Below are 72089 nucleotides of genomic sequence, written 5' to 3'. Positions count from 1 at the left end.
GTCATTAATGTCATTAATACACAGAATGAAAGAAAAAGAAATTTAGCAAACTATGAATACAGTCACCATGTTTATAAGAAGCCAAAATCTAGATGTTTTTACTGCGGAAAAACAGGTCATTACCAAAATCAATGTTGGCATAGGTTGGCAAATCAGAGAAGAAACAATTATGTACACAGAAAGTCATATGAGAAATACAGTAATTTAAGAAATAATGTATCAAGTTCAAATCAGAATAACAAAAGTGTGAATAGGTATACTAATGGAAGTTACCGACGCAACACATATTATGAGAGGCCAAAGCAATGCCATAATATTTATATTAAGTTGATTGATGAACCAAACGAACGTTTACAAAGCAAGATAACTACTGATGTTGTTCAGAAACCAGAGGAGAATATTAAAACAAATGAAGTAACACAAGTTACACGAAATCTAGGAAATAATTATGGTAACAAAGCTAAAAGATACACATACAATTTGAGGGAGAGATGGCATACAGGTCATCGTCAACTGCACGAGAACGATTACTCATGCTATAGAGGATGCTAAGATAAATTATCAATTGACAGTTTATTAATATTATACAGTCTGTAACTGTAATATATAAATATCAAATAATGTGTTTGAGTAAACATAAATTGTGTACTATATCTAAAGAATGTAAACTGTATTATGTTAAACCTATTCTATACTATTAATTAACAGTGAATAAAGTAAATAAATAAAAGTTAGAGACTATTTATTCCGCATAACAATAAGACGGAAGTCTCAATGATGTATTGTGTATTAGTCAATACCTGTGTAAGGCAAGAATGTGATTGTGTTGTGACCTAGATTTGTCTGAAATGGGTCAACTAGGGGAGACAACAAAGTATATTAATCATGCGTCGTAATAACATGCCTTGATGATAAGGAAGTTTTTTTTTACTAAATAGGATATAATTATTTAATTCATGAGTTGAATTAAGTCTTTGATAATTTCAACTATGTATTATAGTTTGGTAATTTACTAAACTCATTGATCTTGTTTATACTACAATTACTGGGTAATTGAAATGTTTTTCTTTCTCATATTTGAATATATTACACATAATGCTTGTGCATTAGTCTACAAAGAATGTATTTTCCATGTTTTTTGAGATGTATATAAAAAATTTTGTTGTCTGGCACATGGTCCTGCCCTACCAATATTGTATTTATAAATTTTGTTACACAAAATTTTATTTGAAGGGGGGACGTGTCACAGACTGTATAATTATGTATGTTTATATTATATTGTGTTTTACATGAAGTTGCATGAATGAAGAGTACCTGGCTAGCGGAAGGACTGTCTGAGCGATCCTCATGTGTTTATCCATGTTTTTGGGTGAGATCGCTCATTGACGTAAGGGGAGAGAAAGTGGTGAAAAAGAGAGAGCGAAAGGTGAACGGGTGTTGTGTGCTAGGACTTGGGACTGGAACGAGGGCAGTGAATGTAAGATGTCTCCATGACTTGGAGTCGTGATTATTTTTGTACCTATATCAGTTGATCTTCAAATATGGATGTACCACGGATTTATCTGTACATAGTGTAAATAAAGTTGTCATTTCAAGTTGCCACTGTTGCTCGTGTTCCTGTATGAAACCCACAACAACAAAGAATACATGTTGTTACAAACATCAATCTCTAATCAATCTTTAACGGCAATCTCTGATCAATCTTTAACAGCAATCTCTGATCAATCTTTAACAGCAATCTCTGATCAATCTTTAACAGCAATCTCTGATCAATCTTTAACATCAATCTCTAATCAATCTTTAACGACAATCTCTGATCAATCTTTAACATCAATCTCTAATCAATCTTTAACGGCAATCTCTGATCAATCTTTAACAGCAATCTCTAATCAATCTTTAACATCAATCTCTGATCAATCTTTAACAGCAATCTCTGATCAATCTTAGACAGCAATCTCTGATCAATCTTTAACAGCAATCTATGATCAATCTTTAACAGCAATCTCTGATCAATCTTTAAAAGCAATCTCTGATCAATCTTTAACAGCAATCTCTGATCAATCTTTAACAGCAATCTCTGATCAATCTTTAACAGCAATCTCTGATCAATCTTTAACGGCAATCTCTGATCAATCTTTAACATCAATCTCTAATCAATCTTTAACGGCAATCTCTGATCAATCTTTAACATCAATCTCTAATCAATCTTTAACGGCAATCTCTGATCAATCTTTAACAGCAATCTCTAATCAATCTTTAACATCAATCTCTGATCAATCTTTAACAGCAATCTCTGATCAATCTTAGACAGCAATCTCTGATCAATCTTTAACAGCAATCTATGATCAATCTTTAACAGCAATCTCTGATCAATCTTTAAAAGCAATCTCTGATCAATCTTTAACAGCAATCTCTGATCAATCTTTAACAGCAATCTCTGATCAATCTTTAACAGCAATCTCTGATCAATCTTTAACGGCAATCTCTGATCAATCTTTAACATCAATCTCTAATCAATCTTTAACGGCAATCTCTGATCAATCTTTAACAGCAATCTCTGATCAATCTTTAACAGCAATCTCTGATCAATCTTTAACAGCAATCTCTGATCAATCTTTAACGGCAATCTCTGATCAATCTTTAACATCAATCTCTAATCAATCTTTAACGGCAATCTCTGATCAATCTTTAACATCAATCTCTAATCAATCTTTAACGGCAATCTCTGATCAATCTTTAACAGCAATCTCTAATCAATCTTTAACATCAATCTCTGATCAATCTTTAACAGCAATCTCTGATCAATCTTAGACAGCAATCTCTGATCAATCTTTAACAGCAATCTATGATCAATCTTTAACAGCAATCTCTGATCAATCTTTAAAAGCAATCTCTGATCAATCTTTAACAGCAATCTCTGATCAATCTTTAACAGCAATCTCTGATCAATCTTTAACAGCAATCTCTGATCAATCTTTAACGGCAATCTCTGATCAATCTTTAACATCAATCTCTAATCAATCTTTAACGGCAATCTCTGATCAATCTTTAACATCAATCTCTAATCAATCTTTAACGGCAATCTCTGATCAATCTTTAACAGCAATCTCTAATCAATCTTTAACATCAATCTCTGATCAATCTTAGACAGCAATCTCTGATCAATCTTTAACAGCAATCTATGATCAATCTTTAACAGCAATCTCTTATCAATCTTTAAAAGCAATCTCTGATCAATCTTTAGCATCAATCTCTGATCAATCTTTAAATGTCAACAAACGAGCAGATGCTGTAGTGTAAACAATTCGCGATGCATGTAGTGCTTGCTAATATTACACGGGTAGCTCAATATGCTAAAGCTTTTACAAGCGGGTCATAGTTTTTTTATTAGGGTCCTGGGTAAAAGTTTTCTGGGATTCATGATTTTTCAGGGGTCGGATATTTTTTTCTGTGTTGTTTGTTTGTTTCTTTTGGTATAAATTTCAAGGTACGGAGTGGGGTTTTAGGGGTTTGGGTATGTTTTTTTCATGGTGTGATGTTTTTCTTTGGGGTCCATTTTTTTTAGAGGCCGTTGTATTGCAGGGGTCGGTTAGGGGGCGTGTGATATTTCAGGGGTTCGGTCAGGGGGCGTGAGATATTTCAGCCGTCCAGAGTTTTCTAAGGGATTTTTGTATGCAATTTCAGACATCCGGAGTATATTTGTTATCGGGTCGTTCAGTGTAAATTCATGGGTCCTTTAGTTTGGATTTTTCAAGGATCTTATTATTATGATATTTTATGGGTCTGAGTACGTGATTCCACTGCAAATGTCGACATGATCCCCCAGCTAATATATCCTGTACCTCTCCCAGTGTCCCCTTCTCCGTACTCTCCCCATCTCTCTGTTTCTGTCTCCATCTCCGCAATACTCCCTCCCCCCTCCCCAGTGATAATGTATATATTCTTTATCTACACTCATCCATCTCAAGAAAGAAAAAAGCGAACGTCCCATTCCCCACTGCATATAAAGCTCTAGATAAAAGGTTACATTATAAGCGTACAGTCTCCTTTTGTTGGCTCCTATAGTTAAGAATTGCTGCATGTGTTTACCTCTAGACGTTTTAGTCACGTGATTTGATTAAAAATAAAGTAGTTTTTTTTTTTTGTTGTTTATTAATTTGCGTTCCTGCTTATGAAAACAAGTGTTTTATTTTTTTAGGTAATTTAAAAGGATTGACCTTTATTTCTCTTGAAATGTACAGTACGTTTTCTCGTTTGCTTGATGTGAAGATTATATAGAACAAAATCCACTACATTTCTTCAGTGGGACGGAGGCTTGGGTTGATAAGGGACGTGTTTAACCCAGGGAAGAAAGCCAGTGTAAGCCTAGTTGGTCGATGATCGGTGGTCATCACATCCGGGTTTCTGAAGGTTAGACCTTGCGGAATGGTGGTCAGAGTCTGGAAGATAAACGGTTTCTGTCACTGACCGTTGCGATATTGGTATCTCCTGGAACGTGCAGGGGTCACGACCCCTTGACCAGTCTGCCACTAGCACCGGTTGAACCATGTTTAATTGTTTAGTTCCACAATTTCAAGCTCTGATCCTGGTTAGCAGGAACCCACACTTATCCGGTCAGCAACACCCACACTCTCTTACAACCACCCCACACTCACCATCCAAACTAACCACCCCACACTTACCACCCCACACTTACCACCAACCCACACTTACCAACCCACACTCTCACAACCACCCCACACTCACCACCCAATAATCACCACCCCACACTCTCACAACCACCCAAACTTACCACCCCACACTCTCACAACCACCCAAACTTACCACCCCACACTTACCACCAACCCACACTTACCAACCCACACTCTCACAGCGACCCCACACTTATCACCCCCAAACTTACCACCCCACACTTACCACCAACCCACACTTACCAACCCACACTCTCACAGCGACCCCACCCTTATCACCCCACACTTACCATCCCATTCTCAGCACCCCACTCCCTCACAACCACTATCACATCCACCCACACACTTACTCTCACAGAAACCACCCCACACTCCACCATGCAGCCTCCCCATGCCCCCACAGTCACCCGGACAGCTACTCCACACTCACTCTCACATCCTCCCCACACTTACAGCCTCCCCATGCCCCCACACAGCCAACCCACAGTCACCCGGACAGCTACTCCACACTCACTCTCACATCCTCCCCACACTTACAGCCTCCCCATGCCCCCACACAGCCAACCCACAGTCACCCGGACAGCTACTCCACACTCACTCTCACAGCGACCCGCACACCCCATACATCCACCTCACGTCCCCCATACATCCACCTCACGTCCCCCACACAGCCAACCCACACTCACTCTCACAGCGACCCGCACACCCCATACATCCACCTCACGTCCCCCACACAGCCAACCCACACTCACTTGGACAGCTGCTCACACTGTCACATCCACCCCCACACACACTATCACAGCCACCTCATGCACTCTAACCAAGGATATAACCCCCCCCCCACCCATCTCTTATTGTAGATTATTTATTTATTTATCAACCAAGGTCTGCCTCTCTTCACACTTCCGGTTTCGTATTCAACGGCGGAAACAGATTGGAACAAACCGCTAGACATTTTACAGAACACGTGACACGCGCACCAGAAGTAAACAGGAAGTTGAGGAGAGGAAGATGGCCGCCTCCACCGGAAGTGGGTTTAGAATAAGAATAATGTAGTGACAGCTCTCCAGACGATATTGATTAATGTGGGCGTCGTCTGGGGGTTTTAATGGCTGATACGCGTCGTTCCTACCCTCGACGAGTTCTGTTTTAGAATTGGTTGTCGTGAATGTTTTATAACCGGAAAACTTGTAAGAAAATATGGTTTTGGTTCATCTCGTGCCGAGGTGGAATTATGGGAAATTATTATCGGCCGAGGGTAAAAATATTGCCTGATGGAACCCTCGAATCTGCATATTTTCCATTATTTTGTCATCTCCTGATGGATTTTGGGAAGCTATGCGTGCATGGGAAGATAGATCAACCCTGCCTTATGTATCTTTGATCTATGCCGGAGGATAATTCAATATGCGTTTAGCGCGAGGCGTATCTTAAAGATGGGGGGAAGTCGATAAACAGGAGGGGCGTGTTTCAAGGCTAACGGTTTATTAATTCTTGGAGGCGGATCAAGTTATTTTTAGAACAAGGGGGGGGGGCGTCTGATACAGTTTTTGGATGAAGGTTCTGATACACATGACGAAATGTGTTGTTGATTATTGAGGTACTTTGGGTATTCGTTTGATGGAAATAGAAGTGATCTCCTACTTTTAACCACATTTTGTCTTTGATGTACTTTTTTTTTGTCCTGGCCTGTCTAATGTACCTTAAATGATTTTCAGTCCATGATTCTTTGGTGTCTAAAAGTGTATAAAGTTTCTTTTTTCGAACCTAAAGGTCCATGGGGCAAGGGAAATAGAGTTATCTTGCTTCTCTGACCTCAGCATATGAAGGGATAGTGTGGTTAGCACTATGCGCAGCCGCCTTTACTTTCTCTAACGTAGGTTAGGTACCCATCAGAGTTAGGTGGATTCACTGACGTTCTACTGACACGAACCCGGATTCGAACTCTAACGCTCTGCCGGGACGGCATGAAAAATGTATATACAATGGGGTGGAAATTTCGTGTAACAGACCATGCTGTATATTATATTATATGTAAATTGTAGCTTAAATATGATTTGAACTTAAATCATCTCTTCCATGCTCAGTCTTGATCAGTTGTATGGGGGTTTGTTTCAATGTTTTCCGAAAAGTGTGAAGAATCTCTCATATTGTTTAAATAATGAAACTTTTTTTTTACACGATACGTGATCGATGTAGGTAAGACACCTGCTCTGTTGATCTGTCCTTTATTTCTTGTAACAGCTGTTGTGTTTTATTGATTTACTTCGTCATAGTTTCATTATTGCAACTTTAAAGTTAAAATAAAAGTCTGGAGCTTATTACATTTTTTTTGTCAATAAAATAGAATCGAATCACTCAATAGTTGTCGGAATTATGTTTGTTCAATTGTTGTGTTGTTTAATTTCAAGTATCTAAACTGAAAGGCATTTATAGAAATGTTGTATTTAGAACACGATTATACGTGAAAAAATATATACATTTATAGTTACAGGCGAAGCTATTTTATTGAGTAAATAAGAGCTTTATTTTTAAAAATGACTTGTAAGAACTTGTCTTACTTAGATAAACATAAAGCTGTTGAACGCTAATTCATCCGTCCCATGGACCACCACATTCAAAAGGGTTAATATTTGGGTTTAAAATACATAAATGCACCCTCAAGTTATCGCGAAAAACATGGTGGATCCCGGTTAATAACCCCATGAACATAACCCCCCCCCCCCCCCCCCCGATATATACGAGATATGACGCCCCCTCGTCGTCTAACTTAAACCGTTATCCTTTTTCCGCTCTTCGTTTTGTAACCCAGTATCTGTCCTTGTTTCATGCTAATCTTTTAGACAATTTGACAGAGGGCATTACACATGTAAGCTTGGTGTAGCGGTCTGTGTAATATACGATGTAAGCTTGTGTGTAACGGGTGGGTGGGTTAGGGTATCGGACTGAGCCTTGTTTGACCCAGGTCACGCCAGGGCCGTGTCACAGATTATGGTGCACAATTTGTCAAACTGCATTTTGTTTTTTTTATTGTGCTCGGTATATCAGACACAATGGCTTTTGTAGAATTAAGATATCAAGTGGCTTGGCATAGCTTAATGTACGCATCAGACATAAAAACTTCAGGCATAGAAATTCTCTTGTTTATTTAAGTGCAAATTCGGATATGAAATGCCTTGGATATATTCAAGTATACTTCCAGACATAAAAATTATTTAATATATTCAAGTATAATTTCAGGCCTTTAAAAGTTTATTTCAAGTACAATTTCAGACCTGAAATCCATAGTGTAACCGAAATAGAGTTATTTGGTTACTTTGATAGTGGCGGATCAGACGATTGTATTGTCTGGACTAGTTCACCTTCTCCTACTACCAGGGGCGTAGCGAGGGGGGGGGGGGGCGGGGGATGAGGACCGCACCGGGTGACACCATTTAGGGGGGTGACACCAAGGCAAAAAATAGCAAAATATATAGAGAAAAACTTGAGGGGGGGTGCAAATCGAAAGTTTGGGGGAGGGGGGGTGCAAATCGAAAGTTTGGGGGGGGGGGGTGCAAATCGAAAACTTGAGGGGGGTGCAAATCGAAAGTTTGAGGGGGGGGGGGGAGGGTCGCTACGCCTCTAGGGGGGTGACACCATTAAGTGCCGCACCGGGTGACACCCGACCTCGCTACTCCACTGCCTACTACAATAATAATGAGAGATGGGCTAGACTCAGTGACATACCTGTATCTTAAGCTTGGTTTTGAACTTGAGACGTGGGTTGGTATTTACATGCACTACCACGCGACCACAGTAAAACCATAGGCTTTCTTCTGTACTGTTACCGGACGGATGATGTGTTAGTTTTTTTTTTTTATTTCGGGGGAGGGGGAAGGGGGTCAGCTAAAAAGAGCTAAGAGTCTGTTATTGATTCTATTCAACATGACATTCCTCTATCTTTTTCTATAAATTAAATCTACTACAAAAGGTAGTTTGGAAAATCATGATCTAATTGAAATGGAATAATTTTGTTGATGATAAAATATATAAACTCCAGCAATACTTGGAATGTTGTTTAGCGTAAGGGACGCAATTCACAAAGACTGTTTCATCCCCATTTCAATTATTCTCAGTTGTATCCCTTGGATTTCACTCCATCGCTATCGTACGTGGTTGTGATCAGAATTTTATAATGGAGTTATCAGCCCCTGCGACCCATTGCTATGAAATTAACATTCATTAGATGAAAATTAAAAAGACCTTACGAAGAGTTAGAATCGGAGAGCCTCGCAATGATTAAAATAAATTAATCAGAAGTCAAGATGAACTTTTAAAAATGCCAACGTTTGAAGTGTTCCCTCGAAATGTAAACATTTCTTTTGTTCATCTTTTTATCGTGTAATTCGTACGGTTGCTACCTATGACGTAATTAAGTTCACCTAATATACCAACTTTTACTCTAGTTAAGAGACTGCATTCTAAATTCGAACAGTATTTGTTTTAACGCTGGGTTATAGGTCCTCTTTTTATTTCCGGTCTCATAATCTACTCTATGTTAGAAAAATTTCAGGAAGTAACTTGTACCCCCCCCCCATTCATTCCTTTCTCCTGCACCCTCTCGTACGCTGTACTGACCACTCTCTAAATCCGAACTGACCTTATCCACCGCGTTTTTATTTTTATTTATTTTTTTCAAATCTGAACAAAATTTTCTGGAATCCCCCAAAACCCGATCTCGGTTCATTTGAGTGCGCATGATCTGGAATTCCATCCCGAAATTTGTTTTTATTTAAGAAGTTGATGAGGGGGGGAGTGTATCCTTCTCAACATGCCCTTGTCTGTGAGCTAGACGGAGGCTAGTGTTTGACAGATCATGCTTTGAGGGAAGATTGGATGCTGGGATATGTAAGGCTTCTCTAAGTGTCGTGGTGTTTGTGAAAGAATTATTTCCTTCGATATATCGTGACACAGCGTGGTCGAGTTGTAGAGCGCGTGACTGCTAACCACAGAGTCATAAGTTCGGTTCTTGTAGCCATTACTGTGTATTCGATGAATGTAACGTTGCCTGGTAGGTGTCTTATTGTACCAGATCTTCACAGAGACTGAGGTATTCCATTTTGTTTGCTTTTATGACCCGCTAAGCTTAAAACCGTAATTCGAATATTTTTATCAAAAATGTGGTTTGATATAATAACCTTATTTAAATTAAAGTTTTAAAAATTCACCGTAGCAGCTGGGAATATTAAAATTTCAGATGATGTTCAATTTTGATGTGGGTTTAGTCAAAAGTTTCGCACTAGTTAGGATTGTTAGTGTTAAAAGAACCCGGGGCAGATGAGGCTTATTGGCTGGGGAAAAATTCCACATTGAAACAACTTGCAGATTGTCTTTGGGTGCACAAAGGCTATGGAAGAAAATCCAAAAACGTAAAGCAGGCTGAAAATGGAGTTAGCGGTGCAAATGGCGTGTAACACGTTGCCCCCAATACATTATTGTGTTTGCGGATATTCCTTTCAATACTACAATTAAGAACGAAGAAGAAGAAGAACGTATCATTAGCTTCGGCTGCAACTGTATGAGGCGTACGTACATTTGCTGGATGTTCGAAGATGTAGGTTGTTGTCTGTAGATGGATGTTTTATGATGTTTTATGTTTTATGATGTTTTGTGATGTTCGTTGAGCCACGACTTATAAGACAAGGTGAACGATAACTCTTAAGAAAGATTGTGTATTCTTTTTAATGCATTGGAGCCTGGCAGAGTTTCTTTCAGGCATGTCTTCGGGAGCGAAGCATTTCTACCCCCACCCCCGATAGAAATAGAATTTATATAAAACAGAATAGTTCAGTGTGAGCCCCCCCCCCCCCCCCCCTCGAGAAAAATGGGTGAAAAACACTGGAGCCTTAGGCTGTCATGCGTCACTCAGCTTTACCATCTGTAAATGTTACTTCATCTTTCCTGCTTTCGCCTTTTACCCACGAAACATGCATTGACAAACTACGCTCACAGTCACACACACAACTGCGATAATTTGAAATGGGTGTGTCGAACATGGTTTAATCGGTTCCAGCAGTTAATCTGTACCACCTCGTGACCTACTGACACATATCCTGCGGCGAGGCGTGGCGTCATTACGTCACCGGATCCGTCTCGTCTGATCCGATCATCTTCAGGGGATTTAACTCTGGTGCTCGATTACGCAACAGAGAACGCCATTTACAGCTAGGCGGTGCCCTGTGTTTAGGATATTAACGCTGGTTTTTTAGCGCTTAAACTGGCGAATTTTTTTTTCCATGGGATTGTAACAGCCTGTGAAATGTCAATAGTTCTGTCCAAAAATATCTTAGTCTACCATAAATGAGTTTCTGTTTTTATGTACTAAAGCTTGTCAGTTCGGCTTATAGGATTGTACAAGAGAAAAGCTGCTGAATGATTGGACATAGAGGCTATTCCAAGGTGAAGCTACAGCATGCTTAGACAGTCTTTGGGCTATTTGTTTTATGGGCGTATAAATATAAATACATTAATATGACTCAATTTTTATCTCAGGAGATAATTGAAGTATCCAGAGAATAGGATTCCTTGGGTTTGTGTACCAGGGTATTATGTAAAAAGATCATAGGCTAACCCTGTGTGTTTAAACTCAATGCAGCTCACTAATAATCTGAAATGTAATCAAACGGGCACTTTCATATTTGACCAGGGTCGACCTGACCTATGAGAAACCGACCAAGGAGGTCGGCGAGATCGGATCGGTTAAGCTCATGGTTGCTCAACCGAACGGTCTCGAGTTCGAATCCCCCGGGCAGATGAGGCTTGATAGCTAGGAAAGCCAACTCTAAAAATCAAAACAACGGCTGCCCTGCAGTTTGTTCTTTCATTAATAAATAAAGGCTATGGAAGCAAATCCAAAAAGAAAAGAAAGCTGAAATCTGAGTCAATGACTTATATGGCGCATAACAAGTTGACACGTAATATTTTATTTTTTCCAACACTAGAATTAAGAACGAAGAAGAAGAAGAATCAGCATCGCCAAAAACTAGAGACGTAACCCAAACGTGTTTCTAGTCATGACACCTGCCTTTTCCTTGGCAAAGTCGTATAGTGTCAGAACAGAAAATCGAAAATAGTCGAACTTCTTTGATTCACCTCACTGACAAATGAAGCCCAAACAGCTCTAATTATGAATATGAGTTATAATACGACCTTAGTTACATTGTAGTTACATTTCTATCATAACATTTATTAAATGTAATATTTATTTCCTGCTTTACGCTAAATTTTCTTAAAGTATAAATTAATGTTGATATTGCAGATAAAAATCTTATAGTCTCGAAATAACCAAAGAATATTCCATTAACATTTTTATGAGTTAGCTAGCACTTTAAACAACAAATTAACATAAAGTTCCCTTTTCGTTACTGATGGTCCTCTGGGCAAGTGAAGTAGAGTTCACCTGTTTCTGTGACCTCGGCATTTAAGTTTACTTTAACCCGGATCCGAACTCGAGACTCTCGGGTTAGCAGTCTAGCGCTTTAAAGGTGCATAATAAAATTTTTGGGAATATAGCAGTCCTGTTATAAAATATATGATAAGACTTGTCAGAAGTAGAAAAACATTTTATGTTTCCATCGAATATGCCGTTGGTGTCATTTAAGAAATATCTGTACATATTGTCTCCCTTTAAAACGATTTACCATTTATCTCCCTTGGGTTTAGGTACAAATTTAAAAACACATGGATGCTGGACAATACCCAAGAAAAAGAGTAATAAAAAGTTCACGATCAAGGGGAGAAAATTGGACTAAAGGGAGAGTAACCAGTTCTGGAGGTGATGGAAATAAGCTCTACCAATTCTGGTTTTTCCCCCTGAGAGTTATAGCCCTTTGGTGTGAGAACAGGGCATGAAATGACAGGGGTCTGCCATTATTTTTGGTGAGATTTCCGTGGTGTTCCAATAACTCGTGAGATATTGTTTCCTAGCCTGCCTAATTATAAGTCTGGTCCGTCGGTTATGTCCGACTCGGTGGGCAATTTTCTTCGGTCAATGTAAAACACGTCTGAATATAGAATTTTTTTTTTTTTACATCGGCTGTATCTACCTGTGGACGCTACTTCTGTAATGTGGTTTATAATAAAAATTTAAGATCTTGTTCAACTATTCATAGCTACATGATCTTCTATCTACAAAAAAAAATATTCCATTTTAAAATGGAATCGCTTATAGGATATAAAAATGGAATCGATTTCAGGAGTTTAGAGAGGAATCGGTTAGAGGATGATACGTATGTTTATTGTCTGTTGCACTGTTAAATCGTGGAGCTAACCCCCCTCCCATCTCCCCTTTCACTCACAGCCCACCCATCTCATTCCGTCTAGTTTACAAACTCCATTTTTTATTGAGTGATTTGTGTCTCTTTCCCTCTCTTTCGTTCTCTCTCTTCTTTTTTTTTTTCACTCACCGGATAAACATGAACTCAAGCACATGAGGTTAAATAAATCTGCATGGGCAGGAAACCATAGAGTTTAAACACTGTAAACGTTTTCCATCAGCTTATTCCAGCCTTATTCCTCGACTGTTATTTTTTGTAACGTTGACATTATTTTTAAGTTATTTATTTTTAAAATCTTTCTCTGTATCTTCTCTCTCTTTCTCTCCCCTCCCCACTCTCTTTTTCTCTGTCTACCTAGGTCTCAAGTTAAGAGTGACAGCATCAATAATGTTTTTTTTCTTCTTTTTTCACGTTGAAGTCAGTATTAAATAACGTTTATCGTTAATATGAAATTAGCTTCTTTTAAATATCGCTGATGTTGCTAGGTTACAAGATACTCCGACATTACCACCCCCCTCCCACCCCAACATCACCAGACGCAACCATTCACCATCCGCCCAACCTCCTGTGTTTATCTAGCGCTTTGACTTCTATCCCAGTTGAAGGCATCTCATATTGAGAGAATACAGTCACATTACACATGCAAGTACCAGCAGTCTAACACTTCACTAAGTTATTTAAAGCGCAAACTCGTCTGAACCTAAACCCTTATCTAAATTCTAGCGAAATACTTAAATACCAAATCCCAAATTTGATAGCTGCTGTATCAGTTGGAAAATTTGAACAAAGCCATAATGTTTTATATTGCTGGTCTAGCCGCTAACCCTAATCATTATGACCAGTATATCTCAGCTCTCCTCCCACACCTTCTCCCCATCCCCCCACCCACCCCATCCCCGTCTCACCCCTCACCCTCCTTCAGATCCATCATAATCTAATATAAAATGGGGCTATATTTAGCCATCTAAAGGTCACTCAGTACAGTGTGGTGACGGTGAAAATCCATTTCCGATGGTATGACAACCAAATTTACCCCCCCCCCACCCCCCTCCATTTCCCCTCAATCCTGGTATAAAAAGTCTTAGACAGAAGTATTTCTGGCTTTAAAGAACTAAGGACTATAGGGCGTCTTTGATTAGCCCAGTCGACAGTGTATCAGTTTGGTTGTTCGTACGTAGGTCTGTGGCTGTCAGTTTTGTTTAACATCCGGGGTATCTTGTCTGGCGACATCAGGGCTAGAATAAAGCGAGCTTCACATTCAGAACGTACTTTTTAAGATAGTTTCACATTCAGAACTTACTCCTTAAGATAGTTTCACATTCAGAGCTTACTCCTAGTTTCACATTTCAGAGCTTACTTTTAAAGATAGTTTCATATTCAGAACTTACTCAGAAAGATACTTTCACATTCAGAACTTACTCCTTAAGATAGTTTCACATTCAGAACTTACTCCATCAGATAGTTTCACATTCAGAGCTTACTTTAAAAGATAGTTTTACATTTAGAACTTACTCCTAAAGAAAGATTATCATTTAGAGCTTACTCCTAAAGATGGTTTCACATTTAGAGCTTACTCCTAAATATAATTTCATATTCAGAACTTACTCCTAAAGATATTTTCACATTTAGAGCTTATTCCTATAGTTTCACATTTAGAGCTTACTCCTGAAGATAGTTTCTCATTTAGAGCTTACCCCTAAAGATAGTTTCTCATTTAGAGCTTACTCTTAAAGATAGTTTCACATTCAGAGCTTACTCCAAAAGATGTTTTACATTCGGAGCTACTTTAAAAGATAGTTTTACATTTAGAACTTACTCCTAAAGATAGTTTCACATTCAGAGCTAATGCCACAGAAGCTTGTCTTACAAGGAAACATTGCCATAACTGTAACCACGTATGAATGAAATATTCGACCTGACAAGATAATTGCCCATAACAAAAATAAAACAAACAAAAATTAAAATATAAATTGATTTTGTCATACCCGGCAGTACGTTTTGATGCTATTATTTTTACCAACATCCCCCGCGTATCACAAACTGGCACTAACCCTAATCGTAACCCTAAAACCTAAGTTTGTTAGTTGTAGTACTGTAAGCCGAGTGTTACACTGACTGTAGCTCCTTCGTACTGATGAAACCTCTCTATCAACTAACCAACCGCACCCATTTCAGAATACAAATATGAAATAACAGCAAGCGCAAAACCACAGGAAACAGAAAATTAACCCGGGTCTAAACTACATCACTGCGTGATGTGTTGCAAAATGCCAAATTTGGTCGGAATATTAGGGGGTAAAAACTATAACAAACTGATAGGATTTGTTATATTTGTTTCGAGGCTTTTTATTCAAAACCTTTTGCAACAAGTTTAAACAAGGACTGTTTTTAAATTTAAAATTAAGATAAAAAAAAAAAACGACAACAAATTTATACAAGTAAGAAATATTTGCCATGAAGTAAATAGCGCAATCCTTGATTAGCTTTAATGGAAAGAATTTTCTGTCGTCTGGCCGATGTAATGGTTCAGTAATGGCCGCTCCATCGACGGTGATAACATGTAATGGTTTGTGTAATAGTCCGAATAATTATGTTGAATTATCCTTCCCTGTCTATTAGGTTTGGGAATTTCGAAATATTGTAACATCGTTTTACATTCTTACGTCTAGTCCTTAATTAATGTCCTTTCAGTGAGGTATTTATTTTTTATTAATTTTATGTTTATGGACAATCTTAATATGTCATATGTGATTTAATATTCCATAAACAGCATTTCTCGTGCACTAGTTGTCCTTATCTATTTATCTTTCATCCTAATTTTTCTTTAAACTGTTTGCTAAGCGTAAAATTAACCGGAATCCATTGAAAGAATGGGACGGCGTGATCGAATCGTTGAGCGATCGACTGCTATTCCGAAAGATTCGAGTTTGGGTCCGTAACTACTAGAGTAGTAGCACTTCTAAATTAAAGAAAGTAAAGAGGGCTGGACATAGTACTTTTTTTTTACTATGAAGGAGACACTAACAATTACTAATACACGGAGTTCGTTTTCTAAAGTTTCCATGTTTTCCCATAAGTTTCCATGTTTTCCCATAAGTTCCCATGTTTTCCCATAAGTTCCCATGTTTTCTCATGTTATCCCATGTTTTCTCATGTTTTAATCTCAATTTATTTTTCTCCCATCACAGGTCGTTGACCCGGTGATGTCATGACTCCTGGGTTTTTGTTCTAACGCTGACGTCGTGTGCCAGAGTTACTCAACGCACGTGCACCCATGGGCACATCACCTGTCGACTAGAACCAGACTATTCAGGGTTTCAGTGAAACCAGCTTTAGGTTAACGAACACCTTCATTGGGTTAGTACACCACCAGACACGGATGAGGAAACACCATCTTTGGATTATTTAATCAACGAACAACGAAACTTGTACATCGTTCAAGTTCTAAAGCCGGGTTTACTTAAATAATTTTATCCGGCTAATGATACATCAGACATGTTCACTGGGTGCTGAATTGGTGTACATATTCAGTCATTTAACGTCAACGAAATCTGTTCGTATCGCCTTGTGAGGTATACAGAAACAGCAAGAAATATCGTATCGGAAGCGACGGACATTGTGGAGTAATCTCGACTAAAGGGAAGTAACCAATTATTCCATCTCTCACGTTGGAGTACAGAAAACATGGATGAGAAGAAAAGACGGCTCGTTGTTCGAGACAACTCGTACGGTGAGTTTGTTTTCTTGTTACAGTGTGGGGATGTGGGGTTTTCTGGTTACAGTGTGGGGATGTGGGGGTTTTCTTGTTAAAATTGGGGATGTGGGGTAGACGTCAAAATAACATAGGAATTGTAATTCATACTTTTCACACTAAAGGAGGTGCATTAACCATTATGATAAAATAGATAGATCCAACACAAGATGCCTATGACACAGAACAATATACCCACTGTGTATAGCACACGCAAAGATCGGTAACTATGACTCCAGTAACTATGACTCGTATGCCAAGAAACCCAGTACCCACAAACTATGACACGAGCGTCCCTAAAAGTCCAACGTCACATGATACCAGACTAAATGAAAGGTCATGTCTAACGCTCACTGTATTCTTAATTAGAGGTCAAAGCCATCGTTGACCTTTGCTGGATTAATTAATGGATATTTATTTTTCACAAAAACAAAAATATGGGAGAGAAAAAAACACCCTGCCGTCGACGGAAAGCTAACAAATGTCATTCCAAGTTTGTTTTCGTGGATCGAATTTCCTCAGCAAAAAAAAAAAAAAGGTTCTAATTTTAAAGTAACCTTCGCAGTTACTTGGCTGTTTTAAATGGCATGTGTGAAGTATATTATACAATGTATTCGTTATCGTTTGCTTATTTTTATTTACATATTTTTGTTCAACAATAGTTGTTTCTTTTCATTCATAAAAACTCAGTAAATAATTTAAAAAAAACCAAGGTAACATTTTCAAATCTGAATGACAATATGGCAGATGAAGTAGAGTTAACCTGTTCAGGTAACGTGGTCGTATTATGGGATTGTCAACACTACAATCATGATTGTTACCCATCTGATTGGTTTGACTCTGGGACTCCGGAAATCTAACTCCAGACATCCGGATTAATTAAAACACACTCATCTGCTCGGCGTGGTCGAACTGTAGAGCTTACGATTGCTACCCTGAAAGTCTCGAGTTCTGATCCCGGTCTTGAGTCTGTGGGACATACGATAGTCTAAAAGTTTCTTGACTCACTTTAAGGAAACAAAAAAAAAGATATGGCGGGTGGGCATAATGCTGATCACATTATTTCCATGTATATCGAGGTCATAGAAACAAGTGAACTCTACTTCATCTGCCCCATGTGTTATGGGCACAAAAGGGAAAAGATGTTGGTAAACATACACTCTGCAAGTTGAACACATCTGTCGCTGAGGGTCGCGCCGACCAATACGTTTCGTCACAATTTTTCTAGAAACGTTTTTGTTTTTAAAATATCGTATGTTTTGACGAGTCAATTACTTCTTTTCTGCTAATTAAAATGTAGAGTCCTACAAAAAAGTGACATTACGCATGTTTCAAGAATACAAAAACAAAAAGCATAACGAAAGTATATCTGGCTCAAAGCCATTTTCTTTCTTCGTATAGGTGTCTTGTCTTGTACGCTAATTGTTTTGCTTTTTGTTTTCTTTATTTTTTTTTCTCTTCCCTACTTAAATTTATTTTTTGTTTGACCATCTTCAACTTGCTCTAACTACGCCAGTGATTACACTTGAAAAATTTCTAAAGACAGATAGTTTTGTAAGACGCGCCTGCATTTCTTTTTGTTTTCGGCTTTCCCCGCTACTAAACAACGCCTGCACGTTATCGCACCGAGGTGCGACCACGATGTGCAATCAGTGAAGGAAAGTTGGGGACAAATTAAAAGGGCAGGCAGGCAGACAAGTATACACCGCGGGGGACGTCTGCCTGAGGTGAATTGTTTTTTGAGGCTTTGCTTGATCTGAATTTAAGCCGCAGGGGGAAAAAAGTTGACCAGCCCAGCGTAACATCACGTTCTGCGTGACGTGGCTAATCCGAAACGGGAGTTTCCGATTTTTTGGGTGGAGAGTCAACATCTCGTATAATTCTTCTGTTCAGGGAGTCGGGATATTGTCATGGCATTTGTGACATTGTCATGACAGTTGTGACATTATGTAATGGCAATTGTGACATTGTCGTGTCAGTTGTGTAATTTTCATGACAGTTGTATCATTGTCATGGCAGTTTTGACATTGTCTTGACATGTGTGACATTGTCATGACAGTTGTGACATTGCCATTAGTTGTGACATTGCCATTAGTTATGACAATGTCATGACAGTTTGTGTCACAACTTGATACCTCTGGCAATTGATTGTTAGATGACTAGACTTGTAGCCATTGATATTCAAATATCAAAGTTCTATGAAGAAAGGTATTTATGAGTTGCTTTGGGGGGGGGGGGTTAGAAAAAATAATATTCGAATATATTGTGTGCACTATATCATTACTCTCGTTAGCCATCTGGATATTATTTGAATATATTTATACTCGTGGTTTCACCCATACTTATTGTCTCTTCTGCTCAGAGGCGTAGCGAACCTTCCCGGCGCCCCGGGACAAACTTTACGATTTGCATTTCCCCCCCCCCCCTCAAGATTTCGACTTGCACCCCCCCCCCCCCCTCAAACTTTCAATTTGCACCCCCCCCCCTCAACCTTTCAATTTGTTTTTCCAACCCATTTTGGCGCCCCCTAAGGTCGGCGCCCGGGGACATATGTCCGTCTCCCCCCCCCCCTCGCTACGCTACTGCTTCTGCTATTGTTTAATTAAATTTCACGTAATTCCAAAACGACATTTATAAATTTTTTTCCGAACAATTTTTCTTATTTTTTATATCATAATATCAGTATTAAGAGTTCCTAGTTATGGCATTTGTTTTCTTAAGGTTAACTTTCCATTTTTTTAATCGAATACACATCCCTGTTCCCTTTACTATAACACTCCGAGAACCCCTGACTACCAAACATCCGTGGCAATGTTTCCTCACGGATAGTTCCTAAGGACACGCCCCCACCCCCAGTACACAAAAGGTCCCCTCTGCTGGACTTGTTTGACCCCCATATCAAGTTTGCCCGGGCCAATATTGGGATCTCTTCCCTCGGAGTACACCTCCCATCTGAGCTTAGGCTGAGGGCTTCTGTTCCTTGGCCAGTATGTTCCTTGCCAGATTTTTTTTTTACCACCTCCTGGCCAGATAGTTTGTTGACCGTTGTGTTTACACGTCCGTTGTAGCGGATGATGGGTTCTTTTCTGTGGTCATCGGGCTCTGACCATCTGTAGTTTCATACACATACAAACACCGACACACACACACACACACACACATATATATATATATATATATATATATATATATATATATATATATATATATATATATATATATATAGGTTGCAGTTAATATTTAATGTCTTTACATGGGTTCAGCCCAGCTCTATAGTCACACTTTGTTACCCAATGCCGACATTCAATTTTTCCAACCGTATTGTAGACACTGTTAAAGTTTGTGAGTGTATGTCGCCGGCCATTTGTGTTGGAGATGAGTACAATCTTCTATTACTGCCGCTCTCAGAGACCCATCAGATACGATGGTGATGTATGACTGGTATAACTCTCTTTACAATGCGATGCACAAAGTAGTGATAAGTGGACTTGGTTTGTTTTAACCGTGTTTTATTCATGGGTTCAGATTTCTTATATTTTCCTTGTGAACACTTTTTTTTTACTTGCCAATTTTCTCATTGTTGTTTGCTTTGTTCGTGTGGTTATGTTTTCCGTGTGGTTAATTTTCTTCTTCTGACTTAATGGCTAGTTTTCTTGGTGCTGTTAGCTCTCGTCGTGTGGTAAATGTTTACCTTGTGGTCAGTTTTCCTCGTATAGTTAGTTCTTTTTTAGTGGCCTGTTATCTCACTGTGACCAATATTCTCACTCTGGTCAGTTTTCCTCGTGTGGTCAGTTTTCCCCGTGTGGTCAGTTTTCTCAATGTGGCCAATATTCTCACTGTGGTCGGTTTTCATAGTGTGGTCAGTTTTCATCGTGTGGTCAGTTTTCTCACTGTGGTCAGTTTTCCTCGTGCGGTCAGTTTTTTCCACTGTGGTCAGTTTTTCCTCGTGTGGTCAGTTTTCCCATACGATGTCAATTATCCGAGTGTTTTGTATTCCTAATGGTCATGTTTAGGTTTAACGTTGTGTTTACCAAGTATTACCCGTGTACACATAGACGGCCTGGAACTGCATCGTCTCAATGTGTACATCCCTGGCCTGTACTAGCATTTCATCTGTACACAGTGCTGGATCGTGTACTATGATATAAATATCATTCATGAGCTCTGACAATCTAGAGTACTAAACATGGATGCGTTATAAAATGTAAAAAAACTTGGATGTGATGAAATTAGCGTCACTAACTAGCTGGGCAGCCAATTTGGCACGATGTTATTGTTAAGTCGTTGTATCGCGGTTAAATTTTGACGCATGAAAATTGGTGAATTCCGACTATTAAGGAAATCGGTCACTTCAAATTTTTCAAAAAATGTGGTGTGATTATTGTAGGAAAACATCGCACTTAACGACAAAATGTTTAGAAACGGTAATGTTTGCTAGAGTTTTTCATAAAAAAGACAATTTAAAAAGTTTTAATTAGTGATAATTTACCGCATCGTGACAAGCATTCTTTTTATATTCACTCTTACGTAACTTGGAGTAATTACTGTAAAATACCTACTAAAATACACGCTTTTAGTTTTGTTAGTTTTCAATGTCAAGATGCACAAAGCTAACATTTTTATGTATCATCCCCAAACTACTTCCCTCTATATAATGAAAGGCCTGCGTTGAAATGTCCCCTTTACACACGAAACCTCTCCTTTAATCATGAGAAATCCCCTCTAAACATAAAACGTCATCCCCGGCCATGAAACCACGAGCGATGTAAAATCCGCAATCACGAACTACCGGTGCCATTAAATTTTCTACACCCATAAAATATCCCTGTCTAATCAAAACTTCGCCGGGTGATATAAAAAAAATATCACCGATTCTAAAATGTCAATAATCGGGTAATGTCATTAGTTATGTCACAAGGCATGTCATCAGCCGTGACATGCCACCGTAATGAGGTGTCATTTCACCAACTAAATTCAGGTTACACAATGTATGGTCCATATTCCTGAATAACTTGTTGGTTTTTTTTTTTTTTTTTTTTATATAGGCGTCTGTTGAAAGTTTTACAGTAAACTCGAGAGATAGAAAGAAAGAGAAAAAAAAACGAGTTCACTAAGATGTGAGGGTTTGTTGACAGTCCGCTGTGAGTTTATTTTCACATTGTTTACCAAGGGACAAAACTAGGGCGGAACGCGAGTTACTATCCCTGGTCATTTTAAGAAGAAGGTCGAATTTCGGCGTGGCTTGCCATTACGTTGTGGTTCGTTTTAGTTGCTCAAATGGACACCTTGGTTTTGTTGTTGTTGTTGTCTTTTCGACTGGATATTTCGTGTGCACTTTTTAAAATTATATTCCGCTGATTTCGGATTTTTACAACTATCGTGACATTTGTGAATGCTTTTTTTTTTGTATGTTTCCGTTTAAACTATTTATTCTCATAGCATTACTGGTAGCGTTCGTGATGTAACTGTCATAATAAATAAATGTCGTACGTTTCTTCGGTTAATCAAAAAAAAAGAAAATAGAAATTAAGTTGTGTGATATATACTGATATAATTACAGCTAAGGTTAATTTAAAAACGATATGATCTTATTTAGGAGAGAAGAAAAAGTTTCTATTTCTAGAAAAAATTGCAGTATTACTGCTGTCAGTAGTGCAAATTTTATAAAGAACTGGGTATATACTTTTTATATACATACATTATACCTTAACATATACATACGCATAAATACATACATGTACGTAAGATGTATGTGTAAACACCTATCAACATGCGATTGTTTACTTTAAAAAGCGTCATCCTTTCCAATAACAAAACAAAAAATCCGACATTGACCCGACCGTATTAAACGAACTAACAGTGTCAATGAACTGCATTGGGCAGTGGTTCTTAGCCTCGTTCTATTGTCCCCCATTCTCTATTCAGTTGTAGGCCAAAAACCGCTACACATATAAAAAAATGTCCGAAATTTTAAATGTGGTTACAATTAGTATTATAGCTCTATTCTCACACCGTCTGCCTATTTAAAATATTGACCCCCATTTGACCGAGAAAAAATAAACAGTTAAGAACCCCTGACTGACAGGATTAGAACCACTGTGACACCGCGCCGTTCTACCGTACGGTACCGTACTGAAGATACGAAGCCTACATAACGGTGTCAGGTTCAGCACTGACCTCGCTGACCTACCCAGTGCCAGAGTAGGCCGACTTGTGGACTTTACCATTCCCTGTAGGCACTCCCTCTACTGATAGCATTCCCCATTCTCTGTAGGCACTCCCTCTACTGATAGCATTCCCCATTCCCTGTAGGCACTCCCTCTACTGATAGCATTCCCCATTCTCTGTAGGCACTCCCTCTACTGATAGCATTCCCCATTCTCTGTAGGCACTCCCTCTACTGATAGCATTCCCCATTCCCTGTAGGCACTCCCTCTACTGATAGCATTCCCCATTCTCTGTGGGCACTCCCTCTACTGATAGCATTCCCCATTCCCTGTAGGCACTCCCTCTACTGATAGCATTCCCCATTCTCTGTGGGCACTCCCTCTACTGATAGCATTCCCCACAGCGGTTCTCAGTTTATACTCCCAACAATTCTTAGTCTTTACTCCCAACAGTTCTCAGACTTTACAAATTTGAATGACACCACTCAACAGTTCTCAAACTTTATAAATTTGAATGACACCACACTACAGTTCTCAGTCTTTAAAAATTTGATTCATTCAATGGCACTTGTATTCATTTCTTGTACTAATGACACTCCACAACTTAGTTCTTATCTTTATAAATTCGAGTGACATAACATAATCACAGTCCCCTTCATTGCGTCGGAAGAATATAGTTTACTACTGCTGAATATATCAAACATCTTTTGATACTAACCTCCCACCATGCCTTGGTAGAGAAGTTTATTGGTTTTAGCTGACACTGGCAAAATTACTTCAATCACACATCCTGGTTTCTACCAAATTTACAAAAATAGGAATTTTTTTCAAATTTAAAATCAAAGGATTCTTAAATTGAAGGCGCTTTTAGTAATCTAGACGTGATTAAAAGGAAATTCTTTAATTGATATTCACTAAAACATAATTTTTAAATAACGATACATCATTTTTTTAAAATAATGAAACTTCTGATCTCGATGAAGGTATAGCTAGTCGGACACCAACACATTTTATCTCAGAACACTCGTGATTGCCTTCAGCTCCCCACAGCTTCAAATGTTTTTGTAAATCACCCTTTGTATGTGGGGGGGGGGGGGGGGGGGGGGGGGCAAACGGTCCATCTGTAATATATTCTTTCGATGGCTGGGTATATTATCTGAACCATTTACAGAACTTTCAAACTGTTAAGGACCGTGTTTTATATAAAACAAGTGGTCACACTTCAGGTGCATTTAAAAATATTTGCATTTTTAGCGCAATTTCCATTCTGGAGAATTGCGTTTATTAACTCGTCATTTCTGGGAATGGATGGATGGATGGATGAATGAATGTATGGATGAATGTGTGTCCGGGCTTTAAGTCGTATCTCCTCCTCAACGAAGCAATATCGATGACTAGTTCCAAAAGCAATTATGTTAAGCAAGTAACGAGAATGAGCATAGGCCATAAAAATTGCGGGTTTCTTTCATGTATTTCCCGGAAAAGCCAAAAAACCTCGAAAAAATGCAGTTTTTGGCCCATATCTCGGCAACCAGACCACTTAGCGACTTGAAACATGTACCAATCGATTCCTGCCATAATTTAGAACAATATTGCCGAAGAAAGTTTTCAAAAATATCCTTTCGTTCGGTCACAAACATTTTTTTTTAATTAATTAAAATTTGGACCGAATTAGTAGGCATTTTTTCCAACCACACCACACGCGTCATCACGTTCAATAGCTGCTCCATCACGTTCACTGGCTGCGTCATCACGTTCAGTAGCTAGGCGCGCAATGGTTTTTAGTCATGTAACTCTATTGTAAATAAAACATGTAAAATACTGAAAAAAAATTTAATAAAAAACGTTTTAATAACTAACCAATGGTTTTACTAACCCTGGCCTGCTCTTGATTTACGCTACGACAGAGCTATTTTTAGATAACATAAGGAAATTGCGCTTAAATTGTCACAAGACTTTTTAATTACCTTGTTTTTCCAGCATTTTTATCGAAACGTTTTAGGTGTTTGTTGTTTAGAAAAATATGATTTTTTTAAGTAACATAACAAACTTAACAATTTTCTAACGTCAACAAAAAGAGTATATAGTAATTTTGTTTTCACATGTATAGCATGTTGATTTATTGTTTTTATTTTGCTGTTTTTTTTTAACTTCATGGAGTTCTTAAAATGTGATATAGTTTATGAAGTTTTAAACTTCGCGTTTTACATATTCGTATTCGCAAATCAAAATTTAATCTCTTGTAATGACATCGACAATCTCCGACATTAAAATTTATTACTTTGTTTTAATTAATTATTTTTGTTGTCATACGTACACTATGAAACACATTAAATATATATAGTTCAGACGTCAAATTAATAATAAAAGTGTCGTAACGATATGCTACGGAGTCGAATACGACAAACTGGTATGATAAATGCTGGATCGAGGTCGGTAGATAACACATATATTACAAGTACGATACTGGAAAGTGTGGACAGGTATCGCATGCTGGAAGTTCTAAGGCGGTTGTTGTGTCACGTGATAGCGGGCTATTTTTATCAAAGCTGCTTAGCGTTTCTGTAAATAACTGCACAGTTGTGTTTAGTCTTCTGTGAGTTTCTGATGTGCTGGTTTGTTTGTGTGTAGTTCCTGGTGTACTGGTGTGTTGTGTGTGAGTTTCTGATGGATGTGCTGGTGTGTTGTGTGTTAGTTTTTGGTGTGTTGGCTGCTAGTTTCGGATATTTTGGTAACGTATTCGGGCAGTGTACATACGTAATTGGATATTATGAAATTTGCGAAGCTTTGTGGTGACGTAATCTTGAGATCTATTCTGCACGTTAGGTGACGTAGTGTGGTGACGTATTGGATATTATGGTGACGTATTCGAATAATTTTATAAGGTATTGAATATTGTATTGACGTATTCGAAAATTGCAAAGATTTACTTGGACATTCGTTAGACGTATTTGGATATTTTTGGTGAGGTGTTCGGACATTACAATTTACAATGACATGTGTATCAGCGTAGGCTAAACTGAATTCCGAATTTTAATTTTAAGTTTAGATTCGCCTAATGAAGTAAGGTGTCGTGTTCCAAAATGTTGTGCCTTATGTGCACTGTAGTGTGCTCTGTAATGTGCAATCTGATGTGCACTTTGATGTGCAATGGGATGTGCCATGTTACACGTCCTGTGATGTACGCTGTAATATTTGAACTGTCATTGCATTGTAGTGTGCACTGTGATGTGCATTGTGATGTGCATTGTGATGTGCACTAACATGCACTGTGACGTAAACGGTCCATCAAACCCAACCTATGCTGACCAAGTTGTGTAACACTATGTAGACCGTGATAATTCTTCCATTATGCAAGATGTCACGCGGCAAGTATTACTTGTCACGCCGCGTGACAGTGCTGGATGACACAATTTGTGTCTCATTGAATGTTGGCGTGATTGGAAGTGACAGACGTCGGGTGAATTTCCATCTGTGTCGTCTGCTACAAGGTTCCCTAACCAGCCTACGCACGACATATTTTTTCTAGAGATATTGTGTTGAAAAAAAAACGCATTTTTTGTTTTTGTTTAACGTAACAAATCATTTTTATATAGCTTTACTGAAGTGATATTACCATGGACGATACGATTTATAAATAATTCACCGTATCAGATTCTTAAAAATATTGCTTTAGAAACCAATACACCTGATTTTTTATTCTACAAAAATCTCGTGTTTTTTTTCTGAAACCGAATTCCAAAAAGCAGATAAATGTGAGCTATGATATCAGTATTATATTTACGTAAAATATATTTTTTTTTTAACTATCGTATCTACTGGTAAATGTATTTATGTGTTGGTTTAGTGAGTTTATCTTGTCTTTGAGAGCAGGCGTGTTTAGCTTATGCGAAGTGACTATCTTTTAAGTCCACCGTATTCCGTTAAATGAGTGACGTATTCATGCCCGGCGCCAATGGTTTGTGTTGTTGTCATTACGTCGCGTGCATGCTGACATAACTGTCTTTAACCGCTCTACTACACGACTTCATGATGCTGTAAATGAATACAAAAAATCAATCCGGTTTTTTTTCCTAAGTGCTGTTAATGTGTTTTTTTACCATGTTAAAGTGTATAGTATTTTTTGTTTTGAAATTATTCTCCTGTTAAGTTGGCGTAGAAAGCTCTTAACAAGGAGTATTCTTCTCCTTATATTCTTTAGTTTATTATTTTGAATATTTACCGTAATGTTTGTTGTCAAATCTAGGTTTAACATTTAAATTGATTGTGGTGTAGAAAGCTCTTAAGGATTTTTTTCCTTCCTATAATTTTTAATCTATTATTTGACATAACTACCGCAATGTTTATTGTCAAATGTAAGTTCAACATTAACTTGATTTTGGTGTAGAAAGTTTTTAGCGACGAATATGTTTTCCTTCCTATAAGCTTTTACTTATTATTGAAATAACTACCGTAATATTTCTAGTCAAATACAAGCTCAACATTAAGTTGATTGTAGAGATGTTATATGTTACTGCATTATAGCTGTCTATAGCGTGTAACATTTGGTGAGCGACACGTAGAACGTACTCACCGTTGATTAACTATAAACTTAGCAGCTGTTTCGTAAAACAATACTATATTTTTTACTATACTATTACTTTTTTTTAAGTAAAGTGCCTCTCATTAGTTGAAGTATATTGTATTTTGTAACCCGCGTTTTAATTGGATGATTCATGTCGTATCGAGTTTCTATCACTGTTTGGTCTATCGTTTCATTAATTCTGTGACATTGTAAATTAGAACGTTCTGTGGTGATTATATTATTACAACTTGAACCAAAGAAAAGACCGTGTAATTGAGTATTTGACTAGACAAGTTAAATGAATTAATTGTGATATGAACTTTTTTTTAAATTGCTGTCGTAAATTGGACATTTAAGAAAGCACATTTTATTGGTGCGAAACCGAGTAGTATGTACTAATATAAGTGTGAATCGAACTCGTCGCATCCAAAACGTTTATTTCATTTTGTCTTAAACCGGGACGGTAAAGAGACAAGTCAATACGACTTCTGTGAATCGGACTCCCAAAGAGCGCTTTAAACGAGTGATGTGATTCAATGAAGGATTCTGTCATTGTCCAAGCCTGGTTTCTGAGATATTTTCGGCATCGGAGGAACCTTAGGAGACAGGGGTAAAAAAAGGGAAAAGAAGTCCGGGCTGTCTCCTAACATTAGGGCCGGACACTCTGACGTCATCGACGGTCAACATTGGATTTATCGTCATGTCGTTCCCAGCGAGGCTGTCACGTAAAATGGATATCGGCACCATCATTACGGCGGGCACGGGGAAAGGTCAAGACGAAGACAAAGTGCCAGTCACTAAAGACAGTAGGTTGTGTGTCTTGTTGTCCAGTGGTATGTTAGTCTTGGTGGTCTGGTGTCTCTTTTGGTCCATTGGTCTTGTGGTCTGGTGTCTAATGTGGTCCATTGATCTTATGATCTGGTGTTTGTTATGGTCCAATGGTATTGTGGTCAGTTGTCTGTTATGGTCCAATGGTATTGTGGTCAGTTGTCTGTTATGGTCCAATGGTATTGTGGTCAGTTGTCTGTTATGGTCCAATGGTATTGTGGTCAGTTGTCTGTTATGGTCCAATGGTATTGTGGTCAGTTGTCTGTTATGGTCCAATGGTATTGTGGTCAGTTGTCTGTTATGGTCCAAGGGTATTGTGGTCAGTTGTGGTGAGCAGAGAGAGATAGGAGGTTTCATGTGCAGCTTGTTACTATACCCTAATTTATACAACTACTTTACGTTATCTTTACCCACCTACATTTCACAAACATATTAGTAACTCCCTATCCAAGTTATCTTTAATTCTATTTATTTAAACATGTGTGTGTTTAGCTAGTATCACGAGACCATGTAGAACATAGTATATTTTAAAAAAAAACGGCGATACTGTCTGAAATTACACTTCTATCACATACGACACGATAAGCCTCGGTGTTGTAGCATCAGTCACTAACTCGTTTGTCATTTACAGAAGAGAAAACACCCAACAAGAAATATCACTTCATCATTATCATTTCACTGCTTCCGGCAAAGAGTTTGGGTCCCTGTTTTAGATATTTGGAGAAAAATGGTGGTAAAATGTACGAGCTATTTTAAAATTTTAAAAAAGTTATATTTCGCCAATTTTGGCATAGACCGATCTATTAGAAACATAAAGACAGCCATTGGTTGTCTAGTTCTAATGGAATTATTTTACTCAAATAACAAGAAATTTGTGTTGATAGCGAGGTAAAATAAACCGGTAGTGATCTCCCCTAAACTTTCTCGAATATTCTTATATAAAACAACAGTGGATGGTAACTGGGGATATAGTTATGATTTTTAATCCATTTTAAATACTTAAACTTTTAAAAATAGAATAGAATCTCAGTAAAAAACAATTGCGCACCAAGCGAACGCCTAATAAAGGTGTGTATAATAGTGCGCAATAGTATTAGTACTTAATAAATTTACATTAGTTTTTTGAGAAATCGGAAGTAGCGTAAATTACAACTTCCAGTCAACGGAAATTATTCAAAATTTAACAGAAGGTAGAGAATTAGATCTTTTACTTACATGTGAAATTTCATTTATCTATCTGAAATAGTACTCAAGTTATAGGCTTTTGGAAAATTCAAAGTAGGAAAAGTACCACTTCCGGTTATCGGAAATCGCTCAAAAGTTGATACGGATCTACGATTTTGATAAAATACTTAAATATGAAATTTCATCATTCTAGCTCTAACGGTACTCAAGTTATCGTGTTTACACACGGACAGACACACAGACACACACACACACAGACATACGGACAAGATTGCAAAATTATGTTTTTCCGTATCAGTGAGGTGTAAAACGTCGAGATTTGTAAAAATCTCGATTTTTTTTTTTTTTGCACGATTACAATACTTTCTCTATACTACGTATATACGAGAAAGTAAAAAAAAGTCTGCGTCGAAAAATACTTGACCGACCCGACAGCATTGCTTTGGCTTAATTAATTCATTTCTGATTTTAAAATGCTTCAGTTACCGAGGTAATTGCAATTTCGAATAAAAAAAATTCTCTAAACGAATTTAAAGCAGAACTTTAAAAAGTTTTTTTTACCAAGTGCCGAGATTAGAGCTTAAGCCATAAAAATGATGTTCCACTTTCTGCCTGACATCGTTAAGCTTCCATTACTATCCTACCATTGACCTTCCACATCACCATCTAATGATGACCACCTCCCCATTGCCATCACCCCATCACCATGCTCCCATTACCATTTTTTCCCATCACAAGCTCCCGATCACCATCTCCCCATTACCATCTTTCCATCGCCATCTCTCAACCACCATCTTCTTATTACCAATTCCTCATTACCATCATCTCCCCAGCACCATCTCCCAATCACCATCTCCCCATCATCGTCCTTCCATCACCCCCTCATCGCCTCTCTTTGATCACCCTATGTTAGTAAAAGGATAATGTATTGCGCCAGCGCTACCCTTATATTGATTTAACTCCCTTTGTAGTGAGTTATCTGTTCCTGGATATGTCATTTCCTTTTCCATGTACACAAAAGAAATAAGTTATGCTACCCCCACCCTTATCTTAACACAAGTATTCTAAAAAAATCAAATATTTAATTATCTTAGCCATTTGTTTATTTAAAAAATCTAATTTTATTCTTCATTGACGTAGTAATCAAATTAAAAATTATTTACTTGCAATTTATTTTAATTTAAACCATTCCAAGTCAGCAAATTAAATTACTGTGTACTTTAAAACAAAATAGCCCTCACGCTATCATACATTCCCTCCCAACTCATCTCGGTATAAAATACAACAGCAAAACTAAATACGGTTGAGCTAAAAACCGAAACGGATCTCCCGAGTAAAAAAAACAAACCGACACACACACAAAAAAAAAACTGGCTTTAGGAGTTTGTTCACACCCACATTTTAGTATAAAATACAACAGCAAAACTAAACATGGTTAAGCTAAAAACCGAAACGGATCTCCCGGGTAAAAAAAAACCGACACACACCAAAAAAAAAATCTGGCTTTAGGAGTTTGTTCACACCCACATTTCTAGACACGAAACGTCAACTTGCCCTGCAGGGCATAGATTCATCTTTTCAACGTGCTGGTCGATAATCGATTAGCTCCCGCGCCTCTTCTCTTCTGGCGATCGGGCTCAATTTGTTCCAAAAGCTCGTTTCTCACAGCAGAAGATAAGTGCGGGTACCTTGTCAAAGATTGGCCCCAATCTACTTCCACCAGTTCCTGTATACCTCGTCCCGGTTTGGTTTTTTTCCTACGCATCCGTTTTCAATTTATTGTACCGACTTCCGTTTCTTCTAAGTTTTCGGATACTTTGTTTGTTTTACGACGCCTTGTCCATTCTCTAATTCATGATCCGTTTTCCTTTACGAAATCTAATTTCCGATACCTCGTCGGGTTTCGCCGTATTTCCTCCGTCTCCCGGTTCAATGTCAGACTTTGAACTAATGTCACAGTTTCTATATCTAGTCCGATTTTTTGGTTACTCGTCCGGTTCTATTATTTTTTCTTATTTCCGAAACCCTTTCCGGTATCCGGATCCTGGTTGATTTTCTTAAATTATTTAACATACCCGTATTCCTCTACCTAAGGTGAAGTCCATGTAAGGCATTGATTTTTCTCACCTATCACACGTTGATAGGAGGCTGCTCGCTTTACCTGTAGACAGGTGAGGTGATCAAAGCATCAACCTGCAGCTCTGTAATCGATGCGTACAGCTAATACAATGTATCGATCATTTTAAATTGAATTCTTTAAATATTAAATATCATGTTCAACAGATTTATAAAATACAGATTTTTTTCCGTAATGTATACATATTCTCCCTAAACATACACCCCTATCTGCACTTGTTAGGGAAATATTTGAACCCATCAATTCCGATCAACGCGTCTTTAATTAAAACAAGGTTGCCGACCCTTTGCTGATTCGATACCTTTTGAATTCCCTTAAACTTAATCACCCAAAAGCCTTCTCAATGTTTACTTGATTGATCTAATTCCTGACTATCGTCTTTGACGTTTAACATCGTAAACGAAACGTGGTGTTTGTTGGTAGTTAAAGCAACCGCCTGCGTGACAATAGATTGACGTATCGAAATGTTTTTCCTCATGTTTACACTGTTAGGCTCAATGTTAGTATGAGTTTTTGCGTGTTTCCATCGTTAGGCTCAATGTTAGAATGAGTGTTTGAGTCATGATTAGTGTTAGGGCATGAGATAGAATATCATAATTCACCCTATCGATGGCATATTAATTAGAACCGTATTTGTATTTTATGATCGTCTTTTTAAAAAAAACTATCTTCGCTGAATGAAAAAAATATTTTGGTCTACATTTACTGTATCACCGTTTCTTTAAGTTATTTGTGGATCAGAGGATCTCGGTCAATACTCGCCACTGTGAACTGTCTCTCACCAACTAAAAGACTGGCGATGGATATATGTTGAATGGTAAAGTAATAAAAAAGTCTTGAGTCAACTTGAACTAATATGAGCCAGCTACGGACCCCTACATACATCTTTAATCGCACCCTACACACACCTATCACTAGAACGTCCCTGAGTCACCCAGCTCTGATGGGTAACTAACTCATGTTAGGGAAAGTAAAGGCGGCTAGGCAAAGTACTGAGTACACCTTCCCTTCACATGCCGAGGTCAAGAAACAATATGAACTCTACTTCATCTGACCAATGGATCGTTAGGTCTAAAGAGGATTCTTTATTTTGTTTACACCCGTATAGGATATACCTCCCTATTAATCGAATTTTTTTCAGAATTTCGGCCAATATTCCTGCATAAAAACATTTGATGTGTAAATTTTCAGATTAATCTCACCCGACCTAAATAAAAACACCAAAATCAATCAACTTCATCTTATGATAAATCTTTTTCCTTCCAAATTTCCTTAAAAACGAAATTCGAATCACGACCTTCAATTAAGATTTCTTTTTAAGTGGATATTGATTAATGATAGAACGCTGAACGTTAAGGTAGAAACTCGTATTTTATTAATTTGATGATGTTTTTTTTTTATCTATTGCCGCGGAAAAGACTTTAAAAATATATTTATATATTAGATAATCTGTATATTAAATGACATGGAGGGTTAACGTGTATCTCTAAACTCAAGCAAGTCATGAATTTTACAGAGAAAATCAGTTATTTTTATTTTTTAAACCGTATCATCTCCCTTGATTTGGATGTTGACTGGAGAAATTGATAAACAAGAAAAATGGCGTCGACCGAAAAAAAAAAATATTTTTTTTTGTTCCGGGATTTTGTATTCTACAAAACAAAACAGAACGCGCATGCACTCTAGCGCTGGTTGAAGCCATATAACATTTAGAATATCTTAACGAAGTACTTTTAGCTAGTAGGTTGAGAAAAGACTGGCGTAGAGAAGAGTCTCGTATTACCTAAAGCTGGCTGGACAGGCCTAATCTGGACAACAAACATCCATGTTTAAAGCCGTACTTCGTTAGGCTAATGTGGTGCATTGTCACCATGAAAATATGTTTTGTTTCTTTATCTATTTCAATTTTGTTGTTCAATTAAACTTTTTAATAATTTCAGTCGGTTTGAAAAGTTTTTTCAAGTAGTATTACACTGTTTTTGTAAAGCGTTAATTGGAATTCCTAAGACTAAATAAATATTGTCTTTTCGAATACTGAATTTTGTATGCTAAGTAAGCAGAGATAAGTTCAAATAAATTAGTATAACTTCGATTTGTTGGGGCTTTCATCTTTCCCGTGCCACCTTTTTTTATTTTTTTATTCGTTAATTAATTTTGTTTGTATTCTTTTAAATTTAATTTTCAAAGACCGTTTGTTTATGCCAAATTGAGCGTCGGTTTCTCCCCCCCCCCCCCCACTTATGAGTATATCTTTCAGACTGTTTTAATGTAAGCGGTGGTCGAGTGTGGTAGAGACTGATGCTATGGATCCAATTTGTTTGAGTTCTAACCCCAGTGATAACTTAATATTTTTTACTGCGTGGTTCAGCGAGTTTATTTAGGAGGAAAGTAAAGACGAACAAACGTCATACTAGGCTATCAATTCAGGATATAACAATGCTACTTGAAATGTCGCTGCACTTAAGACGTCATTGTAATTAGTATGTTATGTGAATAGCACTTTAATTGCTGCAATCCCCTATATTTGGTATGTTGAATAAATGGTATTTGACTTTTTTGGGTACTTGTCTGTATTTAGTGTGAATGGTACTTGTTTTTTTTTTATATCCTTCCATGAATTATGTATGTTGTGTGAATGGAGCTTAACTTGTCTGTTGCTTGAAGTATCAGGAGCCTCCACTGTGAGGAAAAAAAACAATGTTGTAAAGTCGTCAATGAAAACAGCAGTCCGCGGTAGTCGAACTTACAGGATCTTGTAAAAACGCCGGACCGTACCGTATAGTATCGATGTGTTTATTTCTGCGCTATCGATGTTAAAAGTCTCGGTTATGATTAGTGTTAGGGCCAGGGATGGAGTCGTGATTATGATTGAGACTTGTGTTAGGGTTAGAATTATAACGAACCTCAATTTTATGTTAACGATGAGTATTCAGGTTAAGCTAGCGATACTAGCTCAAAACACGGCATCGAATACGCCCCACCTACACTTCTACAACCACCCCCCCCCCCCAGCTTATCACATTTTCAAGCACGCGTGCAGCCGCGGCCCCTCAGTATCCGGGTCAAAAAAAATATTGACCGTCTGACCAGGACTCTGAGAATTCCGGTTCCTCCGGTCCGTAATTGCCGGGCCCCAGCATTGGTCCGGCAAACACCGTTTCCTTGGGCCAGCTCCAAGCGTAAACAAAACGCCGCCATTGCTGGTCACTCGGGTGACGCTGGTGAATTGATGACGCGGAAGCGAGAAAACAAAACGGCCTGCTCATGCGCAAAATAAATATGACCTAAGATTGAGAGGGCAAAGGTCCCGAGAGGGATGAAAGGCCCGAGATGTAACTTTCTTTTCCTGAGAAATTAGTTGGGCTTGTTTACGTGTGTACATGTACTATACATTTCTCATTTAGCATTCAGCATTTATATATATATATATATATATATATATATATATATATGTATGTATATATATATATGTATGTATATATATATATATATGTATGTATGTATATATATATATATATATGTATGTATATATATATATATATATGTATATATAATCTATTATATATATATATATATATATATATAATAATTTTATATATATATGAGAGGATGAACTAACCCCGGGTCACTTAAATCTGGTTCATTAAGAAATGGCAAAAAAACGGAATAGGGCATCAACCCTACCCACACACCCCCCCCCCCCTCCCCGTCGATTATTAATAAACTTAACCCGTATTGTAACCGTATTGTATATTTGGACTAGGATTAGGGCGACTCAGAACAATGTCGCTAAGGTTTACATGCTTTTCAATCTATTAATCAATCAAGTATAAATAAACGTTAATTTGTAACAATTTTGTGTGTTCTTTTTTAACTTTTGATGTAACACAAATGATATTAATCTACCCTTCGTTAAATTAAATATAAAAAAAAGAATTAAAAAACGAGAGCCCTCGTGCATCCTCCTCCAACAAGAACATTAATCCTCTACTTGCGGCTCCCCCCCCCCCCCCCCCCCCCCCGCCATGTTATGTTTTTTCAAACTTTCCCCTTTCCCATCAAGCTGTGACGCAAGTCTGGTCATCCCAGCGGACGTACGAGAAAACATCTCTTTCATGTGTTGGAGCTGCTCAGGCCATTCGTCAAAAGGCCAACAGCTGAGCCGGTTTGATCCAGTTAATGTTGGTTTCATGAGCGTGAGACAATAGACAGAGAGAGAAAAAAAAATGGGAAAGACTGATTATAACAAAGAAAATAAAACATTTGTTTCTTTTGCTGTTAATAGTGCGATGTTTCTTTTCTTTCATTTGGTTATTTTTTTCGTCCAGCAGATCGTGATTATTTAACGCTATATCAATTTTATTTCCAAAACGTATATATATATATATATATATATATATATATATATATATATATATATATATATATATATATATATATATATATATACGTTTTACTATTTAAACACCCGATAAACACATAAACACAGTTTCAAAACGGGAACGTCTTTCAAAGTCGTGTTCGGGTGTTCGGTGTCCGAACTCAAGACTTCCGGTTCAGCAGTCGTGTGCTCTATCCCCCGGCCTTCCCACAAGTATTTATGTATTTTTTTAAATCAAATGTTAAGATATTGGCGTTGTGAACTTGTTAACTCATAGTTATATTTTTTTATGTAGTAAATCACTCACTTCCGTGTATGGTAGAAACTTAAACTAGTTGACTACTAGTTGTTATATTTAAGAATCTCTAGCTCATAGTATTCTTCGTTTAGTTTGTTTAATGGATATGGTTAGTTAAGGTTTAGGATCTGGGTCCGTATCATGCTTTAACACGTGACTTTAACGTAAAATAAACAAAGTTTTTAATCGATCCCATCTTAGCGTTTATTTTATTTTTTTCTATTTTAACTTTAATTCGCCCACCTAGTTAAATGCTTCAAGTTTACAGTTTTTTTCACCACTCTCCATTATCCGTTGTTGCCCCATCACTTCCTTGTCTAGATGGCGGGGAAAAAAATCAATATATTTTATAGCAAGAACAACACGGGAATCTTATTAACTGATAAACTGACGTCATTAAAGGCGATTTATTCCCCACCTTGTGATTGGAGAATTTTTCGTGTTCAATTTCCGGTCATGTTTGTTGAGGCAAGGTTAGCCTCGTTTTGATCCTAATTCTCCTAAAGTCTCCTTCCTTCTAGAACTTTCATTAGTGTTGTTGTGTCTGTTTCTATGTGGGTGTGTAGGGGATGAGAGGGTTGTTTATTCTTACATCTTATTAGCTGGACGGTGGTGGCGCTGCTGTATCTAGACGCTGGGCAATATGATTACCCGTGACGTCAGCTAGGCTACTGTGACGTCACACGAGCCGGTCTTATGAACAGTGTCAATAAAAATAACACATATGATCGGTTTTTTTTTTTTTTTTTTTTTTTTTTTTTCCGTAAATCATTCCGCGGACCGTGTAAAAATAAAATCACTCAGCTGTGAGAAACATTTAAGTTCATTTATGTAAAGAGACAAATCGAATAATAACTTAAGATTTGTTACTAAGTTTAGACAATTCTAAAAACCAAATTTTTATAACTAATTGTCTATGAAATTTGATTAAAATGTTATATCCGTGCATTGTCATCGAAGGAAAAGGGATTTGTAAATTTTAAACGAAATCACTGCATTACAAGTGGGTTAAGATTGAGTTAAGATTTTCCACAACCCACAAACGGACATTGTAAACTAAATAAAAGCTTATAAAAACACCAAAATGGATAACAGGGTTTTATTTAATTGATTCACGCACTAAATCAGTTTCGGCATTCGATAAGGTGTGTTTTTTTACTTTCTCGTATATACGAAGTATAGAGAAAGTATTGTAATCGTGCACAAAAATCACTTGAAATTTTAACAATTTTCACCGTATTACACCTCAGTCCTTCATCACATCCGAAGTATAGAGGACTTATTTTAATCGGGAAAAAAATATCAATCCAGATTTATCAAAATTAAGAGGTTTTATGCGTAATCCAATCTGAAAAACTGGGCTTTGCAATTCTGTCCGTATGTCCGTGTGTCTGTCTGTCCGTGTGTAAACACGATAACTTGAGTACCGTTACAGCTTGGTTGATGAAATTTCATATATAAGTATTTTATCAAAATCGTAGATCCGTATCAACTTTTGAGCGATTTCCGATAACCGGAAGTGGTACTTTTTCTACTTTGAATTTTTCAAAAGCCTATAACTTGAGTACTATTTCAGATATATAAACGAAATTTCATATGTAAGTATATGATCTAATTTTCTACATTCTGTTAAATTTTGGGTAATTTCCATTGACCGGAAGTAGTAATTTACGCTACTTCCGATTTCTCAAAAAACTAATGTAATTTTTTAAAGTACTAATAATATTGCGCACTATTATGCACTTTTTTATTTGGCGTTCACTTGGTGTGCAATTCTTTTGTCTACGAGATTTTATTCTATTTTTAAAACTTTAAGTATTTAAAATGGATTAAAAATCATGTCTATAGTCCGATCTCCCATCCCCTGTTGTTTTATATAAGAATATTTGAGAAAGTTTAGGGGAGATCACTCCCGGTTTATTATATCGGTATTTCTTCAGAGATCGCAGCAACGCGCCGCAGGTACGCTAGTGTATACACAATCAGCGTGAGTGGAGTTTGAATGTACTCTTGAAGCCCAAATCACTCAATCTCTCGTGTATTTTTTTATTTTTAGCAGAAAATCAAAGTCCACCCGGTTTATTTTTAGACGAAAAATGGAAATTTTAAGCTAAAGCTAACGGGTCAAGTTTTTTGAACGAGTGGGAGGAGGAAGGAAAGGAGGGGGAGGGGGTGTATGTCTGGCATAGAATCGGTTTATCTGGCAACATCTTACCCACTCCACCCCTACACACGATGTCTAAAACCCGAAGATTTAACGCTGTTTACATCACGTGATGATCTTGACAAGACGCATTGATCACCACGTTTTAGGATAATCCAATATCCCCTTCCAAGTTTCCATATAAGATGTTTCAATTTTTTAACTATTAAATTTATTTATTTATTTGAAGGAATTTTATAAACACTTACCTGTGTATACAGTTCAATATTTTTTCGTGGTGATATTTTAATGTGAATATCAATTTTTTTTCCGTTTTTTTTTTTTTTTTAAATATCATTGTTTTAGAATTTAGTTTTTCTATTCTATGCTTGGTAATTTATATATATATTTTTAAAAAAGGTTATCATTCTATTTTCTGTATTCTTAATTACTAGTGTCCCCTTTTTATTTATTTTATTTTAGTTTTTTTTTTTTTTTTTGAAAATCCTTTTAAGTATACTTTGAACATTGAAGAATGACGTAACAAAATACTTTTACCTTAACTAAGCGTCATCAGATGCCGCTCGCATTTTATACAGCTTAATTTATTTTCTTGAAAACAAAACGTCTTTACCGCTGCTTTAGGAGCCGCTAATGAGCCGATGACCTTGTACTCTTTGCTTCAGTCGGAAAAACAACCAATTTTGAGAAAAGGTTTCAGCCAATTACCCCCCGACCCTCCACCAGAACTTTGTATTGCGGGCGATCCCAGTTTCCATTACTTTAATGACGCTAGGAGTGTCTGTTGGCACTAAGCTGTAATGGAAACATCGAAAGGGTAAAACAAAGGAAGACCAAAGGAAACGGGAGGGGTGGTACGCGGACAGATAAGGAAGAGCTAAGACTTCAACATAACAAAGAGAAACAGTGGAGACTTCAACATAACAAAGATAAACAGTGGTATCTTTAACATAACAAAGATGAACAGCGAAGAATTCAGCATAACAAATTTAAGAAACATCGGAGACTTCAGCCTAACAAAGATAAACTGCGGATAATTCAGCATAACAAAGATAAGAAACAACGGAGACTTCAATATAAAAAAGATAAACTGTGGCGAATTTAGCTTAATAAAGATAAACACAAAGATAGTACTGAAGTTATAGGCTTTTGAAAAATTCAAAGTAGAAAAAGTTCCACTTCCGGTTATCGTAAATCGCTCAAAAGTTAATACGTACCTACGATTTCGATATAATACTTATATATGAAATTTCATCAACCTAGCTGTAACGGTACTCAAGCTATCGTGTTTACACACACACACATACACACACCAGACATACGGACAAGATTGTAAAATTATGTTTTGCAAAAATCTCGATTTTTATTTATTTTTTGCACGATTACTAGACTTTCTGTATACTTCGTATATATGAGAAAGTAAAAACATACATCCAGGCTTGAAATATTCCCAGAGCAAACGAATCTCTAACTGGGATTGGAACCTATGACCTTTGATCTAAACATCTTACGGTCACTTCTCAATCACCTACTACGCTTGTTATTAATAAACAGCCCCGACTCATGATATGTTTGTAGTACTCAATCACAACAATCGCCATGGCTATTTCCATGAATTAAACAAATACATTCACTATGGGTGATCAAACAAGACCTCGCACTGTGCTAACCTATGACCTTATCCGTGATTGGTCATTTCGGCTGAGTTTCCTGTAATTTATTTCCAGTCGTCTCCTGGCCTTTGATTGGGTTATATTGAGGGGCCGCACCATCACCCAAACTCGGTGGGTCTGAAGGATTTTACCCTACCCCCGGGGTTTTATCCCCCACCCGCATTGACGCCCACCCATTCCGTGGGTAAGTGACTTACACGTACATAACCAGATGTGAACCACGCCCCTCCTCCCTTTACCCTCTACTTCTTCAACCACTTTACTACCTCCTCCCTCTGTGGGCCACCTTACGGTTTTAGCTCCTCCGTAAAAATAACCCCCCTACCCCGCCTCTCATCTACAGCTCCAATCTCCGAACAAGACCCCTATGGTTACCTGTCTCCACCCTTAACCCCACACTCCATACAGACCCCTATAGTTGGCATATCAGCCAAGACATAATCCCTCCCCGTAGCTATCACACAAAATCGTCCACCTACCCCCCTTACACCCCCCCCCGGTCTCCCCATGCGCCAATCGTCCACCCTCATCTCCCCCACCCCCTGTCTCCACAGTACCAATCGTCCACTCACCCCTCATCCCACCTCCCAGCCTCCACAGTGCCAACTGTCCACCCATTTCTCCCCCCCCTCCAGTCTCCATAGTGCCAATCATCCACCCACCCCTCTCTCTCCCCCTCCACAGTACCAAGCGTCCACCCATCCCTCCCCCAACCCCCACTCAATAGTGCCAATCGCTCCCCCCACCATCCCCCCCCCCCGTCTCCACAGTGCCAATCCTCCTCCACCCACCCCATCCTCTCCACCCCCACCCCCAAATCTCCACAGTGCCAACCGTCCCCCACCCCCGAGTCTGCCAACCGTCCGCCGGGTAGATCGATGTCACCGTGGGAGTCTCGACTCACGCGCCCAACACACCCGCGCTCTCATGCTCGGCAGAAGACGAGGTCGAGGGAGGAGGACGCGAGAGAGGGGGTAAAAAGGAAGAGCGAACCCCGCCATCTCCCGGGTCAAGCTCACAACACTGAGGCAACCCCCTTCTCTAGGAGACACCCGACTCCGGTGTTGTGAAATTCGTTTGTCAACTTCCTCGCTCATAGACGCCATATTCGTGTGTTGTGAATTATTGAAGCTTTGGCTAGGTTGGATTTATTCACCGTACTGGTATCGATGTGATATGTTGTGGACTAGGATTTTTCTAGAGGATAAACTAATCTAACCTGGTATCGATATTGCAGTAGTGATACTGTTCACTCGTGTTTCTTGTTTTTGTCTTGCCGGTGTTGAGTTAAAATAAGGCCTAGGATAAATGTTCCTAGGATACATGTGAAAGCTTTACTGTACAAACGCCGTTCTTTGTTTATTCTATGCTCAAGTAAAAACAAAAACTATAATAAATGTTTTTATCATAAATGTTTTAGTGTTATTGAACCATCGCGTTTCTTTTTTTTTTAGCGGTGTTGGGTTAAAATAAAGCCTAGGATAAATGTTCCGCTCAAACAAAAGATTGCAGGATGCTGTGTTAATGTGTGTACGGTGTATTCTAGTACTCGTTGTTTTTATTTGGATCCTCAAGTATAAGAGTTCAGGTGTTACAGAACCCACTAAACACGACAACTAATTTCTTTTTTTTTAAGCAAAAAAAAAAACAACTGGTATGAGGTAGATATTTTATCTGTAAAATGTTACTACCTTCTATTAAAAGACGAGTCTTTGTTTCTAGTACCCTGTACGTGTAATTATCTCAAAATTTCATCCCTGTCTTGACACTAAGTCACACATATTTTGATTTGCTGGACAGCAAAGCGGTAGGCCTGCCACCAAAACTTAGGTTTTGTATCAAAATATATCGATTGTTTGTGGCTAAATGTAGCCGTGGCTTGTCTATGTATTTAAAAAAAAAAGAGGGCGTCAGAATGGAGATCGCGCCTAGGGCGCCGAGATTGCTACTGCGCCCTCCCTTGTCCATCTAGACTGCGGACTTATTGGTCTTGTCATTTTGATTGGTCAGTGTAAGATAAAATTGTTTTGAAACTCTGTAACTCTTCAGTTTTGACTGACCTACTAAGTTTCGACTGTTCTGGTTAGACGAACTATTATATCTGAATAGAGAATATCGTTGGTAAATATACATATATGATTCCTTGAGATAAACCATTTTCCGTACCTCTAAAATTGACATTGTCAGACCTTGAGTAATCAACCCTAGCATTATCCTAATTTTTGTGTCAATAACTACATTGTTGCTTGTGTTTTGATTGTTGTTTTTTGTTTTTTATTCGCCTGTTTCTGGTTATTTTAGTTTTACCGCAGTTGTTTAGAAATGGATGGGGGGAAATAAGCAAGACATCATTTGTAAGAGTTCAGCTTTTTATGGCCTAGAATTTCCTGATTAGTCGTTCGTATCGTAGCACTAACCACACTAATCAGTGCTTGATTCCTACTAAGTGCATGGATTAGGATACGAGCTTTTTTTAAAACCCACTTTGTTTAGAGTGGGTTGGGAATGACGTGTTGTTTTCGTAAGTTTGTGACATCCTACTACAATACACGCTAAGTATTTGAAACAAACTTGGCTTTAAAGATGTAGATAAACAAACCCACCAGACAACCAGTGAAGGTAGTCCTATTAAAATTAGTCTCTGAGATGTTGTTTGTAAACAGTTTTCGACATCAACATGTTGGTTTTTTTTATAGAAGAGCTAAAATACATACGTCAAAAGGTAGTTTAAAGGCCAGGTTAACTTCTCTCTGAAACGGTCATATGGGCTTAAGCTTTTGCTCATTAGCCGGATAGACTGGAACAGGGTTAATTAAGAATCGAGCATGTATACTCGATGGTTTGAGTCACTTTCATGGTTGATTGGTCAATTTAAAGTTGTATTGGATGTCAATGGGTCAGTGTTTTTTATGTGGTTGTAGTTGAATGTGTACTGCTCTTTGGTCTGTGTGCCGCTCTTGTGTTATGTGGGTCACTCTTATTCTCTGTGACCCACCCTTATAGGTCAAACCGTGATCTATGGGTCACTCCATAATTTATCTTCCACTTCTGTGGTCTACACGTTACCGCATTCTCTGTCAGTTATACCACATCAGTGGGTTGGGTAACTTACATTGACCGATTGTTACCTCAAAGGGTTACCTTTATAGTCTATGGGTCACTTCAGTATACTTGGTCACTTAGATTACGGAGTGACTCAATAACTATATGGTGACTCAAAGACCATGGGGTGTTTCATGGAATATGATGTTCCGCCTCCGTGGTCTATAGATCACCTCAACGGTCTGTGTGTCACCTCATAGTTTGTGTTAACCCATAATTTGTTTGTCCCCCCATGGTCTGTGTCAACCCATGGGATGTGGGTGACTCCAAGCTCAGTGTGTCACCCATGCTATGTGTGTCACCTCATAGTTTGTGTGTCACCTCTGTCTGTGTGTCAACCCATATTCTCTGTGTCACCACTTGTCTGTGTGCCACCACTTGGTCTGTGTGTCACCACTTGGTCTGTGTGCCACCACTTGGTCTCTGTGTCACCACTTGGTCTGTGTGCCACCACTTGGTCTGTGTGTCACCCCATAGTCTGTGTGTCACCACTTGGTCTGTGTGTCACCCCTTGGTCTGTGTGTCACCACTTGGTCTGTCACCTCATAGTCTCTGTGTCACCACTGGATCTGTCACCCCATAGTCCGTGTGTCACCACTTGGTCTGTGTGTCACCACTTGGTCTGTGTGTCACCACTTGGTCTCTAGGATCACCCCCACAGTCTATCCTTCCCCGTGTCTTGGTGACTTGATTTCCCCCGAGAGTCTCCCTTGTCCGAAAAACCACTTTGTATAAGTGGCATTTGACCTTTGGCGTGAACCATCGCCCCCCTGTGATGAACTAATGCGATTGATCTCGCGTTGGCAAATATTGGGTTTCTTGTAATCAGAGTTATGTACCCTAGCTTAATGGTTACTTCCCCTGGATTATCCAGACACCCCAGTGTTATGGCCCCTGGTTCTGCTTAATATGTTGTATTATGTTCTCTTTGGTGTTGAAGTACTCAGTACTTGGTTTATGTTGTTGCTTTTCTGGGCTTCAAGGCAGTCTATCGCGTTAGATGTGAGTCCCCTCATAGGTTGTGCGTTAATCTCTAAAGATGTACGTCAATCTCATAAGATGTGCGTCAATATCATTGGATGTGCGTCAATATCATTGGATGTGCGTCAATATCATTGGATGTGCGTCAATATCATTGGATGTGCGTCAATGTCATTGATGTGCGTCAATGTCATTGATGTGCGTCAATATCATTGGATCTGCGTCAATATCATTGGATGTGCGTCAATATCATTGGATGTGCGTCCATCTCGTAAAATGAGCGTCAAAGTTTTAAGATTTGCGCCACTCTCGTAAGATGCGTCACGTCACTCTCGTAATATGTTCGTCAAACATTAAACCATCTGTTATTTTTTTTACTTTCTCGTATATACGAAGTATAGAAAAAGTATTGTAATCGTGCAAAAAAAAAAATCGAGATTTTTACAGATCTCGACGTTTTACACCTCACTGATACGGAAAAACATAATTTTGCAATCTTGTCCGTATGTCTGTGTGTGTGTGTGTGTCTGTCTGTGTGTCCGTGTGTAAACACGATAACTTGAGTACCGTTACAGCTAGGTTAATGAAATTTCATATATAAGTATTATATCAAAATCGTAGATCCGTATCAACTTTTGAGCGATTTCCGATAACCGGAAGTGGTACTTTTCCTACTTTGAATTTTTCAAAAGCCTATAACTTGAGTACTATTTCAGATAGATAAATGAAATTTCACATGTAAGTAAAAGATCTAATTCTCTACCTTCTGTTAAATTTTGAGTAATTTCCGTTGACGGGAAGTAGTAATTTACGCTACTTCCGATTTCTCAAAAAACTAATGTCAATTTTTAAAGTACTAATAATATTGCGCACTATTATACGCGTTTTTATTCGGCGTTTGCTTGGTGCGCAATGTTTTTTTTTATGAGATTCTATTCTATTTTTAAAAGTTTAAGTATTTAAAATGGATTAAAAATCATAACTATATCCCCAGTTACCATCCCCTGTTGTTTTATATAAGAATATTCGAGAAAGTTTAGGGGAGATCACTACCGGTTTATTGTTTGTGTGTCGGATTTTTTCGCATCGTGTTAAAAAAAAAAAATTGAGGAATTTTCAGAGTAGTTATGAGGTTTTTCTTTGCTATTATGTTGTGATTTAAGCGATTCGTGTTTTTGGTTTGTCATTCATAAAATATGTACATTCTTTCGTGATGCATTGCAATACACATAAGGCAACATATTGATTATTTGCGTTAGTGTAGCGGATATGATTAAGTTATTTTTTTTTTTAATCTATCATTTTTATAGTTACACGGTATTTGTACAATGAAGCATCTTTTGATGAAGATTTGGACGTAATGCTAGCCCCTATCCCCTAGTTGACAGCTGGCTTTGATAGAGGTTTACCTACAAGGGAGAGAATTCCCGCGTGGTTAGATATGTAAGGGAGGGAAATCCCGCTTGGCAAAGGGGCGCAACTGGTCAGTCAGCAGCTCCGCAGGGGGAGAACACAGATGGTTTCATTTCGAGTTATCACCCGTGGTGTAACCGTGGCTGGGGTTTCATTAATTGGTCGGTTTTGTTTCGCATTCCGGCGTGGCACTGATAGGTGTAAGGTTGGAAAGTGTTTCTTGATTTTTAAAGTGCGATCGTGAATAGTTCGGACGGAGGAAAGTGTTGCTTGATTTTTAAAGTGCGATCTTGAGTTCGGAATAATTCTGACCGAGGAAAGTGTTGCTTGATTTTAAAGTTGTTTTTCAGTGAAGTATGGATAGTTATGTTGTGATCTTTAAATGTGTTATAATCTATATGGAGATCTATAGAGTGTTTTTGTACAGGTATTAATTGGTGTTTTATAAAATGTTACCTAATGTTTTATTGCAGTCTTCTTTGTGTTTTATCAAGTTTATATTGCGACTTATACTTAGTTTCTGATGGTGTTTTAGGTGGAAGTATAATAGTGGTGTTTTAACAGAGAGATCTTGTCTTTTATGGTGTTTATAGAAATATACAATTGGTGTTTTATAAAAAGATATCTTAATGGTGTTTTATAGAATTATCTAGATGATGTTTTATTTAAATATCTAGATGGTGTTTTATAAAAATATCTAGATGGTGTTTTAGAGAAATATCTAGATGGTGTTTTAGGGAAATATCTAGATGGTGTTTTAGGGAAATATCCAGATGGTGTTTTAGAGAAATATATAGATGGTGTTTTAGGGAAATATCTAGATGGTGTTTAAGGGAAATATCTAGGGATTTTCATTTCGACCACACCGCCTTTACACATCTAAGTGGGCGACTGAGAACTGGGCGATAACCAGCGTCTTTACGCTTTTTGTGTCTAATGTTATTTTCTTGTTTTGTTGTGTTTTTTTTTTGTTTTGTTTGTCTTTACATTTTTAAGCAGTAAAACAAGACAAAAATTTTCTAATGTTCAGTAATAAAACAGGAAGAGGCGTGTACGCCAGCAATTACACCCGGGGTAAATATTTATTGTGGGGGTCACGTGAGAGTCAGAGTCACGTGATGAAGTGACGGATCCATCAATCACTTTCTGAGTCAGCGTCTTCACGCGATGCCTTCTCGGCGAGTCAGAGCACGCGCCCTGCCTCTCCCTGACGCCAGATGTCCGGACATTACTCAATATGGAAATTTCGATCGGTTTTTTTATGCTCAATTTTTTTTATGAACCACATTCCTTTTTTTTCGGGATGGCCCACTTTTTTATTTAGATATATAAATAGTTATCGAAAATCTATAACAGTTTCACAATGACGTCAGTCATGTGTATTGGGTTGTTTTTTTTTTTTTTCGTGCAAAGCTTCTTTTTTTTCTAGTTATGCTTTAAATTCAATATTTTCAATGAAAAGGGTAGCTGCAGCTATTCTCCGACTGAGTAAGTGGTGTGTTAGTGGGTTTTTTTTTTAAATTAGAGAGCAATAAGAAAACAAAGCAAAAACAAAAGATTCGTTAGTTCGTGTAAAACCTGTTCAACTCAGTCTGACCAGCGGTCGTTAAACGCCGGCCATCCCACCCCCCACCCCCCCCCCCCCCCCCCCGTATCTCTCAGTACCGTCGCTAGTCTTGACAGGTATCTCTCGACGCTAGACTCTGATTGCTATCTACCGCACGGTCGATATCACCTGACACACGATACTCTCCCTTCCCAACCAATTCCCTAATGACCACCAATACTAGACCGGACCCCCCCCCCCCCCCCATCAACACCCCTGCACCGCCGCCGATGGATTGTTAATCTAGCTATGCCGCACCGCTTCTAACTACAGCGGTGGTGGTGGGGGGGGGGGAGCACAGCCAACTACAGCTGTGTGGGTGGGGACACTGTTGCCTCGCGAACTGTATCGTTGTAAGGACACAGTTGTCTATATAGCTGTATCGCTTTAAGGAAACAGTTTCCTAGCAAGCTGTATCGCTGTAAGGACACAGTTGTCTAGGAGGTGTATCGTTGTAAGGACACAGTTGTCAAGAAAGCTGTAGACTGTAGTGTTTTTATCTCTACCGTGAGCAAACACCTGGTGCATCTTCCCACCACCTCAACTCACCCATGACTTACAAACAGTGGGATCCTCTTCTTCTTCTTCTTCGTTCTTAATTTTTGGGATTATTTCTGATACCCCGAAGTGGAATTTTATGTGGGATTTTCTATTCAAGCATGTGGCACTAACGGCGCATTAAACATTGTGTTTGTTTATTGACATTTCTATGTAGTGTTTTATTAGTATTATCATGTTTCTTATAATGGCGGACTGATTGGTTTATTTACATATGCAAATGTCATAAAGTTGGTAATATTGAAGGATTGGTTGCTGTAGTAGTATACTTCCAAGATAGCTTTGAGGTTTTGTAGTTGATTTCTTGTATTTTTAGTGACGACTCATCAATGTTTACAGCTTAAAGTTGATTGTTTTCTACTTTTTGTTTTGCTAGTTATAACGTGTATAGAACATTATAGAACATTGTGGTGGTGTATTTTAGTTTATTTTTTTGTTTTTAGATTTTTATTAATGGTGAATTGAAGTTGAAGAGTATGATTTTTTTTTTAAATTATGCAAGTGTAGCCTTCTACACGATTTGACTATAATGGCGCACTGAACAGTTATTTTGATATGGACAAGTATTGATTTCTATTCAGTGGTTTCTAATGTTTTATTGATCTACTTGTTAGTAACCGGTAATAGTCAATCATATGACATCACATCAATGTAACGTGTTGTATCGATGAAATCAATTATACCGATCTATTGTGGTAGATTGATGAGACAGTTAAGATAAACCTGAGTTAATCATTCGCTGATATGTTTAATTAACTACCCATTTCCTGCAACAAAGCATGAAGTTAGAGCATAAAAGTCTTGATACTAACTCAATATTTTTCCCAGGATGTTTAAAACAATGATCCCATGTGTCTATGCTGTAAAAATCGTTGGTTTTAATTATTCTTTGTAATAGCGTGTCGAAATAGACGTGTCTTTACTACCGGGTTAGTAGTTTCTTGGAATAATTTTTAACAAAATTGGCTCTTGTAGATTTTTAGTGTAGATATGAAATCGAGAGGCGTGTATGCACTTCAGATAATCTTAAGACGGCGAAGTACTAGTACGTGAGAGTTAAAGTACTTCAAGCGTCCGTCGTCCGTTAGTTGTTGTAGGGATTTCAGAAAGTCGCGAGCTGTGTTTTCTGTTTGTTTACTGGATTAGAAAATCGATGGGACAAGAAATAGATTTTTAACGGGAGACGCGAGCAGCCGATGGGTCACTTTAACACATGTGTAACAGTGTATGACTTGTAGTGATGTCGTAGGTCATTGGCCCGCGTGTCACGGGTCACTTGAGTTAAGTGGTAAATACGTCATTGTTTTAATCCGGTACACAAAGGTCACACTGTTAAGATTGTAAAATGATATATACATACATGACACATCACGTCTTAAACAGACATAAACACAACCTTACAAGAAGACAGCTACGACATTGAATCAAGACGGCACATTCGTCACTAAATCAAGAAGACACATATTACGTTATCAGACAAAGTCAACACACACTTCATTAAACCAAGAAGACACCTACGTCATTAGACCATTACGACACATTAGTCACTAAATTAAGAAGACACCTACGCCATTACACCAAAACACACACGTCATTAATCGAGAAGACGCACTACGTTATCAGACCACGACGACACATTCGTCCCAAACCCAAGACGACACACACGTCACTATTTCAAGGAAACACTTACGTCACAAACTCAAGACGACAAATTCGTCATAAACCCAAGACGACATTCCCCAGGATGCAAGTCACCAAACCAAGACAACGCATTATGTGACTAAGCCACCGCATTCAATGTTTCCCTCCATCACTCGATACATTCGATCCACACCCCACCACCTGTGTCTACTGATCGTTGCCTACGTCACTAAACACGTCTGTGTCGCATACTGCTTGAAATAAATCTGATTTCATACTATCGATCACCATCGATTGAACTGTACACTTGCCATGGTATCCGCCTAATTGGATTATTCTCCTAATTGCCCGAGACCGATTTGATCACATCAAATACGCCACTTTATCCTTGTGGTCTTTTAACCCTTTTTATTCAGATGTATTATATATATATATATATATATATATATATATATATATATATATATATATATATATATATATATGGTGTAGATGTAACGAAATTTCTGATTAGTTGTCTAGTATGAGTTGCGCGTGGCGGGATTAACTAATTTAACTACCCGGTACCAGCTAGGGGAGGGTGGGGTCTGGGGGTAGAGGCAATGTTCCCTCTTGGTTGCGCGGCCGCGCAGTAGTCATTAACCTACCGCGCAGTCATGTTGTAAAATATAATTATTATTTTCTGTTTTTCAAATTATGACTTATGAAGCTATCTTTTATAAATATGGGAATTTCTTGAAAAAGAACAAGGGATTGAGTTATGCGAAGTGGGAGGGGTGGGGGAGGGGTGAGAGAATAAGTTAATATTTAGATTTTTGTTTAGGCCTTGTTTTATTGTACCTCTAGACATACTACTTAAAAAACGCCATTTACTAAAACTATTTTTTTGTTGTCTAAGTGAGATGTTTTTTTTTTACCCTTGCTCGTATACTAATCAAAGTTAAACTAAAAAAAAATAACCTCATTTTTAAAACTGATAATTAGGCACCTGCCGAACGAGTAGCACCGCTGTTAAAATGAAATATTAATTAACATCCTTTTATCTAAATGTTTAATTGGGTCGCTTTTTTTCCAATGGAATTTTTTAAAGCTTTGAAGTAAATTAATTAGTTAATAATATTCTTTTGAAAAGTAATGAATTGTATTACATCTTTAAAAACAAAACGTGAACTAAAATGCAACTGTGTGGTTTTTGTCTTTAAATTTCAGATATCGAAATTTAAACCTAGCTAATTTTTTTTTATAAAAATATATATTTTGCTAAATTGTGTATTTTATTGGCAAACATTCAAAGGGAGATAGGGGAAATAGAAAATGTATTTACATTTCAAAGACATGCAGAATTAATGAGTGCACTAAGCGTGTGAAGTGCACAATTTATCTGGCACAAAACGTTTGACATAGCAGAATTTACCTAGTACAAAAACATATCATACTCTACTTAACCTGCCCCGTGGACCGTAAGGTTCGAAATGCTACTTTACTTAAAGTGTGATGACTCCGATTTTTTTTTTTGCTGCATCGCATGAACACCCCTATCTACCCACTACATACAGCTAATTACTGACGATTTGTCTGGAGGCGCAAGTAGGATGTAGTACAATCTCACAATTTGTTTCTAGCTGCGGTTATAAAACGTTGTTGTTGTCACCGATTACTAAATCGTTACTAAATAACGTACACGAACTAAATCCCTGACCACTGACCAGTATACTTTTAAGACAGCAACTACAACACTGACTCAATAGTTCTCGGTTTTTTCTTTGTCATTCTTTTGAAAATTCCGTTTCTTAACATCTTTTCTGCATACATTTTTAAAAAGGAATAGCGTCGAAAGCTGACAATGTAGTCGCCAATCCCCACCCACTCTACCAAAGCCATGCCCAGACTAATTCAATCTTCCTGCTATTGTCGAGTTTGGGGATGTGCACGTTTTTTCATTTCCCTGGGCTGAACTCGCACATTTGCATTTGTACACCCCGGGCCAGAGCGTGTAACACCCCCCCCCCTCCTCCCCCCACCAGCATATTTTTTTACAAGTTTTGTATGTGGATCTACTAGGTTTTTTTTTTTTTTAAACGAGAACAGAAGCAATACAATCCCGATAAAAATGTTGAAAGTGCTTTCTTTGATGCTGTTATAAATATCATAACCGTTTTTAACCGTGTTATTTCTTAAGCACCCCCCCCCCCCACCCCAATCGAAAAATCCTATACCATTACTTAGATTACAACTGAGAGAATCTAGTTAGTTTACCAATCTTGATTGTCATCCTACTTGGCTATCTCTCAACCCGTACTATTCCATTTAGATGAACTGTATAAAGCCCATTTTCCTATTCCATTTTGCTGATCTTTATAAAGCTAATGCTGCTCCTTTCCCCTCCCACTCCTATCTTAATCATCATCCTATTCTGATGATTTTTGTACCGTCGACATTGCAACATTTTTGCCGAGGATTTTCAATCAAATTCTCTTCTAGTCCTAAGAGTAATTTTTATTTTATTTTTTTTTTCCAAAAAAAAAAAACGACGCTCCCCCCTCTCCTCCCCCAAAAGACTTCCGGTTCTACCCCTCCCTGATATAATTAATGTCCCTTTGCTGGCGGTGACAACAAGACTTCCATAATTTGAACTAAATTCGATCGCCGCGACTGTTTCTTTCGCTGTTGAGATTTTTCTTTTTCTTTTACCCCTAAAAATTGACATCGGTCTATAATGACGTCGATGGCTGCTTGATAAAGCAGAGAAAAAAATTGTTTCGCAAAAATCGATAGCAACGACGTCATCCTTTTTTTTGTTTTTGCTAGCATGGCATTGTTTACTAAACAAACACCGTCGTCTCTTGTGTTCAACGAATCGGTGCAACGAATGTTAAAGCGGAAAAGCTTTAGTTGTTTTTTTTTTATTATCCTTACAACCTCACTCATTATTTTGTTTTATTATTTTGGTTATAGAATTGATTTTGCACTATAAGTTGAGTGGATTCGGTACGGAAATTCAAAAAAAAAAATTTGACCTATGAACCGATTTTGAAAAAGCTGTATTGGTTTTTTTTTTTGGCGTACTGAACAGTAGTGAATACAGAACTTCAAATGTGTTTAAAACAGTGGTGCTAGTGTTAAGCGGACTAAACTAGTCGCACGGAGTTACTGCCCCTTTAGAGGATTGGAGTCGCTGTCCTTTCTGAGGATTACGTGAAGCAGCGTCTAGCAACAGAGTGGTCAAGCAATCAATGACCAAACATGTGCTGCGGGGAAGGTGACGGGGACGGAGAACACAAGGCTAAACATCGGCGGATCAACGTCCAAGGTGGGCCCTCTCTGTCTCCACACACCTCAACTCCACCCCTGGGCCATTTCTGTGTCCCCACCCCTGGGCCATTTCTGTGTCCCCACCCCTGGGCCATTTCTGTGTCCCCACCCCTGCGCCATTTCTGTGTCCCCACCCCTGGGCCATATCTGTGTCCCCACCCCTGGGCCATTTCTGTGTCTCCACCCCTGCGCCATTTCTGTGTCCCCACCCCTGGGCCATTTATGTGTCCCCACCCCTGGGCCATTTCTGTGTCCCCACCCCTGGGCCATTTATGTGTCCCCACACCTGGGCCATTTCTGTGTCCCCACCCCTGGGCCATTTATGTGTCCCCACCCCTGGGCCATTTCTGTGTCCCCACCCCTGGGCCATTTCTGTGTCCCCACCCCTGGGCCATTTCTGTGTCCCCACCCCTGGGCCATTTCTGTGTCCCCACCCCTGGGCCATTTCTGTGTCCCCACCCCTGGGCCATTTCTGTGTCCCCACCCCTGGGCCATTTCTGTGTCCCCACCCCTGGGCCATTTCTGTGTCCCCACCCCTGGGCCATTTCTGTGTCCCCACCCCTGGGCCATTTCTGTGTCCCCACCCCTGGGCCATTTCTGTGTCCCCACCCCTGGGCCATTTCTGTGTCCCCACCCCTGGGCCATTTCTGTGTCCCCACCCCTGGGCCATTTCTGTGTCCCCACCCCTGGGCCATTTCTGTGTCTCCACCCCTGGGCCATTTCTGTGTCCCCACCCCTGGGCCATTTCTGTGTCCCCACCCCTGGGTCATTTCTGTGTCCCCACCCATCTTTCCCTCCATATGGCCATTTCTTTACCCCCACCAATCTTTCCCACCTTTGGGTCATCTCTGTGTCCCCACCCATAGGCCATTTCTGCGTCCCCACCCATCTTCCCCACCCTAGGAACCTATCTATGTCCCCACCCTTGGGCCCTTCATGTGTCCCCACCATCGTTCAAATGTAATCCATGAGTGGATTAAGTATAGAAAAAGAATACTAACATGCTGGTATTTCAGTAGATTAAAGACAAACATAAACATTTGTTTAGCCTAGGAAATAATGGCTATTTTGTTTTGAAACGTAATGGACAAAAAACACGTTCCATTCCCATGGCAACAATGATTAAAGTAGAACAACTATGTGTCGTATCAGAATATGATAATCAATATAATTCAATATTTTGTTCTGTTTTATGTTATTGTTTTCAAAATTGCGTCTTTTTGAACTTAAATTATTATTTTTTTGTTAATTTTTTAAAGAATATAAAACTAGTTTTTTTACAATAATTTCAAAATTTTTAATTCAATAAGAAAATTAAAAAGCATTATGAAAGCTATTTCGAAACAAATTGGGATGATAAATCTGTGTAGAAAATGTTTCAAGTTAGTTTTAAATTTACTTCTAGTTTATAGAAGTAAAAAAAAAAACCGGATATAGCAATCACTTGACAATGGATCTAAAAATAACCCTCAGCCACGGAACCGACAACTTCCGGAGCGAAGACAGAGCGTACTGTCGCATGCTGGCTTGAAAACTGACAAAGTTTTCGGACTACGCCGAGACGAAAAAAAAACAACAGAATCGATCATCCAATCTTCGTGAATCCGTAGTGACTTCCCTTGCAAATAAGACACGCTCTTTTCAAATTCGAATCACATAACCGATTTATTTTCATCAGCACTTCGGGATATGCCAAAGCTTTTCAGAAAATGATTTGCGTTACAATTTTTTTTTCTTTTCGAGAAGGGTTTTTTGGGATATTTGAAATGAAACTCCCTTTAGCAAATACGGACACCTCACTGAGCAAATACCGGGGTTTATTTTTAGATCTGTGAAGCGAATGAATTGGTTGGTTGATTAATGACTGTTGGGCGTTGTAAAGATGGAATCGCGAGTAATGTTTTCTAGCGAAAAGAAAATCTAGATCTGTGTTTCCATGGTAAATCCTGTATCAACATCATACAGTAGATGTCAGTTATTTCTGACATTCAAATAAGTAAAAGAAGTGTTTTGGTAGCTTTTAGTAAGACTTGATAAGCGTATCATTATTTGTGTCTCTTTGTGTTTCTTTATTCTAATCCACTTTTGTTGAGTGTTTATTTTCTTACGCTTTTAGAAATATATTTTTAAAAATCCAACCAAAAAAAAAATAGTTTTTTTAATGAATAAAATTAAATCTACTTAAGACGACTTAAGATTATACATAAAGTCTGTTCCATAACTAATATAGACCTTATTCGACGTATAAGACGAAATATAACTGGAAAATATAAAAAGTCAAGGTCATTTATCACACCGGGCCTTATCAATATATGGCGATAATATCACAAACTCTATTATTTAATTGGAAAAGTCGGGGTCGTCTTATTTTATCAGTTTTCTTAACAAAAAAGTTAAGATCAACAATAATATCGGATTTCGTTTTTTTTTATTACACGAAGACATTATTTTATAAAAATTCTGTAACTATTTATTCTTTTCTGTTGTTATGATTTTTTGCGTGTTTTAATTGTTAGTTATACTTGTGTGTTCATTCATTTAAATTGTTTGAGATTTAATAAAATATCGTTGGTTTGCTGTTTGAGCACATTACATAGACTTAAATGTACACATTTATCCTACAGAATTATTACTGTAGACGATAGTGGACCGCACAATCTTGAGAAATCATTTCGCATTTTTTAATAATATAAAGAAAAAAATCCTCAGTAATTAAAAAGAATCACTGCAAATGAGTGATGTGACATTTTGAAAACAAACAAAAATTTTCTTTCCAGGAAGTTTCGTTCATCTTTCTAGACAAAGATGCGAAATTATCCAATGAAAAGTTAATTTCAAACTATTGATTGTTACAAGGAACATAAATGTAAAAAAAAAAAAGTAATCAATTTCTTGACTTTTAGCTAAAATGTTGGTACCTTGCCTAAGGGAAGAGGGAGAGATTGAGTGGAGAGGAAGCTCAAAAGCTATTTTACACACGGCGTATGGTCCTTTAGGGCAAGGGACGTGGGGTAAAGATTGTGTACGGTGTACACCAAGGGAAGTATCCGTGTTAAAAAATGTCTGGAACTTTTTACCAGACTTGGCCCCGGGCTGTGAATAAAACATCCGGTGACGTTATGGAAAACACAATTTTTGGCATTTTAGTTGATTGAAAAGTCTACTAAAATATCTTTGGGGTTTGAATTTATTGAAAACATTTTTTTCATTTTTTTCCCCTTTTGTTGTTGAGGGGTTCTTGAAGAAGAGGTAGATTAAGGAAGTTTGCCTGAAAAATGAGTTCCGTTGAAATGTGCCAGAATACGACAAATGCCCAAATGGACGTTTGCTCAAATGCGACTAATGTCCGAATGTGCAAGAGTTTTTGAGGCTTTAGTCGTAGACCCGAGTAAGAGATGACTAACCAAAAGATTGTAGTCTATGTCTACAACCAGATGAAAAATGAAATGCAGCTTGTTTCGGCGGACTACTAATTTCTGATCACTTTTAAGAGTAACCGGCGTAGCAGAAATATAAGGGCACAGTCATTGTGTATATATGTATATATGAATATGTATTATAAAAGCTTTTTGACTTAATTTAACTAATAGTTTTGTATTGATCTATTTACAGACAATCGCCACAGGGACGGCCCATGTGGAAAAAGATGTTTTGTGGTGACTACAGTCTCGTTGTTTTTATTCCTCACATTCGTCGCCCTGCCGGCCGGTAAGTCCTTCATTCAATCGGTTTCGTTACGTTGTGCTATGTTGTTGTTTTTTATGTTGTCAGGGGTCATACGTCCCGTCACACATCAATTGGGTGGAGGGGGTTGACACGGGGTTGGTTTACTGAGACATAACGTTTGTTTTGATTTTTATAAAGTTAAAACTGAAACACTTTCATTATTATTATTATTATTAGTTTTTGTCATCTTTAGCGAGGTCGGTCGTGTACTTTCATGTTGTTATTTTATGTGTGAAGGATAGCTTTTTACCTCGTTAAAATTGACTCAGGGGTCGGCGTGGTCGAGTCGGTAAAGCCAATGGTTGATAAATTCGAAAAAGTCTTAGAGTTCAAACCCTCTGGCAGATAAGGCTCGATCCCTTCCAACACTAAAAGTTAAGAACGAAGAAGACTAAAATTGACGTAAAATGTCACCTATTAACGATCCTCAATGGAGAAATTGAAACCTGTATTGAACGTATAAAATCTCATTCTATTTTTCATCTGTCGCTATGCAGCCAGCAACGAGTTCAATTCTATTTTTTCTTATATCAGTCAAAGCCCTACATCCTAGCAAAACTGCACATTTAGAAAGCCAGATGTGAAATTAAACGTCATACCCCGCCAAGATTTGTCTGTCTCAATTTAATCCTCCGCGTAGGCTTGCCCCGGCCAAAATCGGATTAAACCCCCCTCATCTGGGACTTCCAAATTGTCTCCCTTCTTACATACATGCTATTGTTATCGCCCTTTGTTCGGGTAATCAAGTTGCCTGCCACGCCTACACACATCTTAGGAGATGTTTAAGACAGCTATCGATTTTTCCCCCCTCGTATCTACATGGTATTAGAATTAAAGCGATCTCCCTATGAAAGGTTTTTAAGCATAAAATCTTCTAATTAGTGCTGCTATAGTGTTAGCTTCGGGCTGATAGGAATACAGGACGTACAAGTATTTAAACCTTTGCGACACAAGACGGCTTATTGGAAATACCGCTTGACGATTGATTTTATAATAAGTCTTACAATTAAAATTAAGAAATCCTTAAATGTTATTCATTCTCATTTCAATACCAACGCAATTTCATAGGAAAGTTTGTCCAATTATCACAATTTACCAAACACCCCCCCCCCCCCCCACATACACACACCATAATGGAACTAATACATTTTTTCCTCGCGCACCTTAACCAACTGATATAGTTCTGTGCTTAACATCCCTCCGCTCTTCCCCCCCCCCCCCCCCCTTTCCCCCATCACTGAGTGAAAGCTGTTTTGATTTCCCCTCGCTGTGTACATTCAACAGCTGCTAAACATCAAATGGAAACATTGAACCCTCGTTAAGAGAGTTCAAACACTACACTCCAGCCACGTAAATATTGCAAACTTTCTATACCACCACTTAAATAAGACCTATTGCAACCCTTTTATTGTAACCACTTAAATAATACCTATAGCAACCACTTTATACCACCACTTAAATGAGATCTATTGCAACCCTTTTATTGTAACCACTTAAATAATACCTATTACAACCACTTTATACCACACACTTTAAAAAAAATACCCACTGTAAATACTTAATACCACCCACTTAAATAAGACCTATTACAACTACTTTATACCACTTATATAATACCCATTACAAATACTTAATACCACATACTTATATACTCTTTATACCACCCACTTAAAAATACCCACGGCATAAATTGTATACAGCTTTAATATAAGGGATGTTGTTGTCTATAGTAAAGCTATACAGTTATCAGGGGTAGGTGGGAGGGTTAGTAAAGAATAACCCATCCTTTTGTTCTGTTGTATACGCTAGACGCCCTCTTACGTCCAACCTACTTTGAACAAGAACTATCACAACTGTCACCCTACATGAAATAGCTATCACTTAACTCCACACACATCCGACTCTATTCTACTCACAATCTTCTTCAAATAGGGACGCATATCACTCACACTCTACACACACACACACACACACACACAAACCCACACACGCTCTCAGCTACACCCTAGCATTACTTTAAAACTAAATTTGACGATCGATATTTCGAGACCACGTAGTAGCCCTCATCGATCTGACAGAAATCAATAGCGTCTTGCCCAACGTTGCGGGCGAGGATGTTAGAGTTGACATAAGTATACTCCGCTCGTGTGTTGAGGGGGAGGGGGTTCTCATAAATACACTGTAGTTGTGGAGGGGGGTGTAGTCAAATGCAAATGGACGTCTACGGTCTTTGACTGCTGAACTACATTGCTGTATTGATTTTAGAACACTCCATTCACCACATCACATTCACTGCTTGACCACACCCCATTCAGTGCTTGACCACACCCCATTCAGTGCTTGACCACACCCCATTCAGTGCTTGACCACACCCCATTCAGTGCTTGACCACACCCCATTCAGTGCTAGACCACATCCCATTCACTGCTAGACCACACCCCATTCACTGCCAGACCACACCCCATTCACTGCCTGACCACACCCCATTCACTGCTTGACCACACCCCATTCACTGCTAGACCACATCCCATTTACTGCTAGAACACACCCCATTCACTGCTAAACAATACCCTATTCAATGCTAGACAAGACACCATTCACTTAACCACCCAATTGACTGCTAGAACACGCCCCATTGCTAGACCATATCCCTTTACCACTGAAAACGTTTAGTTCCAGTTGTTTTATCTTGGTTTTATCTTGCACATTTAATTCCTTTTTAAACAAATGCAATTTCATTTAATTATTTTGAATATCGACCTAAATCCCAAAAGGACTATCGTAACCTTGAATTTATTCATTAAAAAAAAAAGCTTTTAAAAAAAATCCACTTTTTTTTAACCCACCCGCTCACAGCATAGAATGTGATTGATGCAGAGGGTTTAATCAAGATATGGGGAGGGGGGGGGGGGGGGGGTTAAGGTTCAGAGCGAATTAGAAAGCCGAAGAGAAAAAAGGGGGTGTAGCCTCTTGTCTTGTAAATGCGATAATGCTCCAATGACTGGCTCAGAGCCAATGTGAGGTCGGGTGAGTTTCGGGTCAGAGGTTAGATGAAGCCGAAATGAGTTTTTTTTTTTTTTTAAAGAAACATTTTTTGTTGATTATTTTAGCGTTTAAAAATCTGGCCATCGCCCGTTATATTGCGCGGATATTGCCAGCTAGGGCGTCTCTTCCATCGAGATTTTCTAATAAGATCTCTTTACCCATCAAAAACCGGGCCGTTGATGATTTATTTGATTACCGTTGCTGATTGCAGGCCCGAGATTTTATTTTTAGATTTTAGATTTCTAAAACAAGTAAGATTGAGTGGTTCTGTTTAGGTAAGAATAGTCTTCGTTACCTATGTTTACACCATGTTAAGAGTATTTTCATAGTGTTTAATTGGTAAAAAAAATTAGATATAATTTAACCAGAATTTTTTTTTTTTTGAAAAATCGTTAATTAATTCCAGTTCAAAGCGGGTCTAGGATATTAACTCACACTCACACACAAAATTCCAGGTATCCCCTGAATTATCCCCCCCCCCCCCCAACACACACACACACTATAAAATTATCCGACCCTGATTCTAGCCTAAATCCTAACATTGCCTTGCTGTTGTCGTTTCGTTTAGTGTTAAGATTAGGTTTAGGGTCACTTTATTATTTATGTCCTATAGTTTTATTTTCCATGGGGGCTGGGACGATAATTGAAAAAAGGTGGGTGATATGTCGGTGGAGGATGGGGGAATGTCCGAGGGTAATAGGTATGGGATATTGTCCTGCAATATGTTAACAGCGTATAAAAAATTCGTATTTTACTTTACCCAAACATTATAGCGCTTGTATTTCTTCTCAAAATACTTCACCGTGTGAAACGAAACAAAATATATTACATGTAATTGTAGTTATACACAACAACATCACCGGATGGCATTTCAGTACTGGTTTTTGTAATTTAAAAAAAAAAAACCGTCAACGAAGTCTAATGTCAAGACAGTGTGCTCATTACTCTGACATTCAGGGGAGTGGATCTTTGAACTTTGAAATATCACACAAAGACATCAGCGCCACCTCAGTGTTTCTTTCAGATTTTTTTTTCTCTGGCGGTTGACACTTGAAAACTTAAGGGTGGGGGAACGGACTAAAACAAATCCGAGAGGGTGGGGGGGGGGGGGGGTTACTGGTAAAAGTATATATTCTCCATATAAATTATATTTCCGAAGAGATGCCTGAAAGAACCTCTGCGCCGCCAGAACTCAGATCTTGGCTAATGCTGCGACAAGTCGGAGACAAAATGTCGCCCCCATGTCGTTAGGAAGTCTGATAGAAGGAAATGTTATGGGGTTAATCAATACGCCTAGGGGGCATAGTCTTACAAGTGTAGAAAAGTCATCGGTAGAGATAGTCTCATTACATATATCTATAGCGATGCTAATGTAGCCGAACAAATATCTATAGTGGTGCTAATGTAGCCGAACAAATATCTATAGTGGTGCTAATGTAGCCGAACAAATATCTATAGTGGTGCTAATGTAGCCGAACAAATATCTATAGTGGTGCTAATGTAGCCGAACAAATATCTATAGTGGTGCTAATGTAGCCGAACAAATATCTATAGTGGTGCTAATGTAGCCGAACAAATATCTATAGTGGTGCTAATGTAGCCGAACAAATATCTATAGTGGTGCTAATGTAGCCGAACAAATATCTATAGTGGTGCTAATGTAGCTGAACAAATATCTATAGTGGTGCTAATGTAGCCGAACAAATATCTATAGTGGTGCTAATGTAGCCGAACAAATATCTATAGTGGTGCTAATGTAGCCGAACAGTTATCTATAGAGGTACTAACGCTGCCGGACAAATGTCTATAGTGGCTCTAAGTTTGCCGGTATGGTAGCCCAAAGGTCTTCATATTTGTGCAATGGTTTCCGAAGATGAAACTATATTTCCGCTACGATTTCGGAGAATGTATCCATATTGCCGCTATGGCTGCCAAACAGTTATACAAATAACGTGGTAAACGGAAATAAACCGGGAGTGATCTCCCCTAAACTTTCTCGAATATTCTTATATAAAATAACAGGGGATGGGAACTCGGGCTATAGACATGATTTTTAATCCATTTTAAATACTTAAAGTTTTAAAAATAGAATAAAATCTCGTAGACAAATTAATTGCACACCAAGTGAACGCCAAATAAAAAAGCGCATAATGGTGCGCAATATTATTATTACTTTTAAAATTTACATTAGTTTTTTGAGAAATCGGAAGTAGCGTAAAGTACTACTTCCAGTCAACGGAAATGACTCAAAATTTAATAGAAGGTAGAGAATTAGATCTTTTACTTACATGTGAAATTTCATTTATCTATCTGAAATAGTACTCAAGTTATAGGCTTTTGAAAAATTCAAAGTAGGAAAAGTACCACTTCCGGTTATCGGAAATCGCTCAAAAGTTGATACGGATCTACGATTTTGATTAAATACTTATATATGAAATTTCATCAACCTAGCTGTAACGGTACTCAAGTTATCGTGTTTACACACGGACAGACAGACACACAGACAGACACACAGACAGACACACAGACATACGGACAAGATTGCAAAATTATGTTTTTCCGTATCAGTGAGGTGTGAAACGTCGAGATTTGTAAAAATCTCGATTTTTTTTTTTGCACGATTACAAGACTTTCTGTATACTTCGTATATACGAGAAAGTAAAAATGTATTTGTGGCATTCATTTTCATACACCGAAAGATTCCATTCATTTCTACACCATTTTACATTTCCAACTTACTGCTGGCATTTTATTTAGTAAAACTAAAATTCTAAATATTTCTAAATAAATTTTCTAAATATGTTCATCCATTTTAAAAGAAAGTGGTTTGTCTATGTTGTGTATTATGCGATCTTCTATGTTTGTGGAAACATTTTATTACAAACATTTTGTAGCTTGTGATTATCTAGAGTCTGATTCAATAGAAAAAATATACTTTGTGCGTGCAGTTTGTAATCTTCTTTTTTTAAAATATGATTAATATAAAAAGGGTGCGTGCCATTGTGCTTATAATACAAGTAACAATAACTTCAAAGTTTTTCTTTTATTGAAGTTACTTAGAACCATACATGACTTTTCAAAGTCGGCACTTTTGTATTCCATTTATCTTGTTACAGTATTGTAATGAGAAAAAAAACAGACATTTTAGAACGAAGTACATAAAAGGACAGGTAAACACTTCTCTGATTAGTGAAACTGGTTTCGTTTGATCTTCAGTGGAATATATTCCTAAAAAATATTTTTTTTATTATAAATACTTTTCTACGCAACCTTTTAGAAAATGTAAACATCGATAATAAACATCTTAATGTATTTTTATTCTCTCAACCCATCTTTCCCCCCCCCCCTCCCCCACCAGCGAACACACGCCAACAACAAATACATGTAATTGAACTTTTAAAATTCGCCCCGAAGGCAACCAATAACAATCTTCAACTCACTCATCAAATATTGTTCTGGCCAAACCATTTTATTCCAAGCACGCCCATCCCGTCATGTGGAAAACCCAGGGAAAAGCCAGGGCGTGTATTTTTTTTTCAATCATGGCATTTCTAAATCTCACAGCCGAGGCATTAATAGCAAAGTCTAATCTTATGGGACTTTTTCAAAGTTCGTATTTCGAAATATCCCCCTTTAAAAATAATAACGGTCAAATAGAAAAAAATAATAAAGCGAAATTATTTTTGTTTTTCAAATATTTTTTTTTAAAATGTTTACGGAAAATTGACAAGGACACGAGTACTTCTTGGTACTGTCAAACCTGCTGTGATAGATCACATCAAGATGTTAACTAAGATGCTTGCGAATTCTCCTTTTAATAAGTTTAAATTATTCTTAATGTTATTTTAATCGCGTTATCTTTTTTTGCTATTGCTGGGGTTATTTCAACTAATTAAGTTTAATTAACATTATTACTTGTTTGTGTCTTTAATCAAAGAAATGCTGTTTTCTTCTAGGTCGTAACAAGAATTCGAGTTAAAGTGCGCAAATGTCAAATTATTGATCTGGAATTATATTACAAGGGGGAAAATTCAGCTCTTTATTTTTATTGGCAAATAAATTCCCATTTTGTTTTTTTTTCTTCTCTCTCAAAACCCCTTTAGCGAAGCGTTAAGAACAGACTTGGAGAAAAAACGTGGAAGCTGGCTGTTGTAGTTAGTTTCAATAATCTTTGTTTTGTCTGTCTGGTTAAATATCTAGTTTCAAGGAATCATTGTTGTGTCTGTTGAACAAGTTAGTTTCAAGGAATCTTTCGTGTGTCTGTCTGTTGAACAGGTTAGTTTCAAGGAATCTTTGTTGTGTCTGTCTGTTGAACAGGTTAGTTTCAAGGAATCATTGTTGTGTCTGTATGTTGATCAAGTTAGTTTCAAGGAGTCAGTTGAGTGCTTGTCTGTTTAACTATGTAGTTTCAAGGAGTCATTGTCTCTTTGTTTAAATCTTTCACTCTAACATTAGAACATGCTGGAATACTTAAGCAGTAATCGGTTTTATTTTGCAAGGGTTAACGTTATGAATACATTTTCATCTGAGTTAGCCTTGCTGTCATAACGCTTTGCAACCCGTCGATTCTCTTTTTTCCAGCGAAGCCATTTTATTTGCAAGGGACGCGGGCTGAATCCATAATACGGCGTGTGGGTTGGGGCAAAAATCTCAGAGAAAATCATATTAACGAAAGTAATCGCATTCGTGGTTATAGGATGAGACTGCTTTTTAATGTGGTAGTTAGCAAATATGTGTAGGAGGGGTGATATGATACTTAATTGGTTATAAATTATAGGAGGGATTCAACGATACAGATTTTGTTGTTACACGGTTAGCTAATATGTGTGGATTGGGGCTTGGTATTGTTAATGTACCCACATTCACGGTTAACATGATTATTAGCCAGTGTTTTTTTTTATTATACCTCCATACAGTCCTGTGTCGCTGACTAAATATTGTCTCTTGTTAAAACGTTTCTTTAGATTTTCATAGATTCGTTTCATATATTAAAATCTGCTTTTTCTCCTGGTCCCCTCCTCTCCCCCCCCCCCCCCCCGGTACCCACCCTTTACTATCCCCCACCCCAATACTGTCTCCACCCCCTACTGCCCCCAACCTTTTCCACACCCACTACACACAGTACGCAGTATAATCGTTTGATTGAAAACAAAGTAGAAAAACATGAAGAAACAGCCCCCCCCCCCTCCCGTTCCTTTATCTCTCACTATCCCTCTTCTCTCCCTATTCACTATCTCCTTCCTTTGCTCATTATTCCTTAAAGCCCGTGTGTGATCATAAAACTAGACAATGATCTTCAGAACCTGAGTACACCTGCACCGTTCCTTGAGGCCTTAAAAAAACACTACTCTAGATGCAGAGTATCGGAACAATGCATCAGACACATTTACATTTGAACAATATGCTCATGTTTTACTTTTATTTTTACTTATTTTTTTTAAATTTGAATTATGAAATGTTTAAAAATTAACACGTGTGATTGGAGTAATGAGGCATATTCTTGCTAATTAGAGCCAACTTTTTTTTTAATATATTATTTAAGATTTTTTAAAAGTAAAATCGTTTTTGCATTACATTCCTTCTACTTTTAGACAAATAACGCGTCAAATAAGTATTGACTATCTCAACATCGATTATATAGTTTTTGTATATTATTGGCTTATTATTCCTAGTTTTTAATATTAAAAACAAAAATTGGGTTGTGTTCTATTTACCCACACCCAATACAAAAGTTGAGCTCCCTACACATTCGCTCTGTTTTTTCTAGATATGCATTTATCTGTTTCCATGCTAGGGTTTTACGATTAATCGACCGCATTGGCTATTGTCTCCGTGACAATACTGGGCTTCCATTCAAGAAGAAGATAGAAGAAGAAAAAAAAACCAATACCCGCCATCTTGTTCTTCGCCTTTGCTCCTTAGTACATCCGTCAAGGAAATACATTTAACGAGCCGCGCAGTCTCCTGCTAGCTAGAGTCGTTAGAACATTGTTAGCGAAATTAGACGTTCGGATTTCAATACTTGAGCCCCCTGCTGGAAGATTATGTGTTGGGCAAGGTTTTTTTAGTGATATGCTAAGATTCTCCATCCTAGAAAACAGAGTTTCTTCCAGGCATCTCTTCTGAGGCAGAGACCCCCCATCCCCCTTGAAGAAAGTCTAATCCCCCCCCCCAATCCCATCGAAATGGAATTTATATAGAACATAGATATTTATACCAGTGCCCGCCCCACCTCCTCGGTCCGAAAGAAACACCGCTAGAAAACATAACAAAAACGAGGAAATATGTAAGCTGCCATATTTTAGGGTACAAAGACTATTGCTCTGCACTCAAAATGACTCAAAAACTGTATCGAAATTTTTATAAGGCTTGTTAAATTAACACGAAACAAAATTCTTGAAGAGAAGCGATCCTAGGTAGTTTTTTTTTTGTTCACTAACACAGAAAAGCTCCCTAACGGTGGGACATGCATCTATATATATAATTCTCTTCTTGAGATGCTAGAAAACAAGCCGTAAGCGCGCTCCCTACCACCCCACCCCTACATGGTCTGGTGAGCTTTGGTTCACGCTAAATGTTTACAATCGTAGAGCCGGGTTTAGTGACGGCTACTAGGGGCAGATAATTTAGTTTGAAACGATTTTCAACTTAGGGAAGGTAACTAAGAGGAGGCTGCTTTCACGGGGGGGGGGGGGGGGGGGTTGGTGTAAGTTAGGGGTTGGGGGAAAGGAGGGTGGGGGTAGTATCGCCCTTAACGACCTACTGATAGTGTTTTAAAGCAAATATTTTCAGTGGCAGCATTACTGAAAAGTAGAAAATAAAACAACTAAATAGCGGCGTATGATATGCCGCGGGTCGGCTCGTATCTACTATTGGTGTACGCCCTCTGTCGGTGAACGAATAGGTTTACGCGATACAGCGCGGCACAGAAGCTTCGTCAGATCGCCGTGTCTTGTCAAATAAAATCACATACAGGTAAACAGTGAAAATACTAATCTAACCTGCGCCCATCGAATATACCCCTAGACTGAGGTCGCTCTCCTGACCCATACCCCACCAAACCCACCCCTAGACTGTGGTCACTTTTCTGACCCCTACCTACCAACCCCACCCCTAGACTGAGGTCACTCTCCTGACCCCTACCTACCAACCCCACCTCTAGACTGAGGTCACTCTCCTGACCCCTACCTACCAACCACTTGTACCCATTGACTTCAACCCTAGATGCCTTAGCTTTGGGGAAAGAGAAAAATAATTTTTTATCGTCATACCGGTCGATAAAGCATTTAACACTAAAGTGGGAGGAAGGATGAACATTATTAATTAATTTGGTAGAGCTTTCTAGAAAGCTTTTAATGAATTTTGTTTTTCGGCGTATTCAGATTGGGAACTTGTGGGGTGTTAGAGATGCATTACTTTTTTTTAAGCTGCTTTTAACCATAGAACTGTTCAGAAAATTATACCCAATTACTGGCTTTCTTTTATGCAATAGGGTTTTTCCCTTAAATATAAAAGACGTTTTAGTGCACGATTTAGGGATTTTTTATTCGTTCATTGAAAATATAATTTAAAAACCCACTTGAAATAGCAATGCTTTTATTTTGACAAAACTAAGCGCTTTTCAAAAAACGTGCTCTAAATTTTATCAAGATCGATTTTGAAATGCTGTGTATGCGAAAGAAGCATTGATTGGTTGGAAGACTTGCCCAAAATTTAGTCCATGTCGGGTTGAATTCATACGCAGCCTTTTGTATGTCATGAAATATGTGAATAACAAGTGTACCGCCGTTGTGGCGCTGCGGAGGGTCCAATCTCGCGAGAGTTGGTCGTATTGCCATGGAATCTCGTGCATTGCCAAGTAGGATGCTTGCAGCTTCTCTTATGGAAATCTGGCTATACCTAAGTGAAACTATGTCCAGTTTTAGCAAGCTTTATATAGGTCGCCACGTCCGGGCCTGATATCTGTGTGTGAAGTGGTTTACATATAATTTCGTTTCCGATGACAACTCAAGAATATCTTATTTTCAGTCTAATTACTTGTTTCATTCCACAAAAAATGTTCTAATGAAGTCATGAAGAATAACATTTGTGAAAATGGATAGGTCTTAAATGTTATGTTATGCAGTTTTAGTCTCTTGTTGCACTCGATGCAACGATTCAACACTCAATTCAATACACAACAGGCGTAACGGGGGGGGGGGGGACATATGTCCCCGGGCGCCGACTTAAGGGGGCGCCAAATGGGTTGGAAAAACAAATAGAAAGTTTGAGGGGGGGGGGGTGCAAATCAAAAGTTTGAGGGGGGGGGGGGGTGTTGCAAATCGATAGTTTGAACGGGGTGCAAATCGAAAGTTTGTCCCCGGGCGCCAGGAAGGGTCGCTACGCCACTACAATACACCCATAGTTCAAAGGTTTCATGCTATATTTAAATTAACCCCGTGCAGTGTTTCTTCTAAACTTTTTTATCCGGGGGTGGGGGGGGGGACACTGTTATAAGGATATATTTCCTATATAAATTCCATTTCGTTGGGGGGAGGTGGTATATTATCTTCGGAGGCTCGCCCCCCCCCCCCCCCCCCGAATAGATGCCTGGAAGAAATTCTGACCCCGTGCATAAGAGTCACACATTCATAACATCTCGGAGCCCTCAGCACAACATATACTGAGTCGCTGTATTATCACCCAAAAAAATATGTGCCAATGTTTTTAAATATGTTAAACTCGACTTATATTGACCGTCAGTATTGATATTTTTTTTTTTGCTTAAATCGAACTACGATATCGATCTTTGTTAACTGTAAGATATCGATCGACCGTGAGGATGATAAATAATTTCGCGGACACTGTCTGGGGCAGGCGCTGACCTTTCTAGGGTGTAAATCTCGTCCTCAAGAGCCCACCCTTCACCCACAGAATACCCGTGCTTTTCTGCGTGATAGCCTGTACCATCACACCAGACAAACACATATCCTGCGTCTTGATTTCTGGGCAATTCTATACTCTACCACAGGGGTCTCCAAACTACGGCCCGCGGGCCGGATGCGGCCCGCGAGGTCCTCTCATCCGGCCCTCGGAGATATTTTTGTCCACGGAAAAAATTGTTTGTTGTAGGTGGCTTTGGAAAAATGCCACCCCAATGATATACCTAAAAAGAAACTCTGGCCCCCGAACTTATATTTGATAGTTAATGCGGCCCTCGGGCTGAAAAGTTTGGAGACCCCTGCTCTACCATAATAATCAAACAAAGACGCTCCTTGATTTCTAGGCTATTCCATATTCTACCTTCCCCATTAAATATGCAATAAAGCCACCTCTTTGTGCTTATTTATTTTGTTACTTAGGGCATTACTAATTATGAAAGCTTTCTTCAAAAGCTTTCTTCGTTCGTTTGTTTTAAAATATTTTAAAATATTTATTTGTCCTATCCCTACCCATTTCTCATTGCAAATAGAAAAAAAAAACATTTTAATTTTTTTTTAAATGCTTTTAAAACTGTTTCACCGTAAATGAAAAAGAAATTGCACTTTTTTGTTCTTACTGGCGTGACAACATTTGCCTCAGCGGCGCTTCTTAGCGCATGCGCACTCAATAGTTATAGTGCTTTTGGTTTTTCCCACAATCCTCAGGGATTGCCCGTCTCATCCAAAAAAAAAAATTATTTCTCTCCTCCTGTTGTCATCCCTCACTCTCTCTCTCTACACCACACCGTCCTAATATTTCCCACACTTCCTCTACTCCCCACATTGTCGAATTTCCACACATCGTCTCTCCCACAACGCTCAACTATCCCTCACATTCTCTACCCCACAACGTTGAACCAACCCCCACATCCTCACTCCCCCGCAACGTCCAACTCATCCCTATCCCCCACACACAGTCTCTCTCACACCGCCCAACTACCCCTCACACTCTCTACCTAACACCATCAATTTAACCGCCATACACTCTTCATCCTATCCCTTACACCCTCTACCCCCAAGCCATCCAACTAACCCCTGCCCCCCTCCCTCCCCCCACAGCCCCCACCGTCCAGCTATCCCTCTAATTCTCTACCCCACACCATCCAACTAACCCCTGTCCCCCACACCGCCCAGCTATCCCTCTAATACTCTACCCCACACCGTCGAACTAACCCCCACACACTCACTCCCCACACCGCCCAACTAAAACGATATCGATAATCGTCTGCTCGTTTCTCTAACGCCACTCACGTTAATGCGGTCGGCCATACATCCCAATCAATAACCACTGTTCAATAGTTTTCACACCCAACTGACCCTCATTTTTGTTTTTGTTTTTTTCTATCCGTGTTTTACTCTTGGGGGATTTTCAGCTTCATTTTGATGAGGGGGGGGGGGGGGAGGACGGGTTGGGTTGGGGCGTGGGGGGGTTGTTAACTACGGGTTGAGTATGTTTGTTTAGTAACAAAATCAATACGAACTTCAAAAACCAAAAAAGGTTTATTCGTTTAGCCGGAATCTCATTTAACAGAATGCCATTGTTTAAGTCACGCACATAAGTCTAAAATATCGTGTTGATCGGTTTTATTGATTTGAGAACCTGGGGGTATTTATAGCTAATCGATGATATGGTAATGAAATGTTTTAACTAGTTACTAAAATGAAAATGTCTCAAATTTTTTACCAAGGTAATAATCTACATGTTTTCTGACGAGTGTCTATTGTCGAATAATTATTTTCTGTTGTAGCCTGTTTTCGTGGAGTTTTAAGAATTGGCAGGTAATTTTATCCGCTGCTTCTGTTTACTTCGGTGGAGTGGCGTCACTAGGTCGTGTGTCACCTGATACGGCAACCCGAAGGTGTCACCCATGTCCTTTTGTTTAAATTTGTTGTCATATTAATTAGTTAGTTCACTAATATTACTAATATAACTATACTAAGAACTATATCTGTAAAAGTTGTAATAGTTCCGTGTGGTGCGACCCCGTTGCGGCCCACATTCCCCACCCCCTGATGTTACAACTTCCACGTTTCACCATAGGGCTGTATCGAAGTGATTTTAAGCTGGTATCGCTTTGCTAACCTCACCAGCGAGAACGGAATAAATGGAACTCGATTACGATACTGTATCGCCCTATCGGCAAATCGAATAGCCTAATTTTACTGCCCTTAAGACTGAAATTAAATTGTAAACTTAACTGTATTCAATTTAATTCTAAATTGTTACTAGATCTATCTTTATATTTTTACAGGGGCGTTTCTGATCATTCATGGCCGCCATCAAAGGAGCATCGCATTCCAGTTGGGAGGAGCCGCCGTCGTTTGCATTCCCATTCTCGCGGGCATCATTCTAGCTATCGTCTTCTTCGTCAGGCGAAACAGACGGAAAGCCACGTTCACTAGCGTCAGTACGGCGAGGGTGTGATCCTACAAGGTCACGGCCGGACTTTTCTGCACAGTGATGTAAATAGAAAACACGAACTAATAATAGCTGTCACATGATATGAACCGGAAGTGGGCCAGAGTGGATGATTCATGTTAGATTCAAAACACTGTAGAAATGTGTATAAATAATCAATTTTTATGCGTGCCTACCTTTATGAACAATCTACACCCATTTTTTTAGAATCTAGATCTACTTATCTCAAGAGAAAGCTGATTTTAAAATGACGTTTTGTTTTTTGGGATAGATCTAGTCTAGTTAAGTTACTCCATGAAATTAAAATTTCACTCTTTTATTAAAAAATATAATTCAGAAATTCATTTATGATTGTGTCTAACTCTACTCAGTGGTTCTTAAGCTGTGTTTGGTCGAACCTCAGATTTTGGCGACGGTCAAGACACACACCTGACTCATATGATTCACGTTAACTTCTGTGAATTCGCGTATGAATCTAGTGGTTCAGTACCAACAAAAAAGTTAAGAACCATTGAATGATTGATCTAACAAAAAAATTATATTAGATTTTCAAATATCGATTAATTATATCAATTCTAGAGAATCCAGATTTAAATTAAGTTAATGTAACCATATTAACTCAGTCATTCACGAAAAAAAATTAAGAAAATGCAGAAAGGCCTAATGAAAATCATTATTTTGAAATGAAAAATTGTTGCATGCATCCAATGTTCATGTTAATATAAATACTCATGACTATGATTAATGTTGCATCTTATCAATTATCAATGTCAGAATATATCTTGGCCAAAGTAATTCCTTTGAATTAGTTACTTTACATTTATTGTATTCTGATGGACAGTGTTGTTTATTATTAACATAAAAATAGGCCTTCAAGGCAGCCCTACATCCAGCTGTATATGAAATGTTTTATTTTCAATTTTTGAGGTTTCAAACACATTTTTAGAACAGTATTTCTTTTAGTACTATAACATAATAATATACCAAGAATAAAACACATTTTTTTTTGTGTCTGCATTTTGTTTAAGTGTCTCACAACTAGTCTATGTACAATACATTTTTAACCTTTAACAAGCCCATTGCGTACGTTTAAATCATTAGTAAATCATTCTTTTATTATGAACAAGTCACTCAACATGTTCTTTTAAAGCAGTGATGTACAAATGTCTATG

General features: G+C 38.3%; 1 protein-coding gene across 3 annotated transcripts; it reads left to right on the top strand.

Moving 5' to 3' along the window:
- The first annotated feature begins 16355 nt into the window (after positions 1 to 16355).
- On the top strand, positions 16356 to 71275 carry LOC131930630 (uncharacterized). 3 transcript variants are annotated; one of them, XM_059287207.1, is made up of 3 exons: positions 16356 to 16736; positions 56380 to 56475; positions 70751 to 71275. In XM_059287207.1, exons 1-3 carry the CDS (start codon positions 16691 to 16693, stop codon positions 70921 to 70923), a joined length of 315 nt encoding a protein of 104 aa, XP_059143190.1. In that variant the 5' UTR covers positions 16356 to 16690; the 3' UTR covers positions 70924 to 71275. The 3 variants fall into 3 exon arrangements, with proteins under 3 accessions (XP_059143190.1, XP_059143188.1, XP_059143189.1); XM_059287205.1 differs by lacking the exon at positions 16356 to 16736 and adding an exon at positions 27925 to 28294; XM_059287206.1 differs by lacking the exon at positions 16356 to 16736 and adding an exon at positions 52556 to 52765.
- Positions 71276 to 72089: the final 814 nt, after the last annotated feature.

Source organism: Physella acuta, unplaced genomic scaffold (genome assembly GCF_028476545.2).
Source record: "Physella acuta isolate Inbredline_101_S28 unplaced genomic scaffold, ASM2847654v3 ptg001810l, whole genome shotgun sequence".
Taxonomy (NCBI): domain Eukaryota; kingdom Metazoa; phylum Mollusca; class Gastropoda; family Physidae; genus Physella; species Physella acuta.
Note: the sequence above shows the minus strand (reverse complement) of the source record. Positions and strands in the feature narration are given on the sequence as shown.

Bases quoted from the DNA above. Each gene is read 5' to 3' on its own strand.
- LOC131930630 (XM_059287205.1), top strand. From the start codon at position 28,189: ATGTCGTTCCCAGCGAGGCTGTCACGTAAAATGGATATCGGCACCATC. The intron at 28,295-56,379 runs GTAGGTTGTGTG...ATCTATTTACAG, and splicing joins AGTGCCAGTCACTAAAGACA to ACAATCGCCACAGGGACGGC. The intron at 56,476-70,750 runs GTAAGTCCTTCA...ATATTTTTACAG, and splicing joins ATTCGTCGCCCTGCCGGCCG to GGGCGTTTCTGATCATTCAT.